The sequence below is a fragment of the Tamandua tetradactyla genome, chromosome 18, assembly GCF_023851605.1.
Source record: "Tamandua tetradactyla isolate mTamTet1 chromosome 18, mTamTet1.pri, whole genome shotgun sequence".
Lineage (NCBI taxonomy): Eukaryota > Metazoa > Chordata > Mammalia > Pilosa > Myrmecophagidae > Tamandua > Tamandua tetradactyla.
Window position 1 is genome coordinate 47,801,316 of NC_135344.1, and position 72,089 is coordinate 47,873,404.

The 72,089-nt window shown below is 42.3% G+C and overlaps 1 protein-coding gene across 4 annotated transcripts; it reads left to right on the top strand.

Annotated features, from left to right (window-relative positions):
* The first annotated feature begins 2,987 nt into the window (after positions 1-2,987).
* Positions 2,988-32,887, top strand: INO80C (INO80 complex subunit C). Of its 4 annotated transcripts, none has more exons than XM_077135623.1 (5): positions 2,988-3,382; positions 12,007-12,117; positions 14,113-14,224; positions 15,173-15,240; positions 26,931-27,258. In XM_077135623.1, exons 1-5 carry the CDS (start codon positions 3,230-3,232, stop codon positions 27,030-27,032), a joined length of 546 nt encoding a protein of 181 aa, XP_076991738.1. In that variant the 5' UTR covers positions 2,988-3,229; the 3' UTR covers positions 27,033-27,258. The 4 variants fall into 4 exon arrangements, with proteins under 4 accessions (XP_076991738.1, XP_076991739.1, XP_076991737.1 ...); XM_077135622.1 differs by lacking the exon at positions 26,931-27,258 and adding an exon at positions 32,514-32,887 and having other exon boundaries at positions 2,995-3,382; XM_077135625.1 differs by lacking the exons at positions 2,988-3,382; positions 26,931-27,258 and adding exons at positions 3,473-3,865; positions 32,514-32,887.
* Positions 32,888-72,089: the final 39,202 nt, after the last annotated feature.

The following is a 72,089-nucleotide window of genomic DNA, read 5'->3' on the forward strand; positions in this document are numbered from 1 at the left end:
CAGCAGCCATTTTTCATACAGTGAGCAATGACCCCCAAACTTTTACACAAGTTATCAAGAGAAGATGGGCAAGGTGTCCTTCATCCAATAGCACAGGAACCCAGATAGCTACTGGGATATCCTGAGATTTCTGAGAGGCAAAAATTGGGTACTCTACATCTCTGACTACCTGGGGTAGCTTAGCAAGCACTTCATTCATTCTTGATCATTAAGTCTTAATTAGGATCAAGATTCTGGTTGATGCTGCTTACTTGGTGTGCCCCAGACAGGGCAACAGCACCCCAGTGGAGGGCCAGTAGCTTTTGCCAAAGGAAGTGTGCCATCAGCAAAGATCACAGGAGCAGCAGGCATCAGTAAGAAGGAAGGAGAGGAAGTATATGAGAAGCCTCACACTACAGCAGAGGTGAGACACGCCTTGCAAGTTCTCAGGAATAACCGGGGAGTGGACTTAGGGGAAGCTCAGGCCCTGCTTTAACGTGTAAGCCATGTTAAATTTCGGTCATCAGTGTCAATTTATCTTTACTAATGGGTATGGGAACATGTAAGTTACACATACAATAGAATGTATGGAATCCCTACATTTGGCAACAATAGTGCAGCAACTGGCACTACCAATAGGGATGTGGACCCCAGCAAAAAGCTTTTGCTCCCTTGAATGTAAGTTATCCAGCATTTCTCTCACTCTCTTAGTTGCTACAAAAGTTGATGTTCTGCCACTCAGTCCCTAATGGCTCTGGCAACTGCCCACAGGGAGCTTAACATCCAGCTGAGAAGACAAATTTAGACAAATTTAGCGTCTCCTTTTCGGCTTGGGGCTCTTTACCGGCAGGGACTATTCTGTTTTGTTTGTCCTTGTCTCCAACCTCACTATTTAGCACAGAATGCACAATCAGTAGGTACAGGGTGACTGAGACTGGTGGGAGCATGGAATAAGGAGTTTCAATCAGCTCAAAGGATAGGGAAGGCTCAGAAAAGAGCCCATCAGCTAAGATAGGAAAGGTGAGTAGGAGTTAAGGAGACATAGAATCCCAGATGAGGGTAGTGATGAGAGAAAAGTAGATTCCAGGCAGGAGGATCAATATATGTCAAGTTCCCAAGGAAGGAGAATAGCTGTGCTGTTGGAACTGAGGAATGGGAAACTGAGCTGGACTGTGGAACTGGGAGAGAGGCAAGGCTGAAGACATGGGCAAGGGCCAAGTGTCTGAAGGCCTTTGAACAATGTTAAGGACATTGAACTTCATTCTAGGGAGCAAGGAAAGTCACTGAGGGGGTTTGAGTAAGAGGCATGATCTGCTGTATTCACATGTATATATCTGTGAAGAGATCATCTGGAATTGCATGTGGTGACTAGGTTGAAGGGACTAAAGGTCATGGGTATATCTGGGTATGGCTCTTTGGAGAAAGACTTAGATAAAAGATGCAAATATGAAACTGAATTTGAAACATTTAAAACTTACCTACGAGGCTATGAATTAGCTGAGGAGCATACAAATGGAGAGGGGCAGAGGGCCCTGGATCAAGCACAAAAGAACTCTAAATGTGTAAGGACTGAGCGGGAAGAGCCTGCTTCCAAGCCTGGCTGATCATCACAATCACCTAGGAAACTTTAAAAAGGTATAACTCCCGGGAGATGCGACTAGATAATCTGTATTTTGAAAAATCTGTAGTAGCTTTAGTAACCATTGATAGGAGAGGAAGTGTCAGAGGTGACAAGAGAAAAGAGGAAAACAAAAAGATAGTGGAGTATTTATACCAATGGAAAAATTTCTGGAAGATGGATTCACCAAGGCAGGAACAGTGGAGGGGAGAAGAGAGATAAATGACTGGAATCTGAGGAGGGTGAGATACTAGAGAGAATGGGTCAAGGAAGCCAGGTTCTTTTCTGGTATAGGTGATTGGGTTGGTTGAAGGAGTGATTCACTAAGTTAAGGAATAAAGAAGATAAGATTTACGTCAGGATAGGGTGGGGCTTGGTTGTGTGGGGAGAGTATATTTCAACACTTAAGTAAATGAAGTTTTCTCTTTCACCTCTTAAGTCATTCTGCATCCTCCTTCTTTCAAAAACTAGATACAAAAATGCCACTTTCCTGATTGAGAACAAAGCAGCTTCCAAATAGCCACTGCAGAAAGTTCATTCATTTAATAATTCATTCATCATTCAAAAATACTTATGTAATAAGGACCTGCAAGCCACTCTCCCAGGCACTGGCCTTCCCCTCATAGAGCTTATATTCTAGCAGGAGCCAAAAATGACATTAACCAATTGATTATAGATTTATAGAATGTCATAATGGTTCTGAAGAATAAGGTAGTATGAGGTGAGCAACAAGGGAATGGAACCGAGGTCCATAAATAGGTTTTAAACATCTGTGCATCCCTTGAAATCAGTAGGTAAAATTTTGTCTACGACTGTACGGTGGTGGTGGTGGCGGTGGCGGTGGTGGATCACAGTTTCCATGTTCAGAGGTGTCTGTGACCTCTAAAATGTTAAGAACAATTCTTTACCCTTCCAGTCCATTGGGCACTATTGATAAGCTAACACGTGAGAAGACAGGGACCTAAGGCAAGGCTAGTGACTTGGTAATCTGTCTACTCCACTGAGAATGACCCTACCTTTGACATCCAAAGTGATCAATTTACTGATGGCACTTGAGAAAAGACAAGATGGTTATTACTTTTTTTTTTGTATGCTCTATGGCAGGGGTCACATGTCATTATTTTTCCCTGTGAGTATCCAATTATTACAGCACCATTTGTTGAATTTTTGTTAGTTTATTTTGCGTATTTATTTGTTTTTGGGAAGTGCATGGACGGGAATTGAACCCGGCTCTCCCTCATGGCAGGCGAGAATTCTACCACTGAACTACCCTTGCACCCCGGGTTATTACTTTTTAAAAATCCAATTATTAAAATCAATCGGGAGATCTATTCCGGAGTCACTGGGGATTTCCGAGCACGTGCTGGAAGTCCCAGGCTTGGAACGAAGGAAGTAGGATACCGCCCCCAGACAGCACATCACAGAGGCTATCCCGATGGAATAATCCGCTCCGAGCTCCGGGTTTTAGGTTCTGCCGAGAGAAGTCAGCGAAAGCATTGTAAATCCAGACACGGTTTTCAGACGCAAAGGCGGAAGTAAGGGCGAGCCGGAAGTTTCGAGGCCTGCGCGGGGAAAGAGGTTGGGAAGGTGGGCCGGTGTGTGGGGGGTGTGGGAGGAAATCTCTGAGCTGGGATGGCGGCTCAAATTCCAATTGTGGCCACCACTCCCACTCCGGGGGTAGCCCGGAACAGCAAGAAGAGGCCTGTCAGCCCTGGGAACAACGGCGGCGGCGCCGGGAGCTACAGCGCCAGCAAGAAGAAAAAAATGTCGGCCTCCCTTGCGCAGGTACGATGGCGCTCTGCTCACCTGCGCGTGCGCGGCGCCGTACGGGGCGTGTGCGCGTGCGCATGCGCGGCGCGGCGGGGGTGCGTAGAGTCGATTCTGGTACCTGGTGAAAGTGAAACTTTTTCCTTTCACCTTAGTTTGGATACATGAGATATAGTTAATGAAGGATCATCTGCCTTGCTTTCTCCATGAGAAGAGAGGGAGTGGTGGGGAGGTTGCTCCTGGCTTTGCTAGACTCAGGACCGCGCTTTCTTGTTGAGTTTGTGTTTGGAGCGAGGTTCGGGGATTTTCTCTCTCTGAGTTTCAGTCATCCAGAAGTTTGTGCGTCTCACGTTCTTCCTTTCTGCACACATTTACTGAGCGTCTAAGAGGTGCAGAACACCCCAGGGTCCGACCTGGCGGAATACAAAAATGTATTGATATGGATGGTTCATCCCATCTGCAGGAAAGTGCCTTTTTGACCTTCAGTTTCCCCATCCTCGGGTGGGTTTGGTCTTAGCTCATCGGGTTATAAGAATTAAATGAGATGATGTTTTGTAAAGCACTGAACACAGCGTTTGGCACAGACTTCACGACATCTGGGCAGTTCCAGCAAAGAATTTTAAGCAGTGTATTGATTAGATTAGTGTTCTCCCAGCATTTAATTCAGCGCAATAAGAGAGCAAAGGTGGATTGCGTTAGTTTGTCCTCCCCAGGACATGGTATGGCGCCATATGGTATGGCACCATGGTTGTTCTAGAGATGTTAAAGGTAGTGTTTTTTTTTCACCCTCTTTCCATTTTAGTACTTTATTGGGATATGATTTACATACAATAAAATGCGCAAATCTTGAGTGCCAATCAATGACTTTTTATATATGAGTATACCTAGGTAACCACCCAGATCAACATATCAAACATTTTCAGAGGCCCTGAAAATTTCCTGGTGACCCTTTCCCATCTGTACTACTCTCTTCCTTAATCGCCCAGGGTAATCACCAACAGGTTGCCTTTGCCTGTTCTTGAACATAATAGAAATGGAACCATGCAGAACATATTCTTTTGTGTCTGGGTTCCTCTGCAGAAAAATGCTTTTGAGGTTCATTCATGTTACCTGTATCGGTACAATTTTTTTGTTGAGCAGTAGTCCGTTGTAGTAATTCAGTTGTGGCATGCTTTAGTTGTTTCCAGTTTTTGGCTTTTATGCATAAGCTACTCTGAACATCTTGTGCAAGTGTTTGTGTGGATCTGTGGTTTCATTTCTCTTGGGTAGTAGTGGAACTGCTGGGTCATGAAGTAGACACAGGTTTGACCAGTTAGAAACTGCTAGACGGTATTTTCCAGAGCACTTGCAGTGTTCGGCATTCTTACCAACGACATATGAGAATTTCAGTTGTTTCACATCCTTAGCAATACTTGTCATTGTCAGTCAGTAGTATCTCATCATTTTCACTTGCATTTTTCTGATGACTGATATCATGAACCTTTTCTTTTCCTATGTTCAGTGGCCATTCCTCTATCTGTTGTGAATGCTTGATATTTTTAGATTGGATTTTTTCCCCTTCTTTATTTGTGAAAAATAACATATATACAGAAAAACCTATAAATTTCAAAGCACAGCACCGCAATTAGTTGTAGAACATATTTCAGACTTTGACATGGGTTACAATTTCACAACTTTAGGTTTTTAATTCTAGCTGCTCTAAAATACTGGAGACTAAGAGATATCAATTTAATGATTCAGCATTCATATTCATTTGTTAAGTCCTATGTTCTATGTATAACTCCATCATCACCTTTGATCTTTCCTTACTTCTCTTTAGGGTTTTTTGGACTATGGCAATTCTAAATTTTTGATATTGGAAGGGCCTGTCACTAATATAGGGTAAATATAGGATAGGGAGATGGAACTATCTGATGTTCTTGAGTGGCTGGGCTAGGTGTCAGGACTTATCTGGACCAGGGACCCATCTGGAGATTGTAGGTTTCTGGAAAGTTACTCTAGTACATGGAACCCTTGTGGAATCTTATATATTGCCGTAGATATTCTTTAGGATTGGCTGGAATGGTCCTGGTTGGGGGTTGGTAGGTTATGATAGGTAGCAAGGTCTACCTGAATTTTGCATAAGAGCAACCTCCGGAGTAGCCTCTCGACTCTGTTTGAACTCTCTCTGCCACTGATGCTTTATTAATTACACTTCTTTTCTCTCTTTTGGTCAGGATGGAATTGTTGAGCCCACAGTGCCAGGTCTGAATTCATCCCTGGGAGTCATCTCCCACGTTGCTAGGGAGACTTTCACCCCTGGATGTCCAGTCCCACGTAGGGGGGAAGGCAATGATTTCACTTGCAGAGTTGGGCTTAGAGAATTAATTGGATTTTTAAAAAATTATTGATTTATAAGAGTTCTTTATATACTCTTTCCTTTCTGGAGATATGCATTGTTTGTGCATTGTTTGTACATTTTCCCGGTATGTGCATGATGCAGGTCATTTTTCTCTTCCCTTAGTGCTGCAAATAGCAGACAGCCTTTAATGCTGTCCTCTCCTTAGGGTGCTCATGTGTTGGGGTGGGACAGTTAATATTGTAAAATCTCTTGGTTAATTGTGGTTTGGTAATACAGAAATTATACGTCTTTTTTTTTTTTATTGTTTAATTCAAACCTATATTTGTAGTTTCTAAAATGTTGATCCCCAGGTCACTTTTTTGTTACACGTGTGCACCAATGAAAACAAAAGGAGAAAAAAACCCACTGCCATCCCTGTAAAAGGAATGGATTCTTTTCTAACATTCTTTGAAAATATACATTTTACAATCTTTACACCTCAACAAAGGTGGCAATATTATAATAAATACACTGGTTTACTTTGTTTTCCTCACTATTAAATGAATGTCCACAAACTACTTGTTATATGCTCTCTCTTTTTTGGATTTCTTCAGTGCTTTGTCCATTGTTTTTTCATTTTCCCCTCTACATTTGGGACAGTATCACTTGCCCTTTGGTTTATGATTTAGTCCCACGCAGGAGAAATGAAACCACTCAATGAAGCACTCATCATTGTCACAGCCTTTCTCTGTAGGAGACCTGATTGCACAGACAGTACATTAGTTCATTCAGGTTGATGGGAAGATCTGCAGGGGATGCTTCCCTCTCTGCTTTGGCCTTACAGCATTTCTTTTTCTTTGACATTTTTGCTTTCTTGCCCTTTGGCATTCCTGAGGTGATGTTATCGTCATCATGATTATTAGATGCATTCTTTCGATTCTCATTGTTGCATTGTTGCCAAGATCTTTTATTATTGAGCTTTTCTGCTTGAGTGATTTTTTTATTCTATTTTATTCCATCCAAGCCTCATACTCTTGATCCTTCTTTGACTAAAGGTCTGTTTTTCTCATCCTCTCTCTAATAGAAACAGGTCTCAGCTTGACTGAGGCCAGGAGGAAGTAAAGAATGAAAGTGTGGTAACATGGGGAGAGGGTAAGAAGTTGTGATTAGATAAATAGGAAAAGAAACTTGAAAACTCAATTCTGGGCCTAGGGTAGGGTATATTTGGAGGCAGGTTAGAGAGGGAGGAGAGATGCTGCAGTATTCCAGAGGCAGGAGGCAGCTCTGTAATAGCATGGCTCAGCTCACGTCAAGGGGGCTTCCTTTCTTTGCCTCTCCAGCTTGGTTTCTGAATAGACCTTGCAAAAGGGAAAAGAAGATGACTGAGTGGGCAAGCCAATAGGAGGGGTCGTTTTGATAATTAGTGCTCCAGTGCATCATTTTCATTCCCTTCTTGATTCTTCTCTAGTTTTTGCCCATAATGACTCATGTAGACTTCTGGTGCTCTCCTTGCTCCACTTCCCTCTAGTCTCAGCAGGTGCACTTGCCCAATGGCAGAGTTCTTGGACTGTCCCCACACTGATGTACTGAGGCATCTAGTATTAGTGGCCTCTTGGGACGCTCTACCTGCCAGAATCCTACAGTGTGAATGAAGCATTTCTGCCTGGCCGTGTTCTTCTGGGGTTCCTTGGGACCTTGGAACAAAAAGCCTGTGAATAAAGAATTGCCTGCACCCTTTCACTGTGTACAGAGCACCTCTGAGCTTTCAGGGAGTCTCCCAACTAGGAATTAGAGAGGAGAAATAACCTGAAAGGGAGGAATGCAGTCATGGAGTATTTCTGGCACGGAAGAGAAGGCTGCCTGTGCTGGGAAAGTGGGGTGTGCTCTGTGGAATGGTTCTGGATTCCTGGTGGAGGCCTTGGGACCCTGGTTCATTCCTTTTCCTCTATTATCTTCTCTTTGCTTTAACAGTTCAGTCTTTTCCCCAGATGGAAACAAAATTACTTAAGTAGTCATATTCTTTATGAGAAACTCAAACATTCTGCCTGTTTTCCCTGACCTGAGACTAGACCCTGAATTGTCTCTAGCCATCTTGGTTTTCCTGTTCTGACATGATGCTCACTGGTTAATTCCTGCTGTCCCTCTCTTATTTAACGTAGGCCGCCCTGTAGGCCCAGCCTCCTGATAGTGCAAGGTCATCGATTTATTCCTTACTGAGTAGATTTATGGCACATCCTTATGCATTGCTGTTCAATTCATCAGGACAGTGGCCACTTTCTTTCTAAAATTGGCAGGTTTCCTGAGACCTGCTTATCTCATGTCCCTTCCCATCAGTGGGTTTGGGCTTTTTTCTTTGTCCCTAGACTGCTATCTTTTAAAAGAGCAGTGATTGTCCCTCTTCTTGACCTGCATACCAGCCTGTCAGCTGCAACCTCCGCCGTTCCTCAGGAATTAAATCCTTTGGTTCCTGCGCTGCTAAATTAACAGCTGGGTGTGCCCCAGAGGAGAGATTTCACTCACCGCTGTTTGTTTGTATCTAATCCTCTAGATATTTCAGTGTGTTTCCTAAAACCAAAAGCATTCTCTTTCGTAACCTCAGGACAGTTATCAAATTCAGAGAATTAACATTGATGTGACACTGATATCTACCCTGGAGGACTTAGTCCCGTCTGTTTTCATATCCAGGATCCAGTCCAGGATCATGTGCTGCATTTAGTTGTGTCTTTTTAATTTCCTTTAATTTGGAACAGTTCTTGCGTCTTTATCTTTCATGACCTTGACACTTGAAGAGTACTGGCCACTTATTTTATGTAATGTTACACAATTTGGGCTTGTCTGTTGTTTTGTCAGACAAGACAATTTAGGTTGGACATATTTGACAAGAACAGAGAAGTGCTGTCCCTCGGTACACATGGTGATGCGATGTCTCATCACTGATTAAGTTATTAGCATTGAGCACTTAGTAAAAGAATGCCAAGTTTCTTCACTGTAAAGTTATTTTTCTGTTTGTATTAAAATATCTTGTGGAGCAATAACTTGAGAATGTGTAAAAACCCCATTTCTCCTCATTCTTCTGCCAACCAGTTTTAACGTCCTTTGATACTTTCTTGCCTGAAACAATTATTATCGTGGGGGTGCCAAATGTTGATTTTCTAATTCCTTCATTCCGTCTACGTTTATTAGTTAGACTCCTGAGAACAAGGGCTCCCTTCTCTGCCGTTCATTCATCTTTTTTTATATCAGTACTTATATCATGCACTTTTTTATATAAGCATTTATATCATGAACTTTTCTTTCTGCTTGGGCAGGCACCAGGAATCAAACCCGGGTCTCCGGCGTGGCAGGCGGCAACTCTGCCTACTGAGCCACCATGGCCTGCCCTATACCAAGTGCTTTTATCTTAGTCTATTCTATTGGAAAGTATTTATGCTGTATAGAAAGTGGCTCAGTTGATTTTATACTAAAAATACCTTTTTAATAAAAATTCATTTTTAGGTTAATTTTGATTACAGTATATACTCACTTTCAAATATGAATCCTTAAGGATTCAAGCTGGTGTTAGAAAGGACGAGTTGGAAGCCCTGAACCTGGATATTAGGTACACGCCCTAATATGCAGGGTGGTCATGGGGTAGAGGCAATTAAACAGGCAATTATAAGAAATTGTGATGCATTTTTGGAGGAAAACAAGGATGTGAGGGATGATTAGAAGTTAGCCTGGGTGTTGGTGGATGTGGGATAAGAAGGTGCCAAACAAAATCATGCTCGGGTGGGGAGGGGGAAGCAAGAGGCAAGGCTGGAGAGGAGGCCGGAATTTGTTCCTAACTCCAAGGGCTGTGGAAACCACTGACCAGTTTAGGTAGGGGAATGACATCAAGCTTCCATTTAAAATGAGTCACTTACTGTAGTTGTAGAGAATGGGCTGGAGCAGGTAAGATGTTCGCTACTGAGTCCTTCCTCTGAATTTTATAGCTGGGCAAGTTACCGGGCAAGGGCAGGGAGTATGGGTGGGCACAGAAGAGAGAAATCCCTTGTGGTTAGGGATGGTGAGAAAAGAATTAGAAGTGGGGACCTATCAGTGCTTAGAGAGTTGACATTCAAGGTGGGCCTTGGCGGAGAGAAAAGTTAGGAAACACAATGGGATGCGGAGAGGATTTGCTGAGGGGCAGCCCTGTTAGAAGCGGTTTATGAAGAGAGGAGAAGGAACTCAGGGCATAGGCTCCTTGCGTGGAGCCAGGCCTATGTGGGAGAGACCCCAGAGAGGTCTGGGAAGGGGTGTGAAGAGAGACCATTTGGAGAACCACTGCAGCAGAGGGAAGGTTCCCCATCTTCCCCACTCCCCTTCCTGCCACATGGATCCCACAGCAGAGGAGTAGGGGATGCTGGGGAAATATATGTACTTTTTTTCCACCACCACTCTCACTGCATTAGTAAACTGAGCTTCTTATCAACTTTAGGGAACCAGTTTTGCAGGATGAATTGCTAAAATTCTAGCTGAGAGCAGAGAAGCTTGTTGTTTCAGTTAGTCGTGTAATGTCATTTCAGGTAACCATGTGATAACTGATGGCCTTGACTTTTTCCATTCTTTTGAGTAAACGTAGAAGCACATGGCATAAATTTAAAATATACAGAAGAGTATACAGGAACTTGTCTCTTCTTTTCCTTTGTTCCGCCAGTTTCTTGTTTAGTTTTATAAAGCTTTTCTGTGCATATGTAAGACTATAGCTATATGTAATTTATATATTTTTATTTAAATGGTAGATGTTTTACACATTTTTTTTGCCCTCTGTATTTCAGAGAGCTTTCCGCTTTAGCACGCATAGAGCTACGCTGTTATTTTTTTATCCCCTGTTCTTTTTTAATGGCTATATTCCATTCATCATTAGTCATTAGGAAAATGCAAATGAAACTTGAAATGAAATTCTCCTACACACCCACTAGAATGATTAAAATTAAAAAGTCTGACAACAGCAAATGATGAGGATGTGGAACCACAGAAACTCTGATACACGGCTGGTGGGAGCATACTGGGTGCAACCACTTGGGAAAATGATTTGGCAATTTCTGATAAAGTTAAACATACACTTACCCTGTCACCCAGCCATTCTACTCCCAGGCATTTACCCAAGAGAAATGAAAACACACGACTGCACAAAGGCTTGTGCAGAATGTTCACAACAGCTTTATTCATAATAGCTGAAGACTGAACACTACCCAAATGTTCACCAATAGAAAAATGAATAAACAAATTGTGGCACAGCCACACAATGGAATACCACTTAGCAAGCCAAAGAAACAAACTACTGATCCTTGTAAGTTTATGCTGAGCTGAAGAAGCCAGACACGAGTGCATGCTGTCAGATTTCATCTATATGAATTTCTAGAACAGGCAAAAGTAATGTGATAGAAATCAGAACAGAGGCTGCCAGTGGGTATTGACTAGGAAGGGGCACAAGGACTGTTCTGTTGATAAGGGGGTTGATTATGCAACCTACATTTAAGACCAGTGCTTTTCCCTGTGTGCAATTTGTATCTCAATTTTTTTTTAAAGTTTATCCCAGTCTGGGAAGATGGGAAATTGCATTAAAAATCAATCTTACTTTGGCTTCTTTTTTCTTTGTGATTGTAAGCTTACAAGACTTTTTTGTCTTAAAACCCATTAGCCAGCTTGTCAGGACTCTGTGGCTGCTGACCCATGGCCCCCCAGCCTCCTCTGTTTTCCTTCCTCAGAGTGCCACATCCTGTCGTGAGGCTTAACCATATGGGTTCAGCATGGGTTCTCTGGCTCACTAGACCCTTAAAGGGGCTGAACCCTTATCATCTTAATGTTTCAGGACACGGTATGACAAGCTCAGCAGGTGTCTGGGCTGTGTGGTGTCATGAAGATGATGGAGGTTTGTGAATTGACACGACCTAGGTTTGAATCCAAAGATCGATCATCAGGTGGCCTTGACTCTGTCCTCTTGAACCTTAGCTTCCTGTCTGTAAAGAATTAAATAGGAAAAAAAAAAAAAAGAATTAAATAAGCCAGCTCAGGCCAGTTGCCCATCCCCAGGCTTAGCACACAGGAGATCCGGACCACATGGCAGCCCTGGTTCCTGGCTCTCTCTTCCCTGGGTTTGGCACAGCAGGTGCTTCACCTTGTCTGGTGTTGTGCTCGCCTCCTGTTCTGGGTACCTGCTGGGACTCTGGTCAAGCTCTTCTCTTTTTTTTTTTTCTCCATGTCCTGGTGGTATCATCTTCTGTCTCATTGAGAGCACAGCTAGGGGACTCATTGAGAGCTAAAAAAATGTGACCTCAAGCTCTTCTTATTATGTTTTAAGGGTATCAGCATGGAAGCCATGAATGAGAATAAAACGGTGTCCTCAGATTTTAGCACAGGACCTGTGGAAAGAGCTACCAAACCTTTGCCTTTTAAGGATCCCAACTTTGTGGTAAGCATCTAAGTTATTTTAGAAATTAAAAAAGCAAACAAGTGCACTGTCTCCTCTGATCTTGCCGGGTCTGAGCTGAGGTGGCCCCAGTGTCTCCTCTGCCCCAACCCGAGTCACCACCTTCTGCCCCAGAGGCTGGTATTGGACACACCCCCTGTGCCATAGAAGCCTCAGTTCTCCTTGGAGTTTGCTGCTGCCTGTCCCCTGACTGTACGGCTCTCAGTGGATCTCAGGGGCTTGCTCTCGTATTGTATTTCTGCTGTGGTTTGTTTCTCGCACCCTCTGGGGCTTCTTGTGTCAGGACCAAGCTTAGCCTTGGCTTCAGTCACAGGGTTTGTGATGGTTTCCGCCAGCTTTTCCCAAGAACACCAGGCCTCTTCATGCTCATGTTTAATTGGGATGATTCAAATTTTGAAAATCGTAGCAAACTTTGGCAAGCTTCAGCAGCTTTAAGAATGATGTATATGAAAGAAAATGTCAAGATTCTGATTGTTTTATTCCTTTGAAACAGATTGTCAGGACTATGTCATGAAATATTTTTCTAAGTGTGGGTGAGCTAGAGACTTCAAAACAAACACTTATACTTTATCTAGAAAAGCAGGAGAGATAGGAGAGTAGCAACAGGGAAAATGGTTGATTTAATAAAAATCCTCAAGGGAGCAAGTTGGAAAAAGGAAATATATGCAATGAATTATTTATTAGAGTCCCTTCAGGAAGGACTATGTTTCTTGTCTCTGTAGTCCCTTGTAAAGAGTATGACTTTCATCAGTCAATGGTTCAGTTATTATTTTTTATTATTATTATCTTTGATTACATGGGCAGTCACTGAGAACCGAACTCAGGTCTCCGGCATGGCTGGCGAGAGTTCTGCCACTGAGCCACCATCACACCACCCTAGTTCAATTATTTTTAAAAACATATGCTTTAATGAAAGTTCAGAACTATCTCGTTTGCTCCTGGGTATAATTGTGGCATCACCCTTGTGATGGACAGCAGAAGCCCAGGGGCAAGCTTGGCAGCAAGATGTGGCTGACTTTCCTCAATTTATATATGCGTTCAGAGGACCACCCCAGGTTTGGGGAGGCATGGTGGGAGAGGCCAGCGTAGCCGAGAGGGGAGGGGACAGAAGAAGAAGGGTCCTTCTCTTTGATCTCCAGCTGGGTCAGTGCCCAAGGATTTTATTGCCCTTTGTGGAATTTGTTGAAGGATACCATTTTGGGAGTGAGTCATTTCCATGACGCCGTTCCCCTTCCCTTCTCATTGACCTTATAAAAGTTTTAGATAATCATTAAAGAATGATTGCCTCTCATTAGTTTAAGTAAATCTAAGCTATTGTGCTTAGAAAGTAGAAATGGACAACCTTCTTCTACTTTTGCATTCCTGAGGAATGTAAAAAATTACAGCAATTAGATTATACCATTAAAAGTTTTTCATGAAAGGTTTTGAAACATGTAGTATTACTGGCATCTACACCTGATTTTGGTGTTCTTTTTCACTTATTTTGTCATCTTTCATGAGACAAAAAAGAAAAAAATAAAATTACCAGAAGGCTTGCCATGCCCTGACTGAGGCCTACTTGGGTTTTCCAGGATTATCACTAATTTACAAGCAGAGAACTTGCTCCTTGAGGGGGGTTTAAGAGATACGGTGATGGGTTTAAATCTAACTTTGTAGTAAATTTATTTTAGTGATGGGAAATTTGTGAGTGAATTCTACAAAGTTAGGCCCAATAGAAAATTTGATTTTCTATGTGCCTATGAAATAGTCACCTTTTATTCCTACTCCATCACCAACTCAAGGATTTGACACTCCTTTGTCAGAAAAAAGAAGCTTTGCTTTTTACAGTTAAGACTAAATGTACCATGTGACACTTAAAAAAAGAGTCTTAGGGGTATGAATGATTGCTGACAGAATTATGATTAAGCAAAAATTTCAGATTCTCACATGGCTGTCTCATCGCTTTTTGTTTCTCCTAACCCATGCTTTTGATTTCAGCATTCTGGCCATGGTGGAGCTGTAGCTGGCAAGAAGAACAGAACCTGGAAGAACCTGAAACAAATTCTTGCTTCTGAAAGGGCATTGCCGTGGCAACTGAACGACCCTAACTGTGAGCTTTCTAGAACCTTCCATGTGTTTGTGATGTTCAGACTAGGCGGATTTTTTTTTTTTATTATTATTAACAAATCTACGTTATTTTATTGTGTTTGCATTACTGAAGGCAAACAACTTTTACCTTGAGAATTTTATAGTGGTATCAGCCTGGGATGTTACGTGTTTATCTCCTCATAATTGTATCTGAGCTGAATCTGTTTGTGTTGTTATGGGTGTGTGTTTTTATTGTCATTGTTAACATTTCAGTCTGGATAAATAGGGCCTGATATGATAATATTGGTGTTTCTATTAGACAGACTTTTTATTCAGAAGTCTACTCTTTAACTTTGTTTCCAAGCACAGGGAGGCCCAAGTGTAAGGCCAGATTTAAGAGGCGTCAGCCACCACCTTAAAGGTCAACTGTTTTTACACCATGGGCCAGCGTTTTTCAGGGTAACACTTTATGCTGCAGTATGTCTAGATCTGTGTAAAACAGTTGTATATTCTGTTCATCTTCATCTGAAAGTACAGGTTCAAGGTTCCCTCCACCTCCTGCCCCACTGTGGGGTGACTCAGGCAGGTGACATATGAGTGAGTCACTTGTGTGGGTGTGGACACCTGGGTATCCAGATGCTCAGGTCCAGTTAGCAGGTGATCTGGCATCTCATCATCATTACCCCAGGGAACCGGAGGTGGTGAAAGGGCCTGTGGGCAGTCGGGCTTGCCAATGGCTCTGCTGGCGTAGAGGGTCCCTGGGGACAGGGCAGGGCTAGATGTGGGGCCACACAATGACGTACTGCATTAAGGCGCCTCCCTAACTTTTGTTAATCCCCAGAGAAGGCTGTGAGTACTTAATCACAAAGTAAAAATTTCAAGAGTATCAATAAATAATATTTTAGAAAAAAAGGGCATAAAAGGTTTGAATATTTTGAAGTCAGTTTAATTTTGTTTTCTTTTTTTACAGACTTCAGTATTGATGCTCCTCCGTCCTTTAAACCAGCCAAAAAATATTCTGATGTTTCAGGCCTTCTCGTGAGTATAAGTCTAACTCTGTCGTAAACATTACATTCAACAGAAGTAGTGTCTGTTTAGACAGTGTTGAATGGGGAGTATCGCTGGTCCCTTGTGGTGCCCCTGCCCTTTCCGTGGGTAGTGGGGCTCTGCTGAGCTGTGGTTGCATTTACATTATAAAGTCAGCCTGGGGCTGGGAGTGGGCAGCCTGGAGGGAAGTCTGCCCCAGAAAGCAGGAGACTTGAGTTCCACTTCGCTTCCTCTACTTGTTAACTGTGAAATAACATGGAAAAAGCAACTTTTTTTTTTTTACAGTTGTATGGTTTACTGCTAAAGTTTTGAAAAATGTCCAGCACTTTTGGTGATGATTGTACTGTTTAAAAAAAAAATTTCTAACTGAAGAAGCAGTATGGTAAAGGGTAGTGATTTTTTACTTATGTTTAAGCATTAGAATCCCTTTCCAAATGAAATCTTTTACAGAATCCAAATACATGAAAGGCCTGGAGCCTGGCCTCCCACTTAGGTGTGGGTGGGGTCCCTGCCTTTTTCTCCACCCTCCATCCCCGTGACCCCTGAAGTGCTTCTGGGAAACAGTTTGAAAACCACCAGTGGACTGGAAGATTGGGCATTGGCAAGTCGCTGAACCCCAGAGATCCTCGTTGCTTATTTGCAGCCTGTAGATATGGTGTGGAACCTGTAAACACACTTATAGCTCACCTTCTTAATCCTTTTTAATCTCTAGTAAATTTAGAAGATGGGCTTTTGCTCATAATTATAGCAATAACGAGCACTTCACTTTTTAAACTTGTATGCACATCATTCAGATGCTTTTACATTTTAGTGAAAATGTATGACTCCAACTTCTGTAGCGAACTGACACAATGAATTATACAAATTTTAGGTTGGAAAGTTTTTTAGTTTTTATATTTTTGAAAATATGTTGGTTGTACTATCTGAACTAGCCATATATTTTGACTTTTCCTTCAGAGAACACATACTCCTTGGATTGTGTCACAAACTTTTGAAGATAGAACATTCAAATACAGTGATACTAAAAAGCGATAGGGAGACTACTCCATAAAAGCACTATATAAAATGACATGTGTGGGGCATGGGGGTGTGTCTGTGTACATAGTGGGTTCCTTTTGTATTAATTCAGGCCATGTATCTCCTCCTAAAGTTTCCTGAGGGGACTTCAGCAAAATGTTTGTGAGTCATGAAGGTTTTCTCTTGCAGGCCACTTTAAGGCATCTCTTCATCTGAGCTGACTCCTTGGTTTTCTCTTCTGGTATGGGCCAGATGCAGTGTTTCCCATGGGTGAAATCCCAGGCATCCTGCTTCCTGGAATGTGTGCTTCGGGTGGGGTATGAGTATCGCTGTTTAGTTGGAGTGGGAACAGGCTTTGTGCCTGGCGCCCTGTTTTCATCATTGTAATTGCATTTATTGCCATTTGTTTTTGGCTCTAGCTCAGTGCTGAGAATGAGGGACGGCCTGGGCTGAATTCTGGAGGAAGCCAGGGCTCAGGCAGAAGACCCCTGCTGCACTGGAGAGCTCAGTAAGACGTGATGCTCTCCAAAGTCTCCGGGGTTTTGATCTCCAAACTCTTGGGTCTTCTAGAGAGGACCCCGCTGTCAAAGATTGCCAGATGTTACCCTTTTGACTCCAGAAACAGTCTCATTGTTTCTTGTGCCCTTTGCTTAGACTTAATGCTACTGAGATATAATTTACATTAAATACATATTTTATGTGTACATTTTGTTGAGTTTTGAAAAATATATTCATCTATTTCCATTACCCAGAAAATTCTCTTTTGTTCCCTCCACAGTCAATTCCCAATCCCCTGCCCCCAACAACCAGAAATGTGATTTTTGTCATTATAAATTAATTTTGCAAGTTCTAGATGATCATATAAATGGAATCATATGGTATGTATGCTTTTGTGCCTGCCTGGTGGTCTTTTTTTGGTTCAACATGATGTTTTTGTGATTGATCAATATTGTTTCCTGTATCAGTAGTTCTTTATTATTGCTGACCAGTATTCCATTATATGAATATACCACAAATTGTTTATTCATCCTCTTCTTCCGACCCTTTGTGGGCAGAATGAACCTACTACCCCCCCCACCCCCCCCCCCGCTCAGTACATACAAGATATCCATGTTCTAATCTCTAGAATCTGTGAATATTTTATATTGCATGGCAAAGTGTGACTAAGGTTGCAGGTGAAATTTAAATTGTGAATCAGTTTATTTTAAAAGAGAGAGACTATCCTGGATTATCCAGGTGCCCATGTGATCACAAGTATCCTTAAAAGTGGAGGAGGGAGCTGTGACTACAGAGGAAAGGTATATTGAGAGCTGCAGCGTGCTTGCTTTGAAGATGGAGGGAGGGAGTCACGAGTCAAGGGCTCTGGGTAGCCTTAGAAACTGGAGTATCAAGAAAGGAACGAAGCCTTTCAGACCCCTTCATTTCAGCCTAGTGAGACCTGTGTTGGATTTCTGTGAGATGATAAATTTGTGTTGTTTAAGGTGCTAAATTTGCAGTAATTTGTTACAGCAATAATAAAAAACTAATTCAGGCCCACATATGGTCTCGCCGTGAATGGGCCATCTGTTCTTGAAGAATAATGTGTATTCTGCTGTTGCTGAGTACAGGATCTTATAAATATCAATTAGGTCAAGTTGTTTTTTAGTGTTTGTCAGTCTATCTAAATCCTTATTGATTTTCTGCCTACTTGTTCTATTAATTACTGAGAAGAGAAGTGAAGTCTCCACCTGTAATAGTAGATTTGTCTGCCTCCTTTCAGATCTGTCAGTTTTTGCATCGTGTCTTTGAAAGCTCTGTTGTCAGGTACATGCAGAGTTTGGATTATTATGTCTTTTTAGAGAATTGGCTCCTTTGTCATTATGCACTATCCCTCTTTATCCCTGATAATATTCATTGTCCTGAAGTCTGCTTTGCCCGAAATTAATAGAGCTACTCCAGATTCTTTTTGATTTATGTTTGCATTGTGTATCTTTGTCGATCTTTTAATTTTTAATTTATATATGTCTTTATATCTAAAGTGGATTTCTTATGGAAAGCATGTAGTGGGGTCTTTGCTTTTTATTCATTCTGACAATTAGACTTTTAACTGGTATCTTTAGGTTATTCACATATGAAGTGATTATTGATGTAGTTGGATTTAAATCTACCATCTAACCAGCTATTTTCTGCCTTCTCTGGATTTAACTGAGCATTTGAAAACATCTTTGTGGACTAGTTTTAGACTTACAGAAAAAAATTGTGAGAAAGTAAAAAGTTGTCATATGTACAGTCAGTCAGCAGCTCCTATTATTAATGTCTTACCTTAGTGTGATGCATTCATTACCATTAATGAACCAATATTAATATATTATTATTATTAACCCGAAGTCCTTAGTTTTTTCATATTTTTTTCTTAGTTTTTACATAATGTCCTTTTTCTGTTCCATTAGTCCATCCAAGATACTATAGTACATTTAGTCATGATGTCTCCTTAGGCTCCTGGTAAATGTGGCAATTTCACAGCTTTCCTTATTGTTGATAACCTTCAGTTTTGAGGAGTACTGGTCAGGTATTTTGTAGGATACTGCACTATTGGGATTTCTCTGATGTTTTTCTCATGATAAGATGGATTAATTGAGCATTTTAAATTATTCCATTTATTCCTCCATTGACTTATTATTTAGATCTCTTTTTAAAACAAAGCTTAATGGTTGCCCTTGTGTATACACTATAAGTTTTAAATTATGAATCTATTTTGAAATAATATCATACAACTTTGTGTTTTAGTATAAGGATCTTTTTTCTTTCTCTTTATTAGAGAAGTTGTGGGTCTGCAGAGCAATCATGCACAAAATACAGGATTCCCATACACCACCCCAACAACAACAACTTACATGGGTGTGAAATACTTGTTACACTTGATCGTTGCACATTTTTACAATTGTGCTATTAACTGAAGTTTTTGATTTAACTTAACAGTGTTTGTGTAGTGCAATTCCATGGATTAAATTTTTTTTATTGTTACCATATATACAATCTAACATTTCCCCTTTTTATCATATACAGGTATATAATTCAGTGCTATTAACTTCATTCACAATGTTGAGATACCATCACCACCATCCGTTACCAAAACATTTCCATTACTCCAAATAGGAACCCTGTACATGTTGAGCTTACCTTCTCTATTTCCTATCCCCACCCCATCCCCTGGTAATCTATATTCTAGATTCTGACTCTATGAGTTTGCTTATTCTAATTATTTCAAAGCTGTGAAAAGCATGCAATGTTTGTCCTTTTGTGTTGGGCTTATTTCACACAACATCATGTCTTTAAAGATTATCCTTGTTGTGGCCTCTATCAAGACTTCATTCCTTTTTACAGCTGAATAATATTCCATTGTGTATATATATATACCATATTTTATTTATCTAATCATTAGTTGATGGATATTTGGGTTGCTCCCATCTTTTGGCAATTGTGAATAATGCTGCTATAAATATCAGTGTGTAAATATCTTTTCAAGTCCCTGCTTTCAGTTCTTTGGGGTATATATCTATTAGTGGCATTGCCAGGTCATATGGTAATTCTGTACTTCACTTTCTGAGGAACTGCCAAACTATCTACTGCCGTGGCTACACCATTTTATGTTGCTGCTAGCAGTGAGTTAGTGTTCCTATTTCTTCTCATTTTCTCCAACTCTTGTTATTTTCCATTTTTTTTTAATAGCAGCCATTCTAATAGGTATGAAATGGTATCTCATAGTGGTTTATTCGTTTATTTTTAATTTTTTTTTATTGTATAGTGTAACATATATACAAAGCAAAAAAATAAAAAAACAATAGTTTCAAAGCACTCTTCAACAAGTAGTTACAGGACAGATCCCAAAATTTGTCATGGGCTACCATACCATCCTCTCATATTTTTCCTTCTAACTTCTCCAGAATATAGGAGTCTAGAGGCTTGAATACTTTTTTATCATCACAACTGACTTTTTTTCCTTCTTTTTTTGTGAACAATAATATATATACAAAAAAGCTGTATATTTTCAAGCACGGCACCACAATTAGTTGTAGAACATATTTCAGAGTTTGGCATGGGTTACAATTTCACAATTTTAGGTTTTTGCTTTTGGCTGCTCTAAAATACTGAAGACTAAAAGAGATATCAATTTAATGATTCGGCGTTCATATTCATTTTAAGTGCTGTCTTCTATATATAACTCCACTATCACCTTTGATCTTTCCATCCCTCTCTTTAGGGTGTTTGGGCTATGGTGATTCTAAATTTTTCATATTGGAAGGGTTTGCCACTAATACGGGGTAGGGTGAAGCTACTATCTGATGTTCTGGAGAGACTAGGCTACGTTTCAGGACTTCTCTGGACCAGGGACCCATCTGGAGGTTGTAGGTTTCTAGAACTCATAGTGGTTTTGATTTGCTTTTCCCTGATGGCTAATAATGGTGAGCATCTTTTCATACCCTTTCTAGCCACTGGTATCTCTTCTTTGGAGAGATGTCTGTTCAAGTCTTTTGCCCAATATTAAATTGGGTTGTTTGTCTTTTATATCCCTTTTTTATTTTTTTTTCTTTTTACATGGGCAGGCACCGGGAATTGAACCCGGGTCCACTGGCATGGCAGGCGAGCATTCTTGCCTGCTGAGCCACCGTGGCCCGCCCTGTTTGTCTTTTTATTGTTAAGTTGAAGGATTTCTTTATATATTATGGTTATAATCCTTTATTGGATATGTGGTTTCCAAATATTTTCTCCCATTGTGTTGGTTGTCATTTTATTTTCATGATACAGTCCTTTAAGGCAAATGCAGTATGGAGGGTTTTCCCTGTCTTTCTGGGTCTCTGTCTTATCCTGGGGAGACAGACCTGTTTCCTAGGAGACAGACCTCCCTCTCCCGCCTTGCCGGGTGCTTGAAACCAGCAGGCAGACTGTATGCCTCTATGGTTTCTTACACTGCTTTCTTTGTCCCTCACTGCTTTTGCCTGCAGGGCAAATTCTGGAAGGAGGATCACCTTGTAGAGAGGACTTTGCTAAATCAGTCTTTCCCATCCAAAACAGGGTTAGGGATCCACAATGGGGGCACAGACTATCTCCACAGCCCTTGTGAGTGGATCAGGAGTGGCACCAAAAGCTTCTCTGACAGCTCTCCAGACCTGAGTTTTCCTGGCCTGCCCAGCAAATGCAACCCTTCAGCCTGAGAAAAGTACTGCATCTTTAAATCTCCACTCCCTCTATCCTGACAGGGTTGAAACAATAGCTACCCTGGAAGCCAGCCCCACAGTCTAAATTCATTAATCAAAATCCGTGATCAGTGATTGGCTGTGTCCATCCCTATTCTTGGAGAAGAGGGTTTTTATGTCCCTTTCTGTCACCAGCAAGGTAGCCAAGGACTGGACCTCAAGGTGGCCTGCTGTGAGAGTGGGGAATGGATCCTAGTAGCTGCTGCATGGAGAGTAATTTACTGTTCTTTACAATCGTTTATCACTTGTGGAGAGCCGCCTCCCGGGTCAGGCCTAGTGGACGCGCTGCAGCCTGCTCTAGAGTTCCCCCCGCCCATCGAGTGAGCCAGGATGGCGCCCACATCCTGCTTCCGCTTATGACACATACACCCGCCAACCCAATCCTCCAATCACCCTTGTAGACGTGGCGATAGCCTATTGGGCTTGAATCATGTATATAAGATGTTACCCGGAAGGAGCGGGGGGAGACGACCCACAGGGAGCCGTACCTGACGGCCGCATAGAGGTTGCTCCCCCGCGGGGTATCTTGTCCCGCGCGGAACCTGTAACAGAGAATGCAAGCTTAACTCCAGTAAAGGTCTGTGCTTACAACTGCTACGTGTCTTGGATCTGTGTTTCTCACCAGCGCGGATTTGTCTGCGTCTCTCTGTCTCTCCTCATTGTCTCACCCGCCGGCCGGGGGCTTGACGCTGAGCGAGAAGTCGCGGACAAGTGGTGGCCCGTACGGGGAACCTCCTCTCTCGACACCTCTTCTGCAAGGAGAGCCGTACTGTCTCTTCTTGAACTGAGAAGGACGTGCATCCTGAGCTCGCAGCGGACTTCCCGCGCCTGATCACTGCGAGAAGGAACCAGGACGCCAGCCAGTGTGGGTTCCAGAAAGACTGGTGAGAACCGTGACATCGCCCGAGGAGGCCACGGAGCTGTTGCCCAAAAAACCAACAAGCCTTCAACCTGAACCATCAGATCAGGCCTCCAACTCTGCTGATGACGGCGGCGACTGACGAGATGGCAACGAAAACGCCGGTCACCCTTCGATTGTTTAGAAGGGGGACCAGTTTTAATAACCCCCGTTGCCTTCGACCTTTCCAAACTGGGCGAGACTGTACAAAGTCTGTGGAACAGAGTCACCTCTTGGTTCTCTTGGCCCAATTTGACTACTTGGATCCTCGTGGCAGTGGGACTATTAGTGGGTTTAGTCACTGTTAAATGTTTGTTAGAACGCTTGTTCCAGACACAGCAGCAATTACGTGTCACTACCATGTTGGCTATGTCACTCGCCCCTGATGCTCCTGACAACGACCGTCCCGCTGCCCGGTCCTCCCCCTCACCGGACGGTCCATCCCGGCCACTCAGGGCGGGGCGCTCGAAAACAGGATCTGCTGCAAAGCCCATGGCCGTGTCCCGGGTGTAAAAAGCGGCACCAGAAGTCATAATTTTTGTCTAAAGGATGATCTCTAAGGCAGAGTCACGGTCCTGGCCAGACTAGACTCCGGCCATTGCACAGAGACATCTAGTGACACTCTCGACTCTGGTTGCCGCTCTCCTGAGCCCCGCTTAGCCCAGTTGCGAGGCGAAGCACTGCAGGGAGAGTCACGTGGTTTCCAGTTCACGGGCTCTCCGGTCTCTATATGAGGAGGCATTCTGGTTGGTGCCTAGCAAGCCTAGTCCAGACTCCCCAAAGCACCAAAACAAGTAGTGGGCTAATCAAGCTCACGGGAGCTCACTCATCAATGGAGACACTGGGTCTAAGAAAGGGTCTACGGACCAAAAATAATAAAAAAGGGGGAGATGTGGAGAGCCGCCTCCCGGGTCAGGCCTAGTGGACGCGCTGCAGCCTGCTCTAGAGTTCCCCCCGCCCATCGAGTGAGCCAGGATGGCGCCCACATCCTGCTTCCGCTTATGACACATACACCCGCCAACCCAATCCTCCAATCACCCTTGTAGACGTGGCGATAGCCTATTGGGCTTGAATCATGTATATAAGATGTTACCCGGAAGGAGCGGGGGGAGACGACCCACAGGGAGCCGTACCTGACGGCCGCATAGAGGTTGTTCCCCCGCGGGGTATCTTGTCCCGCGCGGAACCTGTAACAGAGAATGCAAGCTTAACTCCAGTAAAGGTCTGTGCTTACAACTGCTACGTGTCTTGGATCTGTGTTTCTCACCAGCGCGGATTTGTCTGCGTCTCTCTGTCTCTCCTCATTGTCTCACCCGCCGGCCGGGGGCTTGACGCTGAGCGAGAAGTCGCGGACAATCACTCTCTTACCCCACTCTTCCCTGAATGCTGTGCAGAGCCCTTCTGGGCTCCAGAATTTTAAAATACTTGTTTCAGATGGTTCCTGCCTGTTTAATAGTTGTTTTGTTGGAAGGACTGAATCTTGAAGCTCCCTACTCCATCATCTTCCCCAGAAATCCTCCTAGTATAAGGACTTTACAATAGCAAGTCAACCCTCCCATTCTTTGTGCTGCTTGAGTTGTGGTATAGTTTAATTTTACATGTGCTATAAATGTGCAATATACCGCTACTCTTTAGTCAGTAGTCTTTTAGAGAAGTAAAAATAATAAATGAATTTTTTTTTTTTTACTTTATTTCACATCCAGCTCTTTTCTGTCTTTCTGCAGGATGAACTTTCAACATTTCTTACAGAGTAGGTCTGCTGGCAATGAATTCCTTCACTTTTTGTTTAGCTGAGAAAACTTTTATTTCTGCTTTACTTTTGAGCATTTTCAATGGGTGTAGAAATCTGGGCCGACAGCTCTTATCTTTCATCACTTTAAAGATGTTGTTGTTTTGCTTGCATGGTTTCTGATGAGAAATGTGATGTGATTCTTATCTTTGTTCCTATGTAATGTTTCTTTTTCTCTCTGTCGACCTTGATGATTTTCTCTGTCTTTTGTTTTCAGCAGTTTGAATATGATATACTGTGGTATTTGTATTAAAACAAATAAAATTGCTGAGAACAACAGCAGTTTATTCTCTCAGAGTTCTGAAAGTCAGTAGTCCAAAATCAGTATCGCGGGGCCACAGTCAGGGGCTGCCGGGATTTCTCCCTCTGGAAGCTCTACGGGAGGAAGTTCGGTCCTTGCCTCCTCCAGCTCTCATTTCTGCTAGCATCCCTTCACTTGTGGCTGCCTCACTCCAGTCTCTGCCTCTGTGGTCATATTGCCTCTTCAGTCTGTGAAATCTCCCTTTAACTCCAGTTCCTAAGGCTACATGTGATTGCACCCAGCTGATCCAGGGTAATCTCTAAAACCTTAAATCACATCTGCAAATCCTTTTTTTTGGGGGGGGGGGGGGTCAAGTAAGGTAACATTCACAGGTTCCAAGGATTTTGAATGTAGATACATTTGGATGGCCATTATTCAGCCTACCATAGTATGGTTTTTCTGTTTGTTTGTTTTTTCTTGCTTGCTGGTCTCTGAGCTTCTTGGATCTGTGATTTGGTATTCGTCATAAAGTTTGGAAAATCCTCGACCATTATCTTTTTAAATATTTCTTTTGACTTTTTCATCTTTCTTCTTCTGTGATTCCAGTTACATGTTTGGCAAACTATTTCATACGGTCCCACGACTCTGGGATACTCTGTTCTGTTTTGGGGTTAGTTTGTTTTTTCTCCTCTTTTAGCTCTTTGTGGTTCAGCTTGGGTAATTTCTGTTGACTTGCTTTCAAGTTATTTCCTTGCCTGAATCAAGTCTACTGATTAGACTGGTTAGGAGCAGTCTTCATTTCTGTTACTGTGTCTTTGATTTCCAGCATTTCCATTTGATTCTTAGAGTCTCCATCTCTGATGAAATAATCTTTCCGGTCTTGCGCATTGTCTACCTTAACCTTTAGCTTCTTTAACATATTAATTGTATTTATTTAAATTTCCTGTCTGATAGTTTCAACATCTGTGTCACATCTGGGTCTTGGTCATATCTTTGTCTTTTCTTTTTTGCATGGGAAGGCACCAGGAATCGAACCCAGGTCTCCAGCATGGCAGGTGAGAACTCTGCCTGCTAAGCCCCCAAGGTCTGCCCCATCTTTGTCTTTTAAGACTGTTTTTTTTTTTTTAATTTAATTTAAAAATTTTTTTTAAACATAACAACATACAGACATGAACATTCTTACCATATGATCATTCCATTCTTGGTATATAATCAATAACTCACAATGTCATCACCGCCACCACCACTTCCTTCTAAGGCTGTTTTGATTTTTTACCATTTTGTGCACTTCATAACTTTTTGTTGACAGCTGAACATGTTTAGGACAGTAGGTACTAAAATAAATATTTTTTATGCCTGGAGCTAAGCACGCCTTTTTTTTTGGTAGGCTCTTAGTATGACGAATACATATGAATCTAATCAGGAGTTGAGCTACTTTTGAAGATTATTGTTATTGTATACATTACAGGTTTCAAATTCCTTATGTTGAGGTCTGAACTAATTTGCCAGAAGGGTTTTCTCAAAGTCTGCCTTCAGGTCTGTCCGCTTGTCTTGAGTCTTCCTTTTGCATTGCTCCCCATAGAGAATCTGTCTCTTAGCAGCTCTTCCAGCTTTATTCTACTCTTAGTTTTACTCCATACTTGTTAGTATAGTGGGAAATGGGAGGATGTTCTGTGATGCTCTGATTTAGCTCAGACACTTTGAATCTTGGTTCTGCCCCTTCTCAAGATCTAGTATTGGAGAACGTGTATTTCTGCCTGTATTCATTTGTTAAGCTGCTGGAATGCAATATTCCAGAAATGGAACAGCTTTTAAAAAGGGAATTTAATAAGTTACAAGTTTACAGTTTTAAGCCTCTAAAAATGTCCAAACTAAGGCATCCAGGGAAAGATACCTTAATTCAAGAAAGGCTGATGAGTCTAGAACACCTCTGTCAACTAGAAAGGAATGTGGCTGGCATCTGCTGGGGTCTTTGGCTTCTGGTATCAAAATTTTCAGCCTCCGTTTCCTTTGGGGTTCCTCACTTGGCGTCTGTGGTCCTTCACTTAACTCCTCCGGGACACAACTCTGAGTTCTGGCTTGCTTAGAATCTCATGGCAAGGCACATGGCGACATCTGCTGGGCCCTGCAACTCCAGATGTCCAAGTCTCATGTTGGCTCTGCCAGCTCTGAAGCAGCTGTTCTCCAAGTGTCTGCATCAGTGCTGAGCTCTCTCCAAAATGTTTCCTCTTTAAAAAGACTCCAGTAAACTAATCAGGACCACCTAGAATGGGTGGAGTCACATCTCCATCTAATCAAAACATCATACCCACACTTGGGCACGTCACATCACCATGGAGATAATATAGTCAGAAGTTTCCACCCTACAGTATTGAATCAGGTTTAAAAGAAAAAGAGATTGGGTCAGGATTAAAACATGAATTTTCTGGGCTATAAAATAATTTCAAACCGGCAACGCCACTCTGCCAGAGCTAAAACTTTTTTTCTGTTCTTTTCCCCCAGCTGCAGTGGATTTTTACCAGTACCTTAAGGCTACAGTTTTGGTGGACCTTCTGCAGATCAAGGTTTTTTTCTCACGTAGAGAGGCCAGATGGGTCTGGGTAGTTTCTTCAGTGGCTGCTGTTCCCTTTCCCCACCGACATCATAAGAAAGCTTTCTCCAGAGTCTTTCTTGTGAGCTTTTGGTGGAGTTCTTTGAGGAAAAGCCTATAAGAGAACGTGAACTCGTATAGTCTGAAGCTCCCAGGGGAGCTTACTCCCTAGCCCATACTCACCCTATAGTGATTTGTTAAAAACGTCTAAATAAATCTTCTTACCAGCTTAGATGGTATTTTATTATTTTTGCCTTAAATACTGTCTTTTAAGAAAAATTATGAAAAATAAAAGTTTTTAATATTTACCCACTAATTTACCACTTTTGTATATTTTTTATTCCTACTTCTTGATTTGAGTTTCAGTCTGGTATTACTCCCATTTCACCTGAAAAACATTCTTTAGTATTTCTTATAGTACAGGTCTGCTATTGGCAAATACATTCAGCCTTCATTTATCTACAAATGTCTTTTTATTTTTTTTATTCCCTTGTTTTAAGCATATTTTCACTGGGTATAAAATTCCAGGTTGCCTTATTTCTGTCATCACTTCAAAATGTCATTTCATTGTTTCTGACCTTCAGTGTAACTGAAGAGAACTTAGCCATCATATCGTCCCTGAATTTAATGTCCCGTTTTTTCCTCTAGCTACTTTTAAGAATTTTCTCTTTGTCTTTGATTCTTAGCAGTTTGATTGTAATATGCTTAGGTATGGTTTCTTTTGCATTTATCCTGCTTAAATTTTACTGTGTTTCTTGTATCTGTAAGTCAGTTTGGGGAATTTTTCAGCCATTACTTCTTCAACCTGTTTTTTTCTACTGTCCTTACTCCATTCTCATGCTGGGACTCCAGTGATAGATGTTAAGACTCTTTTTATATTGTCCCACAGTGAGAGTGGGGCTCTGGGGCTCTGGGACTCTGGGGCTCTGTTCATATTTAGTTAATCTTTTAAAAATATGTTCTTCAGATTGGATAATATCTATTGATCTGTCTAAAGTTCACTGACTTTTTTCTATCATTTCTAATGTTCTGTTTAGCCCAATTAGTGAATGTCATTTTAGTTATTTAAACTTTTATTTTTAGAATTTCCATTTGTTTCTTTTTTATTGTTTCATTTCTCTGTTGAGTAATTAAATTTAGTTATTGAGTTCATAGTTTTCTTTTAGTCCTTGTACTAAAATATTTTTCTTTCATGGGCAGGCACCAGGAATCTAACCCGGGTCTGTGGCATGGCAGGCGAGAATTCTCCCACTGAGCCACCATCGCACTGCCCCCTTGTACATATTTTTAATAGTTCCTTTAAATTGTTTATCTACTATTTACAACATCTGGGTCATCTTGGATCTGGTTTCTATTGACTTTTTATTTACCATGGGTCACATTTTCATGTTTTTTTGCTTATTTGCCAGTTTTTATTGTATAGAGGACATCACGGATGATATATTATACAAACTCAGGTGTCTGTTATATTCTTTAAAGAGTATTGAATTCTTTTTCTTGTAGGTATCTTGCATGTGTATAGGTTTAGTTTTACACTTTGTTAGGACTTATCTGTGGAAAGCTGAAGTAGTTTTCCATACCCCTTAAACTTGGTCAGACTTAACCTCCAAGCTCTTTAACCTCTGCCAGTCTTACTGATATTTGGTCTTAGGCTTTATCTTGGTGAGTCTAGAATAGTCCTTACCTAGAGACATGGCCTTTACTCCTAACTGGGGCCTTTCTGGTATAACAAGTAGCTGGTTAGGGCATTATTGAGATCTCTCTACTCTGGCCGGACCAGAACTACAATGTCTCCCAGCAGTGCTCGACTTCTAGTGTCTCTGTTCCTCTCTTAACTCTAAAGTGGCCATTCTTTGGTAAGCCTTGTATAGTGAGTGTCTCATAGTCCATGGTCATGGACACCATGGGGAATCCCACACAGACTTTTGCCCTCCCTTGTGCAGTTCCCTCCCTTCTGGTATCTTGCATGCAAATGTCAGCCACTTCAGTAGCCTCTTTGATTGCTGCTTCCTCAGCTCAGTGGGTCCACACTGTGCTGTTTGAGCTCCAGTTCCCTGCACTGTGGTGACAAAATCGTCATAGGCTGAAAGTCAGAGTAATCACAGGGCTTGCCTTATGAGTTTCCCTTTTCTCAGCTGTTGCAATATCGTGCTACCTATTGTCTATTGCCTGAAAATAGTTGCATCATATATTTGGTCCATTTTAATAGTTGCTTATGGCAGAAAGCGCAAGTCTGGTACCAGTTATACTGTTATAGCTCAGAATGGAAATTTCTCCCTGTTCCATCTTGTGCTGAGCTTGTGGAAGCCATGGTGTATGGCTGGACTTGGAGAATCTCTTTATCTTCACCATCGTGAGACAACTCACCTGCTGGTACATGGTTCTCACACGTTAGTGGGCATGAGAATCACTTTGAACAGCATTATTCCGAAACTTCTTTATGCCATCGGCAAAGGACTTGTCACATGACACATAACCTAAAATATCTTTCCCTGCTGGATATAAGAATTAAGAAATCTTGAGTATGTGGAGAACTGTACCAAATCAGTAAAGAGACAATGTCATAGAAAAATTGGCAAAAACAATATGAATAGGCAATTATGAGAGAAGAAATATAGATGACCAATAAGTAGAAATGGTAACTAGGAAAAAGAAACTAAATATTTACTCATTAAATGAGGAAGATATTAAGACACTTGATTACATATATTGTCATCCACATAGGGAAATGGGTATCCCCATAAGTTGCTGACTTGAGGTGGGAATGTACTTCGGTTCAGTTTCTTTGGAGGTCACTTTGGCAATATCCATTGAAACAAAAAAATGCATAAGCCTATGACCCATCATTTCTAGGCAGCTCCCTGGAGAAACAGTATGCCCAAGGAGTCACATGGTTACGAGAGACTGACTGTATTAGCTAAATGTTGAACACAGCGTAGAGGTCTATCAATGAAGTTATGTTCATACTATTCTATAAGCTATTTTCATACTATTCTATAAGCCAGATGTATATGTAGCAACATGGATAAGCTTCTATAAAGCAATTTGCAAAGCAGTGTATGTATTACGGTATCACTTAAGTAAAAATTAACACACACACACACACACACACACACACACACACACACACACGATTGGGTAGTTTCTCAGATGTGTGTCCCGTGTGTAAGGATATAACTGGCTTAAAAGTTTGGAAGGGTGACCACTTTCCTCAGGGGAAAGTGAAAGTCTCTCTCTCTGTCTCTCTCAATATGCTCATCCGCTTTCTGTTTATACTGACCCACCCATTCTCAGCAGCCCTAGTACAAAGCTATGGAAAGTTTTGCAGCTCTGGGTGAGACCGGCAAGCAGTGAATGTGGTCTTGATGGAGACTCGTGAAAGCTGGGGGCGGGGTGGCGTGGGGGGTGGGGCTAGGTAGGGCTGTGTGCTTTGCATATGTAGGGAGCTCTTGCTGATTGTTTAATTTTGGTTTAAGAGAGGGAATCCAGAGGAGGGTGTGACCAAAAAGCTCTTGACTGTTCTACCTCTGGCTGTTACCAGGCATCCTTCCTTATGTGCACACACTGGATGCTGGCTTTGGGCCAGGTCTGTCAAGTTTGTGTTGGTGACTTTTCTGTTGGTGCCACAAGTCCTCTGTATTCTGCCTTATTCATTTGCACCCTCCCTGGTAGTGAGGTCCGAACCGGGACTGGCCGGCTCAGCAGCTTGGTGGTAGGAGGGAGGCAACCTTGGCTATGAAGCCGGCCTGAGGCTGATTCATAAATAGAGGCAGATGATCGAAGCCAGACACACATGCCGCCCGCTGCCAATTAGTCAGTAACTGCCTCGTGGCCAGGCGCCTCCAAAAGGGACTTGTCACTGGTCTGTGGTTAGGCCCTCTGTGTGTTACTGTTGTCAAAGGAAATGTGATACTTGAAAGGCAATATCTAGACCAAGGCCAAGATCGAAGTTTTATTGACATAGAACTTTAATTATTCTTAACTTTTTAGGAATAGTCCCATTTTCCCGACACGCAGAAGTTAAATATGTTTGGGAGATCCCCAGTGGCAGAATTGAAGACACAAGAGCATGAGAACCTCCCGCTAAGTCCCCCTTGGCTTGCTGCTTTACTGGGTCTCCCCTCTCATTTTAAATCTCAGGATTGCTGTAAGTCTAGATTCACACATTGGAGCAGACAATCCCTGTAAGTAATTGGATGTTATCTGTCTAGACTTTATGGCATCTTTTAGTTTTTTTTAAAGCAGCTCAGAATGACTCACCCTCATGTTTTCTGTCTCAAAATCTGTAGAAGCCTTGTGCTTTGAGATATGTAGTAAGTGGATTGATTTCTCCACTTCACACATGGGGAAAACAGAGGCCGAAAGAGAATTTCTGGGATGTTCTCAATCCTTTGTTTATCATTCATTGTACAAACATGGACTGAGGGCCCACCATGCACCCTGCATTTTATGAGCCACATTTGATGAGAAGCAAACCAGAGGCTTCCTGCCTCATGGAGCTTCACTGCCTGGACCTTAGTCAAAGAGTCATCTAGGTAATTAACTGAGAAGTGACAGGCTTAGTCCTCCCTCAAGAGAGGTTTGTGGGGCTGGGGGAGCGTCCTGACCTCCTCTGAGGGTACAGATGAAGCTTCTCTGAGGCTGTGCCTTTTGGACTGAGACTTGAGGGATGAGCAGGTGGTCACTGGACAAAGTGGGGCAGGGATGGAGTCCTCCACACGGAGGGAAAATGGGGCATGGCAGGAGGGAGGATTTAAGAGGCCGGGTGGTTGGAAGCAGAGTGGAGGTGTGGAGCTCTGGAAGATGCTTGAAAAGGAGAAGGGGCTGAGCCTTCTTGCAGGGCCCAGTGAGCCACTCTGTGGACTTGGGCCTTTGTCCCGAAGGCAGAGGGGAATGATTGAGAGGTTTTACACTGAGGAATGACAAAATTCAAATTGTAAATTATGAAGAGGCTAGAAATCCCTTGTTGTGGAAGGTGGATGTGGCTGGGCACCCTGCGGTGTGGCCCAGGGAGCTGTGGAAGTGGGATGGGGTGGAAGGGGGAAGGGCCAGAGGAGGGACCCCGAGAAGGTGGACTGGCTCCAGGAGGGGTGGCCTGCAGAGCCTGCTGCGCTGGAGGGAGCTGGAGGGAAGTGTGCTCTCCCTTGAGGAACACAGACCCGACCCCTGCATTGGAAGGAGGAGGGAACTGAAAGGCAGGGTGGGATGGCGAGCAGGAGTGCAGTGTTGGACCTGTGGCCGGCAGCTCTGGAGGTGCCAATGAGAAGGGTCTTGGAGTCCGACGTGGTTATTCCCTGACCTCCCACCCTGGGGCCCAGGAAGATGAATGAGCTTCTGCCAAAGCGAGCAATTTAGTGTTCTCGGTGGCAGGGTATGACACGGTCAGGGTGTATTTCACTTTCAGCAAAATAGGGGAAATATTTTCAATCTTGTACTTGAACCTCAAATGCCACCACAAAACTTTCTGCCGTTCACTGTGCCTTTTTCTCCCCCAGGCCAACTACACGGACCCCCAGAGCAAGCTGCGGTTCAGCACCATCGAGGAGTTCTCCTACATCCGGAGGCTGCCGTCGGACGTGGTCACCGGCTACCTGGCTCTGAGGAAGGCCACCAGCATCGTCCCCTGAGCGTTGGGAATGGAGACAAAGTGGAAAACTGTTTCACAGGCGAACTTTGGGCTTGAAATTTTGCTTCATGGAAGCCCACTCATTCTGCTGTTTTTAAATGCCAGTATTGTGCCTTGGAAAGAATGCTGGGTTTTAATTTAAGAAGTTTTTTTTTTTTTTCTGTGTTCTCCCTCCCAGTCTGATACTTCCTCTGAATTAAATAATACTGCAGGTGCCACAAGTAAAGTTGTTTGACAAGAAGATACGAGAAAATTGTGCTTTTAATTTAACTCAAATGAGTCTATGGATTTTTACTGCAAACTTGTGAACTGTCATCTGACTCATTTCAGGATGCCATGATGAATCCTGCTAACAGGGCCGGTGCCTGCCTCAGTGGAGCGTGTTAGCTTTCTTCTGTCACTCAGTGCTAAGAAAAGGTCCAGAATTGGGCCTGGAAAGGAAAGAGCTGAGGAACTTGTCCTGTTCCACTGGCCAGTCCTTGCCGTTGTGCCTCAGCCTCCCATTCAGTCTCTTCAGCTCTGCCCCTGTTTCTGGAAGGGTGTTTTTCATCCAAGAAGGGCTTTTGTGTTGGTACAGGATGCTGCCCCGTTGGCCCCAGCCTACCCCAGAAAGGCAGTGTTTGCTGCCCCATCCCAGAAGAAGTAAAAGCATTTCCCTGGGCCAGGGAGAGGGGAAGATACACCCTAGGGAGAACAGTCGACGCAGGCCCTGGGGCTTCTGGGCCAGAGCTGCCCCTGCTTTGGGGGATTAGCCTCCCAGGTGCCCTTTTTCACCCTGGGAGGAAGCCACCCCCAGCCACTCTCCAGGCTTAGAGAAAAGAAAAACAAACCAAAGAGCAGTCAGCTGGGACACCAACCTGTGAACAGGTGCAGCTGCTGTGACCTTGGCTTCCTTTCCTCCAGGTGCAACAGCCCCAGTGCTATTCAGCACCGTCCCAGGAACTAGTGGCGACAGCGATGTGCTGTGCAACCTTTTTATGGCCTTGAAAAGGGAGCCGAGATGATGACCAGGGGAGATGGGGAACCTTTCCAAGTCCATGCTCACTAAGCACTGGAGCCTCTGGTACAGAGGTTCTTGAAGAAGTGGGTATCAGAATCCCCTGAGGGCTTGTTGAAACATAGCTCGGTAGGCTCCATCCCTCGAGTGTGAATCCCGAGGCCTGGGATGGGGCGCTGGAATTTGCATTCTAACCAGTAGTGCTAATGTCGCTGGTTGGAGACCACACTTTGAGACCCACTGCTTTGGTGAAACTTAAAGTCCCTGAAAGACCAGAGGCTGCTTCTTCAGTTCCTGCCCTCATTCCTGCACTTCCCACCAGCTGTCAGCTTAAGAAAACCCCAGCTTCCCTTTTGGTGGAAAGGAGTAAGTGAGCCAAGGGCCCTTCCTGCTTCGTTTCCACCTTTAGCCATACAAAGAAAACTTGGGGGTAGGTCCACTCTTGTCCTTGAAGGCCCCCAATTGGGTAGAGCCCCCTAAATTTCAGCGCTGATTGCTGAGCACTACCTCAAATTTAGCACCTGCGATTCTCCAGGAGCAAAGTCCAGGAGTAAAGAGACTACTGTGGCTCTGTACACATCCACTGCAGAGGGCACACGGACTGGCTCCTGCAGGCCTCTCCCTCAGGGTTTCTTGGTGTGTCTGTTCCGTAAACTTTCTGTCAGTACCTTGAGGACCTGTTAAAATGCTGATTCCCAGACCTTCCTGCTGACTCTGGGAGTGGGCCCCAGGAATCTGCATTTTGACACGTCCCAGTGTAAATACTATGCACTCGAAAGGATGAGGCTCACTGCCTCCCATAAATGGAAAGGAAGCCAGTGTGCTGGATCCCCGCTCCCTACTTTCCTGCACTCTTGCCAGGCTTTCCCATGCCCCTCTGACCTCTTTTCCTGGGGAGTTGTGAGTTCCCAAGGTCAGGTCATTTCTCTCACCCCAAGCTCCAGGGGTCCAAGCTTCAAGCTGTGAATGCTTCCAATAATGAGTCCTGTAGGTTTTAGGAACAGACAGTTTATTGAGCCCATGCTGAAAATAACCCTTGCTGTCCACACTTAGCCCAGTGGTTCATAGTCCCAGCTGCACTTAGAATCACCAGTGCAGGGATAGAGTGGGGTAGGAGGGATTAAAAAATACCCAGGGTTTCTGATTCTGATACAGCTGGCCTGAGCTGGGGCCAGGGCAAAGGTATTTTAAAACTCCCAGGTGATTCTTTCTAATATGCAGCCATTGTTGAAAATCCTTGCTATAATTACAAAAAGAGTATTTCCCATTGGATATATTCTCTTATTCTTAGATCAGCTAGCTCCTTCCGTCCCAGGGCCAGGGGCAATTTGGAAAGATGGTTTTGTGTGTGTGCATATATGTGTTATTTAGAATTCCTTTCACATAATATCCTGGCATGGGAGTTGGAAACATGATGTCATTGCAGACTCCTCCCTCTCCATCCTTCCCCCACCATGTTCACTCAGCCTTCAGGTCCCCCTGTTTCTTCCTCTTCATCTCTCACATCTTCTCCTTCCTCTTCTTTTTGCCCCTGCTCCTACCTGACTGCAGGAGCACATCACCTCCTATTTGCACGTTGGCAGTGTCCTCCTAACTGCTCTTCCTGAAGCAGTTCGAACCCCTCCCCTCCGCTTTCCACTCAGCCTTCAGAGGGCCTTTCCACAGCCATGGACGAGAACTTGACTTTCCCCATCATGGCATGTCCACTGGGGATTTGTCTCTGATACCTTGTCAGCTTGAAAGATGAAGCCAGTCCACTGTGAAAGAAAGAAAGAACGATTAGCTAATCAAGAAATCAGATCTTGGTCTTCTTAAGACTAGATTGAAGTCCAATCTGCTCTGACAAGAATTTGACTCTTTCTCAATATCTGATGTGCCCCAAATGAATAGGAGAGCCGTCTATTATCGGACATAGATTAGAACTACCTGTGGTGCTGAAGAAATGTTTTCCAGAGCTGGATCCATTGACGTAGGTAAAGGGGACCCATTGCCCATCTCCCAAGTGAAGGCTTGCATCCTTCCAGATTTTAAATATGTTTTGTAATTAATTAACTATCTGTGCTGGTTTGAATCTATTGTGTACCCCAGAAAAGCCAAGTTCTTTAATTCTTATTCAATATTGCTGGGTGGGAGCTTTTTGATTGTTTCCATGGAGCTGTGACCCACCCAATTGTGGGTGGTAACTTTTTTTTTTTAACTTTTTTATTAATTAAAAAAAATTAACAAACAAAACATTGATATCATTCCATTCTACATATACAATCAGTAATTCTTAATATCATCACATTGTTGCATATTCATCATTCTTAGAACATTTGCATCGGTTTAGAAAAAGAAATAAAAAGACAATAGAAAAAGAAATAAAATGATAATAGAGAAAAAAAAGCTTATACATACCATACCCCTTACCCCTTGCTTTCATTTACCACTAGCATTTCAAACTGAATTTATTTTAACATTTGTTCCTCCTATTATTTATTTTTATTCCATATGTTCTACTCTTCTGTTGATATAGTAGCTAAAAGGAGCATCAGACACAAGATTTTCACATTCACAGAGTCTCATTGTGAAAGCTATATCATTGTTCAATCATCATCAAGAAACATGACTACTGGAACACAGCTCTACGTTTTCAGGCAGTTCCCTCCAGCCTCTCAACTACATCTTGAACAACAGGGTGATATCTACTTAATGCATAAGAATAACCTCCAGGATAACCTCTCAACTCTGTTTGGAATCTCTCAGCCATTGACACTTAGTCTCATTTCACTCTTCCCCCTTTGGTCAAGAAGGTTCTCTCAATCCCTTGCTGTTAATTCTCAGCTCATTCTAATGGGTTTTTCTCAGTCCCTTGATGCTGAGTCTCAGCTCATTCCAGGATCTCTGTCCCACATTGCCAGGAAGGTCCACACCCCTGGGAGTCAAGTCCCATGCAGAGAGGGGGAGGGTGTTGGCTCGTCATGTTGGCTGGAGAGAGAGGCCATATCTGAGCAACAAAAGAGGCTCTCTTGGGGGTGACTCTTAGGCCTAAATTTTAAGTAGACTTGACCTATCCTTAGATCAAGAAATCAGATCTTGGTCTTCTTAAGACTAGATTGAAGTCCAATCTGCTCTGACAAGAATTTGACTCTTTCTCAATATCTGATGTGCCCCAAATGAATAGGAGAGCCCTCTATTATCGGACATAGCTTAGAACTACCTGTGGTGCTGAAGAAATGTTTTCCATAGCTGGATCCATTGATGTAGGTAAAAGGGACCCATTTGTGGGGTTACGTTTCATATGAACACACCCCAAGACTGGGGGCTCAGCCTATAGCTTTGGTTGTCCACACTGCTTGTGAGAATATCAAGAATTCAACTTGGGGAAGTTGAATTTCTCCCCGCTTTCACCATTCCCCTAAGGGGGGCTTGCAAATACTTTTCCAGTCACTGATCAAATCACTCTGGGATTCATCGGGGCATCACTCTGAACAAACCAACAAAATTTCATGTCCTACCTGAGATTCCAAGTACTTATGATGTTCAAGCAAACTATCTACATGAGTTATATTAGGAAATGCTCTAGTTAAAATATAAATTTTGTAACATTTTTTGCTTTAGTCTCACACATAAGGTGACATTTTAAAGTATTAATTATCATCTATTTTCAGCACCCTGCAATAATGACATTCCTTTGTTCTTCCTCATGCAATAACATTTTAAAAATTTGTGCATTGTACATTTCACTATTATTATACACTCTAGGCATTCCTAGATTATACCATCTTGATCTTTAACATCTATCTTTCTTTCTGATTTCATTTATGTCCCCAGCCCTCCTCCCTCTATCATTCTCACATGCAGCTTCATTCAGTGTTTTAACATTACAGTTAGGTAGTATTGTGCTGTCCATTTCTGAGTTTTTGTATCCAGTCCTGTTGCACGTCTGTATCCCTTCAGCTCCAATTACCCAATATCTTACCCTATTTCTATCTCCTGCTGGTCTCTGTTACCAATGACATATTCCAAGTTTATTCACTAATGTCAGTTCATATCAATGAGACCATACAGTATTTATCCTTTAGTTTTTGGCTGGTCTCACTCAGCATAATGTTCTCAAGGTCCATCCATGTTGTTACATACTTCAAAAGTTTATTCTGTCTTAAAGCTGCATAATATTCCATTGTATGTATATACCACGGTTTGTTTAGCCACTCGTCTGTTGATGGACATTTTGGCTGTTTCCATCTCTTTGCAATTGTAAATAATGCTGCTGTAAATATTGGTGTGCAAGTGTCCATTTGTGTCTTTGCCCTTAAGTGTTCTGAGTAGATACCTAGCAATGGTATTGCTGGGTCATATGGCAATTCTATATTCATCTTTTTGAGGAACCGCCAAACTGCCTTCCACAGCAGTTGCACCATTTGACATTCCCACCAACAGTGAATAAGTGTGCCTCTTTCTCCACATCCTCTCCAGCACTTGTCATTTTCTGTTTTGTTGATAATGGCCATTCTGGTGGGTGTGAGATGATATCTCACTGTGGTTTTGATTTGCATTTCTGTAATGGCCAGGGAAGTTGAGCATCTCTTCATGTGTCTTTTGGCCATTTGTATTTCCTCTTCTGAGAAGTGTCTGTTCAAGTCTTTTTCCCATTTTGTAATTGGATTGGCTGTCTTTTTGTTGTTGAGTTGAACAATCTCTTTATAAATTCTGGATACTAGACCTTTATCTGATATGTCATTTCCAAATATTGTCTCCCATTGTGTAGGCTGTCTTTTTACTTTCTTGATGAAGTTCTTTGATACACAAAAGTGTTTTATTTTGAAATTTTTCTTGATAAAACTTAATATACAAACATACAAACATTCCACACATGGTGTACAATCAATGGCTCACAATATCATCACATAGTTGTGTATTCATCATCATGATCATTTTTTAGAACATTTGCATCCCTCCAGAAAAAGAAAGAAAAAAGAAAAAACTCATACATACCATACCTTTTACCCCCTTTCTGTTTGACCAATAGTTTTTCCAATTTATTTTAACCTTTGTCCCCTCTATTATTTATTTTTTATCCGTATTTTTGTTTACTCATCTGTCCATACCCTGGATAAAAGGATCATCAGACACAAGGTTTTCATAATCACACAGTCACATTGTAAAAGCTATATCATTATACAATCATCTTCAAGAAACAAGGCTACTGGAGCACAGAGCCACAATTTCAGGTACTTCACTTTAGCCACTCCAATACACCATAAACTAAAAAGGGATATCTATAAAACGTGCAAGAATAACCTCCAGGATAACATCTCAACTCTGTTTGAAATCTCTCAGCCACTGACAATTTATTTTTTTCTCATTTTTCTCTTCCCCCTTTTGGTCAAGAAGGTTTTCTCAATCCCTTGATACTGGGTCCCAGCTCATCCTGGAACTTCTATCCCATATTGCCAGGGAGATTTACATCCCTGGGGGTCATGTCCCACTTAGCTGGGAGGGCAGTGAATTCCCACTTGCCATGTCAGCTTAGAGAGAGAGGCCACATCTGAGCAACAAAAGAGGTTCTCTGGGGTAACTCTTAGGCCTAACTTTAAGTAGGCTTAGCCTATCCTTTGCAGGAATAAGTTTCATAGGTGTGAACCCCAAGATTGAAGGCTCAGCCTATTGATTTGGTTGGCCCTACTGCTTGCAAAAATATCAGAAATTTTCCAAGAGGGGAAGCTGAATTTTTCACCATTTTCTCTCCATTCCTCCAAGGGGAGCAAACACTTCTTTATTCACTGTCCAATTCACTCTGGGATTTATCGGGGCATCACACTAACCTGGACAAACCAACAAAATCTCACTCCCTATTTAAGATTCCATGTACTTATCGTGTTCAATTAAGGACCATACAAGTTAAATTAGGAAATGCACCATGTGGGTGGTAGTTTTTTATTAGATGGTTCCCATGGAGATGTGTCTCCACCCATTCAAGGTGGGGTTGCTTACTGAAGCCCTTTAAAAGGGAACTATTTTGGAAAAGCTTTAGAGACAATAGAGCTGAGAGAGCCAACACTGCCAGAGGTCTTTGGAGATGCGGAAGAAGAGCACCCCCAGGGAAGTGCCAGGAAATGAGAAGCCAGGAGAGAGAGCTGGCAGATGTTGCCAGATGCCTTTCCAGCTGACAGAGGTGTTTGGCCTTTCTTGAGTCAAGGTATCTTACCCTGGATGCCTTAGTTTGGACATTTTCATGGGCTTGGAACTGTAAACTTGCAATTTAATAAGTTATCCTCTTTAAAAGCAGTTCTGTTTCTGGTATATTGCATTCAAACTTAAACAGTATTTGATGAAGGGCAAAAGTAGTTTTCAATGAGAAATCTCTTATTTCTGAATCCATGGTGATTTAGATGTCAGACACTCATTACTGTTTCCAGTGATCTGTAACTGTAAGTTATGAGTGTTTAGTAGAAATAACAGGTAAGGAAAGAAACCTAGAGTATGAAACTTGATTCTTTTTTCTTTAATTTTTAAATATTTTATTGAGAATTATCCATACACATACTGCCCAACCATATTATACAATCAGTGGCTCACAATATCATCACATAGTTGTGTATTCTTCACATGATCATTTTTAGAACATTTGCATCACTCCAGAAAAATAAAAAGAAGAAAAAAGAAGCTATACATCCCATACTCCTTACCCCTCCCTTTCATTGACTCACAGTATTTCAATCTACCCAATTTTTACCCTTTATCTCCCCCTTTTATTTATTTGTTTGTTTGTTTATTAAATGTTTTTTATTTATGATACATAACCACATACAAACATAAACATTCTTACCATGTGATCATTCTGTTCTTGTTATATAATCAATAACTCACAATATCATCACATAGTTGTATATTCATCATCATAATAATTTCCTAAAACATTTGCATTAATTCAGAAAAATAAAGATAAATAAAACAGAAAAAAATTCATGCGTACCATACCCCTTACCCCTCCCTTTCATTAATTACTAGCATTTCAATCTACTAAATTTATTTTAACACTTGCTCCCCCTATTATTTATTTATTTTCAATCCATATGTTTTACTCGCCTGTTGATAATTAGATAAAAGGAGCATCAGACACAAGGTTTTCACAATCACACAATCACATTGCGAAAACTATATCATTACACAATTATCTTCAAGAAACATGGCTACTGGAACACAGCTCTACATTTTCAGGCACTTCCCTCCAGCCTCTCCATTACACCTTAACTAAACAGGTGATATCTAGTTAATGTGTAAGAATAATCTCTGGGATAACTTCCTGACTCTGTTTGGAATCTCTCAGCCATTGACACTTCATTTTGGAAATTTTACTCATTTTTGAAGAGGACAGATACCTTGGGAGAGGTTACAATTGATGTTTTCTCACAGATGTGCAAAACAATTTCTGTTTTTGTTTTCAATTATGTTAAACCGAATGGAAATGTGTGGGCCTTATTTGGATCCCGAGTCAAACAAACAAAAAATTTAAACATCAATTGAATTTGATATTTTGTTATTTGATGACATTTCAGAATTCTTATGAATACTTATCGTTGTAATAATGATACTTTTGAATTTCTCCATAATAAAAAGTTTTTTAAAAATAATATGTTTTTATTGCTAAAAATTATGATGGATTTTCACTTTAAACTGGTGGTCTGAATTAGCTTGAAGTGGTCTATCAGTGCTGAAAGTTTGAAAAATGCTGCCTGCATGTATAAGGTTTTAAAAAGAGAGAATACCCAATTCCTGAAGCATTTCACAAAGAATAGGTTAGAAGAAAAGAAACACAAGGCAGGTGAAATTGTCCTTTAAATCAGAGGTCTTCATTGTAGGGTCCCTTGTCTTGGATTTTTTCCTGCGTAGAGGTGGGTAGATGTGGGAGTTGGAAAAACCAAAGGCACCGGCCTAGAGTTTTTTCTGTGGTATAAATAAATTACCCTAGGAAGGGCTTGGGATGCCTAAGAATGACTGACTGTGGTTTGAGAAAATACCTGTTGATCTGCTTCCTGATAGAATCTCCATTATTTACACATTTGAGAAGGAAATTAGATCTCAATGAACTAAGGAAATGGACAAAACTTTTGGTCCAAGCAATTGCTTTCTCTGTATTTCAACTGGATTTGTGCTTTTTGCTTACATTAAGAAATTGCATTGAAAGAGGGGAGGAAACACAGCCCTACAACAATCTCTAGTGCGTCTGTTCCAGAAATATCCCCCTGGGTCCCCTCCACTGCCCTGTGGGGTGAACTTCCTCATTCACCACCCAGACTTGGAGCCTGGCAGCCTGGGCTTGAATCTCAGTTCTACAATTGGCTCACCGTGGTCTTGGACAAGTTACTGAATTATTCTCCAATTCTCAGTTTTCTTATCTGTAAAATGGACATCATAATAGGGTCTGCCCCACATGATTGTCACGATTAAGTGAGAAAATGCCAGAAGATCATTTAACTCAGTCTCTGGCCCACAATGTCCAGCGAGTGTGAGCAGTAATCCCCCTCTTTCTGGTCTTTGCATTAGAAGGTGGCTCTAATCATCTTAGAGCCTGATTATTTCATCTGCCTGATTATTTTTCTCATTCCTTTGGCTCTTAGGCCTTGTAGATCCAAATTTGCAGCTCCTTTATACGAACTGAATAACATGGTATGATAGACTTTCCATGTGCTCATCCTGTTGCTGGCTCATAACAGTTTTCCTTGTCTCTTTCATGGCCTATCTTGGTCATTTATTCCATCCTTTATTATGTGTGTTTTTATAAGCTAGCTCAACTTTTTTATGAGACAGGGGAAGAAATAAATAACTAGCCAAATAAACAAAAACTCGGTGATTGAGACTCAGAAGGAGGGAGCAGATGAGGGCATCGTGGGGTGGAGAGTGGATGACTCTGTGGGATGAGTTCATCCAGACTGAAAGAGGGAGAGGAGGAGCTAGTGGAAATTACCCCCTGCATCTTCTAAGAATCATTATTGCTTTATGCCTTCTTTGGAGTCAACACGTGTGCAACTATTGTCTGTTTCCCTATAATAACAAGCCATAAAACCCTTACAAATCAAAAGGGGGCTGGTTGCTTCCTTGATTTAGTGTCAGGCTTGGGTGGAAAAATGGTGCGGGGGTGGGGGTCCTGCTTCCTACTGAAAATACAGAACGCCTAGACCCAACCTGGTTTTCTTCCATGACTCAGCGGCCTCTGTCCTTCTGTCCAACTGCAGACAAAGCCTCTCCTGGAAAGGGTCGGTGTTTTCCTCACCAACAGGAAGCTGACTGCTGACAGGTGAAGAATGTGCACCAAACACGTTGCTCTCTTTCATTCCGGATCAGGAAGATGAGTCACATCCACCAGCCCTGGTCATCGGGAGACTCTGATCTTCCCAGGTCCAGGGTTCTACAATGTGGAACGTTGCAAAGGGTTTTTTTCAGGGATCCAGCCCAGGCCTTGGTGACTGATAGCTCCCCTCATAACAACTGGGGAGGAAACTGCTAGCCAGAGATAAAGATGAGAGTTCCTGGTCTTTTCAAGGAAAAAGCCCCTTCCAAAACAATACCAGGCCTTGAAAATGAGGTGCGGCACTGCCACCCCTACACACATATGCACCAAAGTACAAATGTGTACAATTTCCCTCAACTCTTACCTGTCTGTCTGGAAGGTTTTGTAAAGAAACAGCCTTCTCATTACTGTTTTCTCTGAAATATCATGCAGCTATCCCTTTGCTTGGGGTGGCAGAGGGCCAGCAGTTTTCTTTACGAGGCTTTTGGCCCAACCTCTGAGGCAAACATGGCTGCAGGAGGCCAAGTTGACCAGCAAGACCGCACTGCAGGAGTGGGATATGTATGTGGGGACTTTTGGGTGCATGCGGGGTCTTGGAAAGAAAAGATGAGGTCTCTGAATGGCACTGCCTGGGCCAAGGCCCTTTGCAGAGATAAGGGGTGCTAAGACAGTGTGGATGCTTTTTCTCAGAGAGCTGATTTCCTAGGTCTACAACGAGAGTCATCTTCTATTTGTAGGAAGCCCTTTTCCTACAAATAATACTTATTATTTTCCTTCTTTATTGTTTTTCTCTATGATAAGTAAATAATAATAATTTAAAAAGCATGGATATTGGTTGAAATGTGTCCCCTCAAAATAGGTGTTTAAATCCTAACCCTAAGTACCTCAGAATGTGACCTTATTTAGAAGTAGGGTCATTACAGATGTAATTAGGCAAGTAAAAATGAGTAGCTTGGATCCTTAATTCAATATTACTGGTGTCCTTACAAGAAGGGGAGAGAAGACACAGAGTGAGAAACAATCAGGTGACAACAGAGGAGAGACTGAGCTACCCAATAGGCCAAGGAATGCCGAAGACTGCCAGTCACCACTGGAAGCCAGGAGAGAGGCAAGGGACAGTTCCTTCCCTACAGATTTCAGTGGGGGTCTGACCCTCCCAACACCTTGATTTCAGACGCACAGCCTCCAGAACTGTGAGAAAATAAATGTATTGGATTAAGCCATTCAGTTTGGGGTATTTTGTTGAGAAATCCTTGGAAAACAAGACACCTACTATATAAAAAGTCAGATTTAGATACGAAAAACCATGTAAGGTATATAGCTGAGTGAACAAAAAGAAAATCTAAAAACCATAGACAACCCCCCCTTTTTTACATATTAATAATGAATAACTTATTAATTTAATTTTAAAACATTTTTATTGTGAAATATACACAAAAAAGTGATAAATTTCAAAGTACAATTTAACAAGCAGTTCTAGAACAAATTTCAAAATATTGTATGGGTTACAGTTCCACCATTTCAGATGTTTCCTTCTAATTGCTCTAAGACACTGGAGACTAAAATGAAATATCGGTATAATGATTCAGTAGTCATACTCATTTGTTAAATCCTATTTTATCTGATACAACTCCTCTTTCTCCTTTGATCCTCTCTCATTCTTTAGGATATTTGGGCAATGACAGTTCTAACTTCTTCATGTTGGAAAGGGGTGTCAGTGTTATGGGGTGGTGGATGCAACTGGTTAATGCTCTTGGAGAGAGACTGGTAGATCTGGGTTTCAGGGATTATCTGGCTGTTATAGGTTTCTGAAAATAAACTTCATGAGTGAAATTTTCAGTCTCAGATAGAGCCCTGGGTATTCTTTAGGGCTTCCAGGAATACTGTTGGTTGGGGCTTGGCATACCATGGCAATTAGCAACATCTAGCTGAAGCCTGCATATGAGTAACCTCCAGAATAGCCTCTCTGCTCTATTTGAACTCTCTTAGGCACTGATATCCTATTTTGACACATTTTTCCTCCTTTTGGTCAGGCAGGCATTGTCGAACCCATGGTTCCAGGGCCAGGCTCATCCCTAGTCGTCATGTCCCACGCAGGGGGAAGGTAATGATTTTACTTGCAGAGTAGGGCTTAGAGAGGGAGGCCACATCTGAACCACAAAAGTTCTCTGGAAGTAACTCTTTGGCATTGTTAGAGGTAGGCTTAGCTTCTCTGCTACAGATGCAGGTTTCATAAGATCAAGTGTATGGCCTGTTAACGGGGGAGTCCCTGATGTTTGAGACAGTATCAGGGATTTCCCAGGTGGAACCCCATTTTTGTAGTTAAAAAAAAATCATTAGGTAAGGATGTGAATTAATTGATGCCAAGGAGTTAATAATGGCCTCATTTGGTGAAGGGAGGGGGTTTGGGGGAGGGGTGAGAAAGAAGGGGATTTAGACTTTTCATTTAGAATTTTTGGATTTGGGGTTCTGGGTTGGAAGTATTGATGCTTTTCCATGAGACGCAGGCACACTCATCAGATGGATCCGTGTCACCTATGCCTCAGCCCCTAAGGAGAGCCTATGGGAAACAGCTTTTCTCTTCCCATTCCCGACCTGCAGGAATTGGGACACCCATCACCCCTGCTGAGAGCACCCCACCTCTTCCTTCAGCACAAGGAACACAAAGCACCTCCTCATTTAATTCTCACAACCATCCCACCTGGTGGGTACTAGCAGGTTTATTTTATACCTAAGGAACCTGAAGCTGAGAGGCAAAACTGCAGAGCTCTTAGGAAGAGGGAAAGGGCTGTGAGCAGCCTTCCCTGCCCAGGCCCAGGGCTCGTCCTCTGGCCCTGCTTCCTCCAGCAGGAGAAGGTTAGCTTGGAGCCACCTGCCGAAGGCAAGAGCAAGCACGGGGGCTCTGCCTGCCCGTAGCTGTGCTGCCCCTGAAATCACCGCGTCAGCACGTCATCCACAGAGCTCCCTTCAAAGGAGAATCAGCTGGACACACTTCGTCTAAACCACCTTTTATTGGCATCACCACACCCAGCGTTCAGCCTTGAGCATCTCAGGTGCTTCATAAATATTTGAGTGAAAACCAAGAGCTAGAACAAAAATGTTGACTGGTCTTGCCAGATGTGATACTTACATAAACTATTGTTCTGTTCCTGAATGACTCACTAAATCCAATGGAAAGAAACAGAAATTGTATTGATGAAATTGGGGGCGATGGGGAGCCATGGGTGGTGAGGTGCCTCCCACTCCAGAAATTACTATTAGCTTTTGCCTTTTAAATCAGAGTGAGCAGGGACTGGGAAGGCCAGCAGGAGGGCGGCAACATAGAACTGTCCTCCCCACCCCAGGCCCCCCCGAGCCTCTTGCCAGGCAGGTTCTTCTGTAGGAGGGAGCCATGTCCTCCTGCCCACACCCCCCCACCCCAGGCAGACCTCATTTGTTTCCATATATCTGATGCTGAGACTAGTCGTGACTTGCTTAGCGGTATTTTGCCTAGTAATATTTACATTGTAAAAGAGGAAAACGGGGAGAAGGACCCATAGCGACATGATTCTTTAGCCACAGACACCACTTCCTGGCAGGTCTCCAGGAGTTGCACCTCAGGATCTCCCCGGCATCCTCTGAGGCGGGCGTTATTGCACCTATTTGAACCTGAAGGAAACTAAGTCAGGGATGATGGGCCACACATGGGGTCCCGGTCCCGGTCTGTCATGAGGCTGCTGAGAAGGGGAAGGGGTCTGGGAGTTTGTGTCCTGGCTTCCCTGGAATCCCCATTCCCTGAACTTCCCCACCCCACCCCCCCACCCCGTTTTGAGGAGCAGATCCTGATGAGGGGATCGGACTTTGCATCCTGGCTTCCCTGTCCTCAGAAGGCCTTCCTGGAAGACTGCTTCCTGATTCCCATGAAAATGCCCTTCTAAATAATGGTGTGGCTGGGCCTCCGATGCAACATTCCATTTCTGCAGTGTGGCAAACTCTCTCCATTCCCTCTCCCCTGGAGAGCTCGTCCATCCTCAGCACTTAGCTTAGCAGTCCCCTCCTCCAGAAGGCAGCCCCGGTCCCTCCCACCCCCCTGCTCCCCCAAGCGCCCCCAGGAGCCTGCTGTCCGCATTTGCTGCCTCCTCTGGTCACAGGCTGTGCGTTGCCCCTGCAGGGCTCCACCCAACACAGCATCAGTTAACATTTGTTGACTCAACCACAGAGATAATTAGCAGCAATATGACAGTATAAGTAAGCAAACAGGGGGTATTTTCTTTTTCTAGGGGGAAATCATTAGAAATTACGAATCACTTTGGTTGGCACATAATGTACACTCAATGTTTATAGAATGACGGGCAGTTCTTAAAAGTGAGAGTTCTGCTCAGAATAAATATCCCCTGGCCTAAGATATGCTGCAGCGCTGTAGCTTGGCAGTCCCACTGCTCCTTCTGGGGAAAAATTCAAATGGCCATGCAGAAAATGTTTACAGTTTTAAAATCTACCCCTCGCCCAAGCCCTCCATAAATTTCCTAAAACCACTGGCCTTCCTTGTTAATTACTTAGAATCTAATGATTAGTATTAGCTCCAAATGATGTATTTTTTGCTATTTTAAACTTGGAATTCAGTGTGATATTCCAGGAGAATGCCACTTATTTAGTAAAAGAAACTCACTTGGTCTTAAAATTTCTGGTCAAGTCAATAAATTTGAAATCACTTGGTATAGGTGATTGTCATCCTTGTGTTCGTTTGTTAGTTCGTTCGTTCATTCATTTATTCATCCATTTGTGTGTGGGGAATGACTGGAAGCCTTGCACCTTTGAAGTTAGTCAAGTTGTCGAGAAGCTAAGCATGAGAACGAAGGGCCCAAGAAGGTAGAAGGGGGATGAATGGTCCAAACCTTAAAGGATGGGCTGGGTGTTTGATCAAAATGGTGTTTTAATAGTCAAGGAAAATTAAGTAAAAAGAAGTGTGCAGATAACGTAACTAGGAGGGAGGACCAGCAGGGAAGGGACAAGTTAACTTTTGAGAAGGATGCAGAAAAGGAAAGGAGGTAGCAAGTATGGAAAATTTCCTTGGATAATAAAGTCATTCCATCTAGGCAATAGAAATAAATCCATCTTGTTGTGGGAGAATAAAGGGACAAAGCAGCAAGGTGGAATTGACAGTGGCCTGGTCCTGAAGCCGTGCAGCCCATGGCGTGGCACAGTGACTCAGGCGGGAAGAATGTGGCTCGGGCTGCCTGCAGCTGCGATGAGGAAGGCAGGATGGAGCGCTGCAGAGAACATGCTGGAGCAACCTGGGCGTTTCCATGCAGGAGGACACGTGGAAGCCTGCCACCTGAGAGAATTCCAGCCTGCGTGACAGCAGCAGCCATGAATGCGACCTAGGAGGAAAGACTGGAAACGCCATCCCCTACCTCACCTATTACGGGTGCAGTGGAGTTTGGGAAGGAAGGATGGCCCACGTCCACTGGGGTGAGCAGACAGTTACAGACCTGGCTGGCTCCTGTCTCCCAGGACCCTGGAGCTGTGCTAAAATCTTTCCAGACCAGCCTGGGGTCTCCCTATGCTCTGTGACTCCTAATACATGGATTCAAACCTCAGCCCTGTTTCTCCTGCCAGGACCGTTTATGCCGTTTCTATGTATGTAATGCTTGACCCTTGATTTATTTAGGCTGTTCCCTTAAATGGGCTCATGTTTTAAGCATGATCTCTCTCTCCCAAGCAACTATTCATAAATTACTTCCACCTGGATCTCCCCCAGTGCCACCACCCACAGGATTCCTGGGCACCCTTGCAGCCCCATCAAAAACTTTCCTGGAGTTACACAGAGAAGGGAGGGTTTAACAAACAAGTATGTTGCTGAATCATTACACTGATATTTCTTTTAGTCTCCAGTATCTTAGAGCAGCTAGAAGGAGAACACTAAAATTGTGGAATTGTAACCCACAGCAAACTATGAAATCTGTTCTCCATCTAATTGTTGGGTTGTGCTTTGTAATGTTTTGCTTTTTTGTATACATGTTACTTTTTCACAAAAAAAAAGAGAAAAGAAAAAGTCAATTGTGATGAAAAAAATATATTTATTCCTTCTGGCCTCCTATATTCTGGAGCAACTAGAAGGAAAAATCTGAGAGGATGGTATGGTAGCCCATGACAAACTCTAGGATCTCTCCTATAACTACCCATTGACGAGTGCTTTGAAAACTACTGGTTTTTTCTTTCTTTGCTTTGTATATATGTCATACTATACAATTAAAAAAGTAAAAAAAGAAGACAGAACTTCCCTGGGCATCCACTCACCAGGCATAGGTGGGCCCAGGGGCAGGCACACGCTTCCCTCTTGGACACAATCTCCTTCTCTGAACAGTGAGAGAACCTCAGGCCACTGTGGTTTCCAGGAGGCATGTGGTCCTTGCTTGGCTGGGTTTCTTCCTCCTTTTCTATGACTGGATCTGGAGCTCAGGCTCCTCTCTCTACAACCTCTCCCCCCTGCACCTGAAAGCTGGGGTTCCGGCCCATCAGGGGGCTCCACGCTTTCCTGGTGAGGTCTTAAAGTCATCGTATTAAAATCAACAGGATAAGTCATGTTGATAGCATGCAGCCTTGATATAATATGATGAGAATGGCACTTACCTCAGGGGTCTTCCTCCCCAAAACACATAACCCGAATATAGTCTTGAGAAAAACACCAGACAAATCCCGATTAAGTGACATTCTGTAAAAGAGCTGACCAATGCTCCTCAAAACTTTGTCAAGATTTTCAAAAACAAGGGAAGTCTGAGAAACCGTCACAGCCAAGAGGAGCCTAAGGAAACATGACAGGTAAATGCAATATGGTATCCTGGGCCGGGCCCTAGAGAACATTAGATAAACATTAGGTAAAACATTAGGTAAAAACTAAGGAAATATGACTAAAGTATAAATTTTCGTTAATAATACCTATGGTGATTTGGAGCTGTAGGTACCCCAGAAACACATGTTCTTACATTTAATCCATTCCTGTGGGTGTGACTCCATTGTTAAGTAGGACCTTTTGATGAGCTAACATCAGCTGTGTGGACCAGGATGGGTCTTAATCTTACTGCTGGAGTTCTTGGTAAGCAGAATGAAACTGAGGCAGAGAGAAGGTCATGGGAAGAAAGAAGCTGAAGTTCAACGGAAACTGAAAGAGAAGGGAGGGCCCAGGAGAGGCCAGTGCAGCACCCTGTTCATTGCCGTGTGACAGAAGAGCCAGTACCAGGGATCCCAGCAGCCAGCCCCAGAGCGCCAGTCTTCGGAAAGAAAGCACTGCCCTGGTGGTGTCCGATTGGGACTTTCTCTTAGCCTCAAAACTGGGGGCTAATAAATTCCCATAGTTTAAACCAACCTATTGCATGGTAGAAACAAACTTGACAACAATTTCTTCTTTTAAAGTCACACTAAGTAGCACATTACCTAAGAAACTAAACCAATACTGTTTCAGTATTGATTCATTACCTGTGAAAAGTGTAATATACTATTATAAAATGCTAATATATTGGGAACTGGGTGCAAAGTATATGGGAACACTACTATCTATGTAATTTTTATGTAAATCTAAAGCTGTTCTAAAATAAAAAGCTGATTAATAAATACAGGCTTTTAAAAAGTTATCTTACAAAAAGGAAAAAACAGTCATTTTACAACTCCCAGTGGAGTAGTAGTAGCTAGGTTAGACATTTGTTGAGGGAAATCTTATTCACGGATCTTAAATACTGCCTTTCAAACTGTAGGTATGATAAAGTATCAACTAGTTGCTAGGTGAGAACTTACCCACTTTTGCCTTATATATTGATATGTTAAATATCTATTTTACAATTCACAAGAACAACTATTATTATGTACTTTAAAACTTCGAATAACTCATTTCTGATTCAAAAGGTAATGTGAAAAAAATCAAAAGAAAAAAGGTAATGTGTTAGTATGACTTTAAAAGAAGAAATTGTTGTCAAGTTTGTTTTTACCTTGAGAAATAGCATTATTTGCAGAACTTCCCCAAAAAGCATTTTTTTTTTTTTTGGAAATGACTCAGGATACCCACATTCTACCTCGTAGGAATTGCAATAATGAAACAGTAGTTTCCAGTGATAGCAGGCTCTGATAAATCCAAAACAAGTAGAGTCTGTTTCTTATTGTGTACATGCAAAGCCTTATCCATTCTTTCCTGGAGTAATTTGTGAGGTTATAAATACATGTTACTCTGACTTTATCTACAAGCCTGGAAAGGTATTTTTTGTGCTTGTTTGATAGGGAGGAGATAGATTTGAGAAAGGGAGAGATGTTATCAAAGGGGAAATGTGCAGACACGCTTTTCTTGTTTTCAGTAGAAATATCTCAAATATAATATTAGTATCTCAAATATAATATTAGTATCTCGATTTGTCTGTTTGTGGCACATACCATATCACGATACCATACAAGGTAGGAAAGACTTTCTATTGAAAGAAATAAATAGGAAACACGTTTGAAAAACTGAAATATACATGTGTCTTGTCACTCAGACCTGCTCTACCTCTGAAATCCTGATTCTAACATCCCACCCTTTTGCGTTACCTACCGTCTTTCCAGCTTTTTTGTCTCTTGGGCTTCTTCACACCTTGGTGCTGGCCCTCTACTCTTTGCCAGCATCTTCCTGATTTCTTGTTCTTCCCTGTCCATTGCCTGCCCTTGACCTGTGTATGAGTCAGGGCAGAAAACCTGGCCCCAAAGGGCCAGGGTTAGGGGCTGTCAGGAAGATTTTTACTGAGTCCTCCACTATGTCCAGCCCTTTGTCAAGGGTTCCTGTCAGTCTGTCTCACTTAGTTAGCATTGGCTTTGCCATTTCAAAATGCAAGGAAGATTAGAAGTCTCACAAAACAATTAGCCAATCAAAAAGCTGCGGAGTGACTGGGTGACTTTGTCATCTTAAAACTCATTTCAGAGCATGGCCAACACCCAGAGTAGTGATGGGATGAATCTCTTTGGGCAATTTGCTCAATTTCCTCACTTTGCTTCAAGGGATGAGTCAAAGGATTCTCAGTTTAAACAAAATCAGGCTGGCCTACTCATTCTTGGAGGGTCTAGTGCTGCTTACTCCCATGAAACAAAACCTCAGGGTTTCCCCAGAGCCTTTGGTGGCTCCATGTTGGCTGATTTTATAGCACAAGGGAATGCTGGGAAAGTCTAAAAGGTCTGATTGGTTCTATCACCATTCTATAAATTCTGCTAAATTTTGTTTGCACAGAGGTATACATAGAAACCACCTTCACAAGATTTCTATAAATGTAAAATGGCTTTAAAAACATTTTTTATTTGTATACTCTAGTATTCACTTTTTTGGGTGTACAGTTTTATGTTGCATCAATTCTTTTTTTAAGTTGAGATATGTAAAAACACACAATCAGTTATGTTGTTGCCACAAACGATGAAGTGGCTTTTGGTAAATTGCACAGTGGCTGTGCAATCATTACCATCATCTAATTTTAGAGCATTTCCATTAACTCAAAAAGAAATTCTATTAGCAGTCACTCACCATCCCCCTCTTTCCCCTGCATCTGGCAACCACTGATGTTACTTTCTGTTTTGATGGATTTCTCTATTCTGTGCACTTCGTACAAACAGAATCAAAAAACATGTGGCCTTTTGTGTGTGGCTTCTTTCACTTAGCATTAAGTTTTCAAGGTTTACCTATGTTGTAGCATGCAACAGTACTTCATTTTTATGGCTAACTAATATTCCATTGCATGGATATAGCACATTTTGTTTACCCATTCATCAGTTGATGGACATTTAGCTTCCCTCCACTTTTTTAGCTATTATGAATAATGTTGCTATTAACATTCATGTACAAGTTTTTGTGTGGACAAATGTTTTTATTTCTTTTGGGTATATATCTAAGAGTGGAATTGCTGAATCATATGGCAATTCTATTTTTAACTTTTTGAGGGACTGAAAAACTGTTTTTCAAAGTGGCTACACCATCCTGCTTTCCCACCAGCTATGTTGTCTCCACATCCTCGACACCGCTTGTTATCACTTGGTTTTTAGATTATTGCTATCCTAGTGTGTGAGAAGTGGTAACTCATTGTGGTTTTGATTTGCATACCCCTAACAGCTAATGATGCTGAGTATCTTTTCATGTGCTTATTAGACTTTTGTATCTCTTCTCTGAGGAAATGTCTCTTCATATCTTTTGCTCATTTTAAAATTGGGTTATTTGCCTTTTTATTATTGAGCTGTAAGGATTCTTTATATTTTCTGGATACTGGGCCCTTATCAGATATATGATTTTCTCCCTTTTTTTTCTTTCATTTTCTTGATAGTGCCCTTTGAATCACAAAAGTTTTAAATTTTAATGAATTCAAACATCTTTTTTTTTCATTTGTACTTTATCATATATCTAAAAAATAAACCATTGCCTAATCCAAGGTCATGAAGATTTACACTTATATTTCTTCTAAGAGTTTTATTAGTTTTAGCTCTTTAGGTCTTTGAGTCATTGTGAGTTAATTTTTGTATAAGCTGTGAGGTAAGGACCCAGCTTTATTTGTTTACATGTGGCTATCCAATTGTCCCCGTACCATTTGTGGAAGAGACTTTTCTTTCCCCATTGCATGGTCTTGACACCCTTGTTGAAAATCAACTGACCACTTAAATATGGTTTATATCTGTAGTCTCAGTTCTATCTCACTTATTTATATTTATGACAACAACACGCTATATTAAATACTGTAGCTTTGTAAAGCTTAGAAATCAGGAAATATGAACCCTCCAACTTTGTTCTTTCTTTTCAAGACTGTTTTGGTTATTCTGAGTCTCCTGCATTTGCATATAAATTTTGGAATCAGCTGGTCAGTTTCTACGAAAAAGGCAGTTAGGATTGTAACAGGAATTGCATTGAATCTATACACCAATTTGGGGAAATATTTTGATCTTAATAATACTACTTCTCCCAATCCACAAGCATACCATGGTATGCCTTTCCATTTATTTATGGCTTTAATTTCTTTCAACAATGTTAATGGTTTTCAATGTATGAGTCTTAAACATATTTTAAAATTTATTTCTAAGTATTTTATTCTATTTTATGCTATTGTAAATGGAATTGCTGTTTTAATTTGTTGCATAACCACCACTATAAACATGATACAGAACTATTCCAATATCCCAAGGTATTCTGTCATGCTGATCTTTGGTAGTCAAATGGCATATTTTGAAATTTCATTTTCCAATTTTTGCTGTCATATATAGAAATATAACTGATTTTTGTATACTGACGTTATATACTGACACCTTACTAAATTCACTTATAGTTATAAACAGTTTTATTATTTATTTCCAATCTTTATGTCTATAATTTCTTTTTCTTGCCCTATTACACCAGTGACTAGTGATTTCCAGTACAATGTTGAATAAAGAGTCTCCGTGCCATTTTTTATATTATGGTGAAAACATCCAGTTACTTACAATTACTTACATTCATAGGAAGTAAGGTACAAGCTGTATGCTTTTGTGAAATGCCCTTTATCATGTTAAGTTTCCTCCTATTCTAGTGTGCTGAGAGTTTTTATCATGAAGAAGTGTTAAGTTTTGCTAAAGGTTTTTTTCACATCTATTGAAAAAAAATTTTTCCCAGGAATGCAAGGTCATTTTAATATTTTAATATCAATCAATATAATTCATCAATATTGATATTAAAGTATTAAAATGACCTTGCATTCCTGGGGAAAATTCTACTGGGTCATGATGTTTTATCCTTTTTTTATAATGCTGGCTTCAATTTGCTAATTTTTTTTTAATGAATCATAACCACATATAAACACAAACATCCTTACCATATGATCATTCTATTCTTGTTATATAATCAATAACTCACAATTTCATCACATAGCTGTATATTCATCATCATGATCATTTCTTAGAACATTTAATTTGCTAATATTTTGTTAAGGATTTTTGTGTCTATGGTCATGAGTGATATTGGTCTGTAATTTTATTTTCTTGTTATGTCTTTGTCTGGTTTTGGTATTGTGTTATGCTGGCAAAAAGGGGATGGTGGGGTGGAATTTTTTCCCTCCTCTATCTGGAGACAGTTTCTGTACGATTGAGATAATTTCTTCCTTACAAACTTGGTAGAATTTATTGGGCCAATCATCTGTGTGTGAAGTTTTCTTTGCAAGGTTTTGAATTACCTACTTAACTTAAAAAATAGACATGGGGATCTTTAGACTTTCTATTTTTGCATCAGTTGTGGTTAAGCTATTTTTTCAAGGAATTTGTACATTTTTTATCTAAGTTGTCAAATTTTCTTAGCATCATGTTGTTCAAAATCCTTTATTAATCTTTTTTAACATTCGCAGGATCTTTAGTGATTACTCCTTTCATTCTTAATGTTAGGAATTTGTGGGGTTTTTTTCTGCTTTTAGTTTGCTCACTGTTGGCAAAGTATTTTCAGTTCTATTAGTCTTAAAAAAACCATCTTTTGCATTTATTGCATTTCTCTGTTGTTTTTCCCTTGTTATGTCATTGATTCTCACTCTTACTTTTACTATTTCTTTCCTTTTGGGTACTGTGGATTTAATATGCTTTTTCTTTTCTAGCTGCTTTTGTTGGGTTGGATAATTGATTTTAAACCATTTTTCCTAATATACACATTTAAAGCCATAAAATTCCCTCTAAGCTTTTCCTTAGCATAAATTTTGACGTGTGTGTATGCATGCTCACACGTGTGTGTTCACGTTTAGTTCAGCATACTTTCTAATTTGATATATAATTTCTATTTCGACCCACGAGTTATTTAGAAGTGTGTGGCTTACTTTACAAATATTTTCGGCTTTTAAGATTGTTTTATTGACTTTTTAATTTAATTCCACTTTCATCGGGAAACATACTCCATATAATTTTTTTTTCATGGACAGGCACCAGGAATGGAACCTGGGTCTCTGGCATGGCAGGCGAGAACTCTGCCTGCTGAGCCACTGTGGCCCGCCCTCCATATAATTTTAAACCTGTGAAAGTTATTAATATTTATTTTATGGCCTAGCATTTTTCTAACTTATAGAACATTTCATAGACACTTAAAAAGGATATATTTTTAATGGTTGTCACGTGGATAAATGTATTATCAATAGTGTTTTTCAGATATAGTATATTCTATCTGGTTTTGTTTGTTTTGGTCTTGCTCTATCCATTTTTTTAAAATTTTTTTATTAATCAAAAAAATTAACTAACACAACATTTAGAAATCATTCCATTCTACATATGCAATCAGTAATTCTTAATATCACATAGATGTATGATCATCATTTCTTAGTACATTTGCATCGATTTAGAAAAAGAAATAGCAAGACAACAGAAAAAGAAATAAAATGATAATATAGAGAAAAAAATTAAAATAAAAAACACAAAAAATATATATATAAAAAACTAAACAAACAAACAAACAAAAAACTATAGCTCAGATGCAGCTTCATTCAGTGTTTTAACATAATTACATTACAATTAGGTAGTATTGTGCTGTCCATTTTTGAGTTTTTGTATTCAGTCCTGTTGCACAGTCTGTATCCCTTCAGCTCCAATTACCCATTATCATACCCTATTTCTAACTCCTGATGGTCTCTGTTACCAATGACATATTCCAAGTTTATTCTCTAATGTCGGTTCACATCAGTGGGACCATACAGTATCTGTCCTTTAGTTTTTGGCTAGTCTCACTCAGCATAATGTTCTCTAGGTCCATCCATGTTATTACATGCTTCATAAGTTTATTCTGTCTTAAAGCTGCATAATATTCCATCGTATGTATATACCACAGTTTGTTTAGCCACTCTTCTGTTGATGGAGATTTTGGCTGTTTCCATCTCTTTGCAATTGTAAATAATGCTGCTATAAACATTGGTGTGCAAATGTCCGTTTGTGTCTTTGCCCTTAAGTCCTATGAGTAGATACCTAACAATGGTATTGCTGGGTCGTATGGCAATTCTATATTCAGTTTTTTGAGGAACCGCCAAACTGCCTTCCACAGTGGTTGCACCATTTGACATTCCCACCAACAGTGAATAAGTGTGCCTCTTTCTCCGCATCCTCTCCAGCACTTGTCATTTTCTGTTTTGTTGCTAATGGCCATTCTGGTGGGTGTGAGATGATATCTCATTGTGGTTTTGATTTGCATTTCTCTAATGGCCAGGGACATTGAGCATCTCTTCATGTGCCTTTTGGCCATTTGTATTTTCTCTTCTGAGAGGTGTCTGTTCAAGTCTTTTTCCCATTTTGTGATTGGGTTGGCTGTCTTTTTGTTGTTGACTTGAACAATCTCTTTATAAATTCTGGATACTAGACCTTTATCTGATATGTCGTTTCCAAATATTGTCTCCCATTGTGTAGGCTGTCTTTCTACTTTCTTGATGAAGTTCTTTGATGCACAAAAGTGTTTAATTTTGAGGAGCTCCCATTTATTTATTTCTTTCTTCAGTGCTCTTGCTTTAGGTTTAAGGTCCATAAAACCGCCTCCAATTGTAAGATTCATAAGATATCTCCCAAAATTTTCCTCTAACTGTTTTATGGTCTTAGGCCTAATGTTTAGATCTTTGATCCATTTTGAGTTAACTTTTGTATAGGGTGTGAGATACGAGTCCTCTTTCATTCTTTTGCATATGGATATCCAGTTCTCTAGGCACCATTTATTGAAGAGGCTGTTCTGTCCCGGGTGACTTGGCTTGACTGCCTTATCAAAGATCAAATGTCCATAGATGAGAGAATCTATATCTGAGCACTCTATTCGATTCCATTGGTCGATATATCTAATTTATGCCAATACCATGCTGTTTTGACCACTGCGGCTTCATAATATGCCTTAAAGTCTGGCAGCGTGAGACCTCCAGCTTCGTTTTTTTTCCTCAAGATACTTTTAGCAATTCGGGGCACCCTGCCCTTCCAGATAAATTTGCTTATTGGTTTTTCTATTTCTGAAAAATAAGTTGTTGGGATTTTGATTGGTATTGCATTGAATCTGTAAATCAATTTAGGTAGGATTGATATCTTAACTATATTTAGTCTTCCAATCCATGAACACGGTATGCCCTTCCATCTATTTAGGTCTTCTGTGATTTCTTTTAACAGTTTTTTGTAGTTTTCTTTGTATAGGTCTTTTGTCTCTTTAGTTAAATTTATTCCTAAGTACTTTATTCTTTTAGTTGCAATTGTAAATGGAATTCGTTTCTTGATTTCCCCCTCAGCTTGTTCATTGCTAGTGTATAGAAACGCTACAGATTTTTGAATGTTGGTCTTGTAACCTGCTACTTTGCTGTACTCATTTATTAGCTCTAGTAGTTTTGTTGTGGATTTTTCCGGATTTTCGACGTATAGTATCATATCGTCTGCAAACAGTGATAGTTTTACTTCTTCCTTTCCAATTTTGATGCCTTGTATTTCTTTTTCTTGTCTAATTGCTCTGGCTAGAACCTCCAACACGATGTTGAATAATAGTGGTGATGATGGACATCCTTGTCTTGTTCCTGATCTTAGGGGGAAAGTTTTCAATTTTTCCCCATTGAGGACGATATTAGCTGTGGGTTTTTCATATATTCCCTCTATCATTTTAAGGAAGTTCCCTTGTATTCCTATCCTTTGAAGTGTTTTCAACAGGAAAGGATGTTGAATCTTGTCAAATGCCTTCTCTGCATCAATTGAGATGATCATGCGATTTTTCTGCTTTGATTTGTTGATATGGTGTATTACATTAATTGATTTTCTTATGTTGAACCATCCTTGCATACCTGGGATGAATCCTACTTGGTCATGATGTATAATTCTTTTAATGTGTTGCTGGATTCGATTTGGATAGAATTTTGTTGAGGATTTTTGCATCTATATTCATTAGAGAGATTGGTCTGTAGTTTTCTTTTTTTGTAATATCTTTGCCTGGTTTTGGTATGAGGGTGATGTTGGCTTCATAGAATGAATTAGGTAGCTTTCCCTCCACTTCAATTTTTTTGAAGAGTTTGAGCAGAGTTGGTACTAATTCTTTCTGGAATGTTTGGTAGAATTCACATGTGAAGCCGTCTGGTCCTGGACTTTTCTTTTTGGGAAGCTTTTGAATGACTGCTTCAATTTCTTTACTTGTGATTGGTTTGTTGAGGTCATCTATGTCTTCTTGAGTCAAAGTTGGTTGTTCATATCTTTCCAGGAACCTGTCCATTTCCTCTAAATTGTTGTATTTATTAGCGTAAACTTGTTCATAGTATCCTGTTATTACCTCCTTTATTTCTGTGAGGTCAGTAGTTATGTCTCCTCTTCCATTTCTGATCTTATTTATTTGCATCCTCTCTCTTCTTCTTTTTGTCAATCTTGATAAGGGCCCATCAATCTTATTGATTTTCTCACAGAACCAACTTCTGGCCTTATTGATTTTCTCTATTGTTTTCATGTTTTCAATTTCATTTATTTCTGCTCTAATCTTTGTTATTTCTTTCCTTTTGCTTGCTTTGGGATTAGTTTGCTGTTCTATCTCCAGTTCTTCCAAACGGATAGTTAATTCCTGAATTTTTGCCTTTTCTTCTTTTCTGATAAAGGCATTTAGGGCAATAAATTTCCCTCTTAGCACTGCCTTTGCTGCGTCCCATAAGTTTTGTATGTTGTGTTTTCATTTTCATTCGCCTCGAGGTATTTGCTAATTTCTCTAGCAATTTCTTCTTTGACCCACTCGTTGTTTAGGAGTGTGTTGTTGAGCCTCCACGTATTTGTGAATTTTCTGGCACTCCGCCTATTATTGATTTCCAACTTCATTCCTTTATGATCTGAGAAAGTGTTGTGTATGATTTCAATCTTTTTAAATTTGTTAAGACTTGCTTTGTGACCCAGCGTATGGTCTATCTTTGAGAATGATCCATGAGCACTTGAGAAAAAGGTGTATCCTGCTGTTGTGGGATGTAATGTCCTATAAATGTCTATTAAGTCTAGTTCATTTATAGTAATATTCAGATTCTCTATTTCTTTGTTGATCCTCTGTCTAGATGTTCTGTCCCTTGATGAGAGTGGTGAGTTGAAGTCTCCAACTATTATGGTATATGAGTCTATTTCCCTTTTCAGTGTTTGCAGTATATTCCTCACGTATTTTGGGGCATTCTGATTCGGTGCGTAAATATTTATGATTGTTATGTCTTCTTGTTTAATTGTTCCTTTTATTCATATATAGTGTCCTTCTTTGTCTCTTTTAACTGCTTTACATTTGAAGTCTAATTTGTTGGATATTAGTGTAGCCACTCCTGCTCTTTTCTGGTTGTTATTTGCATGAAATATCTTTTCCCAACCTTTCACTTTCAACCTATGTTTATCTTTGGGTCTAAGATGTGTTTCCTGTAGACAGCATATAGAAGGATCCTGTTTTTTAATCCATTCTGCCAATCTATGTCTTTTGATTGGGGAATTCAGTCCATTGACATTTAGTGTTATTACTGTTTGGATAATATTTTCCTCTACCATTTTGCCTTTTGTATTATATATATCATATCTGATTTTCCTTCTTTCTACACTCTTCTCCATACCTCTCTCTTCTGTCTTTTTGTATCTGACTCTAGTGCTCCCTTTAGTATTTCTTGCAGAGCTGGTCTCTTGCTCACAAATTCTCTCAGTGACTTTTTGTCTGAGAATGTTTTAATTTCTCCCTCATTTTTGAAGGATAATTTTGCTGGATTCAGGAGTCTTGGTTGGCAGTTTTTCTCTTTTAGTAATTTAAATATATCATCCCACTGTCTTCTAGCTTCCATGGTTTCTGCTGAGAAATCTACACATAGTCTTATTGGGTTTCCCTTGTATGTGATGGATTGTTTTTCTCTTGCTGCTTTCAAGATCCTCTCTTTCTCTTTGACCTCTGACATTCTAACTAGTAAGTGTCTTGGAGAACGCCTATTTGGGTCTAATCTCTTTGGGGTGCGCTGCACTTCTTGGATCTGTAATTTTAGGTCTTTCATAAGAGTTGGGAAATTTTCAGTGATAATTTCTTCCATTAGTTTTTCTCCTCCTTTTCCCTTCTCTTCTCCTTCTGGGACACCCACAACACGTATATTTGTGCGCTTCATATTGTCCTTGAATTCCCTGATACCCTGTTCAAATTTTTCCATTCTTTTCCCGATATTTTCTGTTTCTTTTTGGAATTCAGATGTTCCATCCTCCAAATCACTAATTCTATCTTCTGTCTCTTTCAATCTATCATTGTAGGTATCCATTGTTTTTTCCATCTTTTCTACTTTATCCTTCACTTCCATAAGTTCTGTGATTTGTTTTTTCAGTTTTTCTATTTCTTCTTTATGTTCAGCCCATGTCCTCTTCATGTCCTCCCTCAATTTATCGATTTCATTTTTGAAGAGGTTTTCCATTTCTGTTCGTATATTCAGCATTAGCTGTCTCAGCTCTTGTATCTCATTTGAACTATTGGTTTGTTCCTTTGACTGGGCCATATTCTCAATCTTCTGAGCGTGGACAGTTATCTTCTGCTGCTGGCGTCTGGGCATTTAGTCAGATTTCCCTGGGTGTCGGACCCAACAAGGTTGTAAGATTTTTCTGTGAAATCTCTGGGTTCTGTTTTTCTTATTCTGCCCAGTAGGTGGCGCTCGTGGCACTCGTTTGTCTGCGGGTCCCACCAGTAAAAGGTGCTGTGGGTCCTTTAACTTTGGAAAACTCTCACCGTCCGGGAGGTTTCGCTAGCCGAAGCGGCTTGGAAGAGTGCCAGCCGGCCTGGGGTCCAAACGCGGGGAGGGTCGCTGGCCGCCGCAGCCCGGGAAAGCGCCCGTCCGAATTTCCTAGTCAGCCCGGGGCGCCAAGCTTGGTGGGAGGGCGCCAGCCGCAGCGGCCCGCCCGGGAGAGTGCACGTTCCCAGGGAGTCACGGGTTTGGAAGGGCCCCCCCCCCCCCGCCGTCGCCGTTCTCCGCGGCCTGGGGATTTCCGATCCAATTCTCTCAGTTGGTCCCGGGGGCCGTGCGTGGTGTGGGCGCCAGCCGCCGCAGTTTGAGGGGACCGCCTGTCCAATTCTCCCAGCCGGCCCGGGAAGGGGGAAGGGAGTGACTCCGGCCGCTTGCCGCCCCGCCCGGTGAAGCCTGCGCCCCTCGGCGATCTCACCAGAGCGGGTTCTCTCAGCCAGCCAGCCGTTCCAGGATGGGGTACGCTGTCTTTTTTATCTCTGTCGTGGCTTTGGGAGCTGTTCTGTATCGTTTCTGCTCCCCTAGTAGCTGTCCTGGAGGAGAAAAACAATGACCTAGGTCTGTTCTTGTGGTGAATCCTCAGCATCCAGAGACACTCAATTTCCTTGGATACTTTAACATGAAAGAGGAGTAATCCCTTCTTAGAGTCCCTTCATGGTCGCCATCTGTTGGCTGCATCTATGACGCAGATCCTTTGTTTAACTTTTTGAGGAATAGCCAGACTGTTTTCCAAAGTAGCTGCACCATATTACATTACCACTAGCAATGTATGAGGGTTCCAGTTTCTCCACATCCTCACCAACACTTGTTATTATTATCTTTGATTATAGCATGGTCAGTGGTATCTCATTGTGGTTTTGACTTATATTTCCATAATGACTAATGATGTTGAGTCTGTTAAGATCATTTGCCCAATTCTTAATTGCTATTATTGAGTTGTCAGATTTCCTTGTTCTTATTTTGGATACAAGTTCTTTATCTTGGTTCACTTTTTACTTCACCTCCAGTAAGACGGAGGAAACCAAGTACCATAAGACTGCATGAATTATTTTATATCCATGGTCCCTGTCTCATTTAAACTCCAGAGGTAAGGGGTGGGGGAGAATTGTTGAGCTGAGCAATTCATTTTTGTGTTTGGGGATATTCCAAATTCAAATCCAGCCAGCTGGCCTAAGCTCAGACTGTTATTGGAAGCACGGCTGCCTCCTGCCCACACTGTCTTGCTCTGTGGCAGGCCTGCTCTTCTACCTGCTTACCCAGACTAGGTTCTTGCCTCTCTGGGGCTCATTGCTGAACTACAAAGGGCTCCTCCAACCTGAAATTCAGTTAACCAGGGCTTCCCTATACTTTAGCATTCATCCACTCCAGAGAAGAGCATGATTTTTATTTCTTCTAAATTTGTCTTCTTGTTACCATGGTAGTGACAGCTTTTTTCTATTCTTTTCCCTTCTATGCCTGCAGCAGAATTTAGGGTATTTATTTTTCTTTTCCTCATTCTGAATACACAGAAGAATTGGACTTTCTGCCTCCTAAAAGTCAGATGTGGCCATATGGCCTGTTTGCTCAATAAAATGTGAGGGGCATGAAGTGCATTGCCTCTGCATAGAAACTCTAAGCCCTTGGGTGTAATTGGGCACCTTCACTTCCCTCAATGTGATGGACTAAAGAATGGTCCTGCAAAGATGTCCATGTCCTAATCCCTGAAACCTGTGACAATGTTACCCTACATAGCAAAATAGAGGGAAGATGTGATCAAATTAAGGATCTTGAGATGGGAGGATGCCTTGGATTATCTGAGCGGGCCCAGTGTCATCACTAGGGTCCTTGTGAGAGGGAGACGGGAGGGTCAGAGTGAGAGGAGAGATGTGATGACAAGCAGAGAGAGAAAGACTTGAAGATGCTACACTGTTGGCTTTGGAGATGGAAGAAGGGGCCATGAGCTTAGGAACGCAGACAGCCCCTTTCAGCTGGAAAAAGCAAGGGACAGATTCTCCCCTGGAGCCGCTAGAGGAAGCAGCTCTGTCATGACCTTGATTTTAGCTCCGTGAGACCCATTGCAGTCTTCTGACCTCCAGAGCTGTAAGATAATGCATTAGTGTTGTTTTAAACCACTCAAGTTTGTGGCAATTTGTTGCCAAGCAACAGGAAACTAATACAGGACAATGGAGTGCTCCGGGTAGTAGGGGGTCTGGGAGCCTGCACTCCGGAGTGAAGGAGATGTGGAGCAAAGCAGAGCTGCCAGCTGGCCATGATGGGCCTGGAGTGTGTGTGCAGGAAATAAAACTCTGTCCTTTCAAAGCCATTGAGATTTTGCAGTTTGCTTTTTTAGCACAACTTCATGTCAGTACAAATCTTATATAAAGATTTTTTGGGTGTTCAACATTGCCATGGGACCCAAAAATAGTTTTCAGTGGGGCCCAAACTCTCTTTGGTGGTCCTGAAGTGGTGAAGTATTATGCTATTCTGACAGGAACCTCAGAAACAGTTTAGAGTTAGCTCAGTCTGGTGTGTTACAGCTCCTCAGCCCCCAAAAGATTTATGGTATTCTTCTCCCTCTCTTAGGAAGAACAGTCTAATTAGAGAGAGAATCTGAGTAGGCATGACCCTGGATAACAACGTGAAGTACGGGGTAAGTGTACCTCAGAGGGCTTTGGTAGCAATGAAGAAAAGTTGCTATGGAGAACAAAAGTTGTTGGGAGAAGATAGCTTCTTTTAATCAGTATTAATTTTTCCGGATGGTGTTGCTCAGAGGACAGATAGCCACAGTCTTTACTCAACTTTTGTGAGAACAAATAAAATGAACAAAATAACAAAAATGAAAATGAAAACAAGATGAATGCAAAGTCTTCCATGGGCAGGTTATATTTCAGGTCCCTCCTGGGGCCAGTATACGTATGGGCACCTCCTTTGTTTATCTGCAGAAGAGGACAATAAATGTTCCCCCAAAGCAACCTAAACATGCTGTGATCCTGCAGTACTGTAATTACATCTGAGTTGTGCAGAAAGGATGAAATATGTCCACTGCACCAGCTTCTCAGGCAGTGAGGACTGTATTATGTTTTTAAAGATTTCTCTTAGAATTCTGGAATATTAGACATCAAAAGGATCTAATGGATTATCTGATCTAATATCCTCTGAGGGCCAGAGGGTCTTGACCCTGACTATGGGTCCAGGAAAAACCTGGGGATGGGAGTATTTTCTAGGTTCTGATCTAAGTTTCCAGGGGCTGGGCTGGGCTGGGGAAACCATTCCCAGGGAAGGGAATGAGGACAGTCAAGCAGAGCGAAACTAGAGGAGGGGAATGGACCATGCCCTCAAGGGAAGTGAAAAGTAAAACAGAGAAAGGGAAGAGCACAGGAAGGAGGATGCAGCGAGGGGTCACTGGGAAACAGAGTCCTCAGGACTGAAATCAGGGAGCTGAATCGGGGCCAGAGGCCAAGTGTGGGGTGTGCCCAGTGAGATAAGGTCTGTCTCTACGTGCTGCTGGCCTTGTGATCCAGAGGCAGGCTTGTGCTTTGGACAACCAAGAGTGAAGGGACTTCCTGAAGATCATACTAAAGACACTGACCCCAGGTCCCATGCAGGTACCCATCCTCTTTCACTCTTCCTTATTGGTTCAGTGAAACAATGAACCTCAGGGCCTTTGCACTGGCTCTCCTGCTACTTGGGAGGCTCTTCTCCCAAGTATCTATTTGGCTCACTCCTGCTCATCTTTGTTTTCTCAATCATCACCTCCTGCACGAGGCCTTCTCTAAGACCACAACTGTAACCTGCATTACGCATCCCTCACTGTCTATCCCTGTTCTTTGTCCATCTTTTTTCTTTCCATGATACTTATCTGACCTGGGGCAGAAGGCAATTTACTTATTTTCTCTGTTGACGGTTCATTAACTGTTTCTTCCTGCTTAAGTTCTAGCACCATTGTGTCTGTTTTGTTCACTTTGTGTCTCCAGCACTGTACCATGCCTGGCACAGAGATCTGTTGAATGGATGAGATGGACATTTTTAGATATTATCCTGTGGAAATATGGATATATGACCGGTTAAGGTGAAAGGCTAACTAATGAAGGCTACCATCACTATATGGGAGAATCCTGATGCTGATGCGTGGCCTCCAGCCAAAAATATTCATCTTCTTTGGAAATATTGTGACCTTTTCCAGAGGCTAAATCCTCTTGCACCCACATCCTGGGGGTCGGGGTGGGGGTGAGGTGGGAAGCAAATATCCCCTCATGTCTGGGAGAACTGGTGCAGGGGAGTGGTGTTGCCATCTCCATCCTACATAGCGAAGGTCACAGGTCTCTCTTTAAGCTTTCTCTTGGGTTATCTCTTTCAGAGGGCTAGGGGGGAGAGCAGACCCCCTCCCCCAACAAACACCTTCTTACCCATATCCTGTAGCTTCTGGGGAGATGCAGCTCAGTCATCTGCCGCAGGACATGTCGCTCCCCGGCGCTCCCCCAGTCTCCCTGGAAAAGGATGAGTACCTGTCCCATCACACTTAAGGACCTTGTCCCAAGGCAGGAGCATAGGCCTTCAGGAACAGGGGGACAGGACTCTAAAGCTGGGGGCATGTCCTTGGTCTCCCAGGGTCATAGCCAATTGCTAGAAGAACTCATGGCCATGACCTTAGTCCCCAAAACACACACCACATCCTCTTTCCCAAGGCAGGCGGCCCTCTGGTATGCTTGGTCCGCCACAGCTGCTGTCCTCCGAGCCACCCCGCATACTGAAGCCACATTCTGGGTTGTTCTCCATCGGGCAGCAGCTAGGCAACGGGACCCTACTTTTGTCCTCTCAACATAAGACATACCAGGGAGACACAGTGCCGGAGACAGGCATGGCACCTGGGGATGCTCTGGCCCCCCACCAAGGCAAAGAGACATCTCCTTGGGCCTCCCCACAGCCCTCCTCATCGCAGGCTTCCACCTACGTGATCTCAGGCCCATGCCACCCAGGTGTGCAGGCCGCGCAGCGTTTGCTGTACTTTTGCACGGGTGAGGGAAGCTGGGAAAGGATTCTTGGCCTTCTCACCCACAGGCCAGCGGGCTGTGGGCGACATTGATGCCCGACCCCCTCCCTGGGACTCGTGGGGCTGAGCAGCAGCACCCAGCCCTGCACTTCACGGTGGCCGCGCTGGGCATCGGGGCCAGGCTCCAAGTGGAAGCACATTGCAGGTCACCTGCATCCTCGGCGGAGCTTTCCGGGCAAAGCATTCGTGGTGCTCGGACTTCTGTGTGGCCCCAGCCCCACCCGGAGGGGACACCCTCACCCGGCCTGGTTTGTGAGCAGACCCTAACCAGCCGATGCCTGGAGTTTCCCTGGCCACCTTCCAATTAGGGAAGTGGAACACCAGTTTCTGGGAAGCCACCATGGCGCTAGTCCAAAACCACGTGGCCAGAAACTATTATTATCCAGCTCTGGGGCCTCTGGTGGGCTCTCAGGGGCACGGCCCCCACTGAGGGTCCTTGGCCACAGGCCTGGGCAGGCACCTGCCTCTCCTTGCATGCATGGCCTGCAGTGCTTACTAAGCATTTACAGTTGTCTTTGAAGACTCCCTGGAAATGAGTTCTGCTTTTCTTCCACAAGCTGATAATCTCCCTCAGAGTGCCTTGGAGTTGCAATGAGACTCTCCTCCACCCTGGGGCACCGTGAGGAGAGCAAAGCGAGTGTCCCCAGAGGTTCCTCTGGTGCTCTGGGGCACTGGGGCAGCCACAGTGGGGGCAGCCCGTGCTGTGTATGGAGTGTCTGTAGGCCTTGCTTTCCTCTTTGGAGGATGGAATGTGAATTCCCAGCATTTAGTGACCCCTTGCCCCCAACATCCGCTGCACTGAGGCTCACAGGTTTTACTGCTGGGGCCAAAGCACAGAGGAGAAGGGCACTGATGGATTAAAAGCCTCTTAGAGGCCAGACTCCTTTTCTGGAGTCCTGGTGAATTTTTCTAATCCAGTATGTTTTTGAAAAACAGCACAACAGTCAGGGTGACATCACCAGGCGTTAATGTGAACACTGTAAACATTTCCACTTCGAGTCAGGTCAAAGCATTCTTCCATAAATAATTGAATCGTTTCTTCCTGCACTCAGCCAATCAGTACAAATGTCAAGCAAATGCTCAAAATGAAAGAAATTAATATATTAAGAAATAAATGAATTTAGGTTAATAATAATAACAACCAATGAGCCAGTCAAGCTAAGCACATAAGGTCCTGGATTCCTTCCAGGGGCTTCTGCAGAGCTGAGGAATGTTTTTACTGTTCACTTACACAGCTGAGCTGGCCAGTGTCGTGACAGGCAGCTTTGTTTATTTGGTTTTCACTTTTCAGCGTGAACTACAGTCCTGTCTTGATTCCCTCAGCTTCTGGGGCTCTCAGAAGGTTTCTAACTAGAATCCTTTCTGCTCATTGCAAAATGACTCCCTCCCCTGGGACTGGGCATATGCTGGGCAGCTCTGCTGGGATGGTCTGCTTGGCCTGCAGCTATGCTAGGTCAATTCATAAATCAAAAAAGTTTATGAGTTAAAACTTTTCTGCTGTCATCATTTTTATTTGAAGATAGCATGGATTTGGTTTTTGAGCTCTGCGTGATGTGCTTATAAACCCAGCAGGCTGCTTCATCTGGTTACTTTGTGTATATGCTCTGTCTTATCATCAAAACCAAATTACACAGCTCATAAGCACATTGACCTTTGTGTGCCCTCATGATCCCAGCAAGCTGTCCCCTAGTGGGAGATGCTGGTCAAAGGCCTGTCTTCAAATCTGGTGTATACATCTTTGCTCATCATGCCTGTTCTGGCCCAGAATCACAGTCCCTTCCAGGAAGGGAAGCTGAAAATTACCCAGGATAAGGCCATCTGCTAACAACAGTGCAGACTCTGAATGAGCCTCTCTTTCGGGTCTGGCTTTTAAAAAATGGTCCAATAAAGCTTGTGGCTGTTTCTGCGCCTTCCTCATCTCTCTGACGCCACATGAAAAATCTCTGGGTGGGCTGCTGAGGAGGGAGAGAGGAAGATGACACAATATCTCCACCTGCTCTGATTCTCATGGACCACTCGCTGCTTGGCTGAGACAACTAGGATTCGCCAGGAGACCTGGAGAGTCTGGCTGTTTGGAGCCATGAGGCTACATGCCAGGCTGGGAGCAGACAGCATGGAAAGGTGGGTGGTCCAGGGGTTGTGTCAGGGGCTGGCCCGGCCACTCTGGCTGGGCTACCTTGAGTCTCTGTTTACTCAGAGATTAATGGAACAAGTTGGACCCCCTTCTTTCCTTCCTTCAGTAACTATTTATGGAGCAACTCCATGTGCAGGTTACAGATGAAGTGTTGTGGTGCTTCAGGGAACAAAACAGATTGTTCAGAGACCTTCTGGCTGAGTGAACGGAGATGGGGAAGTCAGATAAAACACAATATACCTAATAAGAAATAAATAAGCCCATACTCTTGTGAAGCTTAGGTATATAGTGGAGGAACTTAGCCTACCTATAGGTATGCCTAAGAGTTATTTCTGGAGGACCTCTTTTGTTGCTCAGATGTGGTCTCACTCTTTCTAAGCCCAACTCTGTAAGTGAAATCATTGTCCTCCCCACCCCAACGTGAGACATGACATCCGGGGTGAAAGTCTCCCTGGTGATGTGGGAGATGACTTTCAGGGATGAGTCTGGCCTTGGCACCATGGGATCAACAATGCCATCCTGACCAAAAGGGGGAAAAGAAGCGTAACTAATAAAGTATCAGTGGCTGAGAGAGTTCAAATAGAGTCAAGAGGCTACTCTGGAGGTTGCTCTTACGCAATCTTTAGTTAGACAGTGCTACCTCTCATAATTTGCCAAACCCCAACCAAAACTACTCCAGCCAATCCTAAAGAACACCTATGGCAATATATAAGATTCTACAAAGGTTCCATGCACTAGGGTAACTTTCCAGAAACCTACAACCTCCAGATAGGTCCTTGGATCCGATAAGGCAGGAGGGAATGGTGTGGCTACAAAAAGGTAACACAAGGTCCTCATGGTGCCAGAGATCTCCATATCTTGACTGTGGCACTGTCAATATTCTGGTTGTGATAATGTACAATAGGTTTGCAAGATGTCACCATTGGGAGAAAATGGGTAAAGGGTACACTTTGCAACTGCATATAAATCTCAAATTATCTCACAATAAAAAGTTTAATAATAATAATAATAATAAAACAGAATGGCCAGGGTCCACCCACTGAAAAAGTGACATTTGAACTAAGATTTGAAAGAGGTCAAGAAAAATAGCCATGCAGTTGTCTGGGCCTGATTGCTGAGGAGAATCTTGGCCTGCTCAAGGAGCGCCAAGGGGGCTGAGCACTAGGAGCAGCATCAGAGAGGGAGCTGGGGGCCGGGCAGCCGTGAGAGGGTCTTGGGCTTTCACTCTCCGGGACCCGGGGAGCCCCTGGAAGGCTCTGAGCAGCAGAGTTGTGGTCTGACTCATTTTAACTGATTCCTCTGGCTGCCGAGAAAAAAACATAGACTGTAGGGACAAGGGTGGAAGTGGAGAGATGGTGAAGAGGCTGCTGCAACCACCCTGAATGACCCCGAAGGTCATCCCCAGCCCTGGCAGGCTGTGTCCGTGTCACCCTGTCTGTGACTCGCCTCACTGTGTGTACATGTGGATCTTTGGGTAATGCGTGAGGAGCTTCTTGATGAAGCATTGATCCCTGAAGCCCGACACCTACCCCGGTGGCCCATGAAGAGGAGACAGCGCAGTTGAGGAGGAGGTCATGAAGATGAAGATGAGCTGTCCAAGGATGTACGCCTTAGGCTGCGACTTATTCCTCAAGGCGTGGGGCCCGTGGGATGTGGGTCAGGAATCCTAGTGGTTAGGAGTAAACATGCCAGAGATGGTGTCCAGAGTATTTCAGGTCCATCACCTGACCCTTGACAAGTAGGGATGCCTTAAACAGGAGTTTCCGAGCACTTGACAGGTGTTGGGAAATGGTGCTCAGCCTTAGGGGTAAAGTGGCATTCTAGTTTGCTAGCTGCCAGAATGCTGTACATCAGAAATGGAATGGCTTTCAAAAAGGGGGAATTTAATAAGTTAAGTTGCAAGTTTACAGTTCTAAGCCACGAAAATGTTCCAATTAAAGCAAAGCTATAAAAATATACAATCTAAGGCATCAATGAAAGATGCCTTGGTTCAAGAAGGCCCATGATGTTTAGGGTTTCTCTCGTAACTGGAAGGGCGCATGGTGAACATGGCGTGTCTGTTAGCTTTCTCTCCAGTCTTCTTGCGTCATGAAGCTACCTCAGGAGCATTTTTCTTCTTCATCTCTAAAGGTCTCTGGCTAGATAGGCTCTCGTGGTTCTCGTGGCTGGCAAGCTCTTTCTCCAAAATGTTTCCTCTTTTAAAGGATTCCGGTAAGCTAATGAAGACCCATCTGGAATGGATGGAGTCACATTTCTGTGTGACCACAATTGGGTGAGTCAAATTTTTGTGACCTATGGTACTGAATAGGGATTAAAAGATACAGTTGCTCCCACAAGATTGGATCACAATTAAAACATGGCTTTTCTAGGGCACATAATCCTTTCAAACCAGCACAAGTGAGGCTAAAGCTGGCCTAGATAATAACCTCATGGAACTCTCCCTGACAAAAGACAAGTGAGCAGACAAGCAAAATAGTAGTAAATCGTAATGTATGTTAATGAAACAAGTAAAGAATGGGACAGGGTGTGTGTGTGGGGGGTAGGTAGAACAAGAGAACTAACTCCCTTGAGTAAGAAGGTGACAGACTGAGCCACAAAGAGGTAAGAGCTGAGTTAAGAGAGTTCCCAGCAGAGGGAACAGACTGTGTGAAGATCCCAAGGAGGGCAGGACTCCCTACTGCCTTGCTATTCCGATAAATAGATTTCTCAAATCAAAGACTTGAAATCATAAGTATTATCTCAAAATGCCTTTGAAAACCCATTTCTGTTTCTGACCATAAAATGTCAAAGTCTCATTATTAACTGTTGTCTTCCTAAACTTGGCTTTATTTACTGGCACTCATCCACACCAAAATAAGATGTGCTTAAAAACAATAATGCACTCCTTCAAAAATATTTTGTGTAATAGGCGAGACTTTCAGCTATAGAGAAGTGAAGAGGTCAGCAAATCTTCTCACCTCAAAACGACTATAAAACTGGACACAATTGTCAAAAACAATCATTTCGGGGCTTGAAACTTGACTGTAGGAAAATAGCAAAGTGAGAAAAGTATATTCAGAAAAAAATGCAGAGCATCAGGTGAAAAAAACAGTAAGACTATGTGGTGTCACTTGCCTGGAACTACCCCTATCTACCACCCCAGCTCAGTCAGCATGACCAGCTCCATCATGACAGGACTGCCCATGAAAACCAGCAGTTCACTTGATTTGGAGTGATGGCTAGACACCCACACATAGGAACAAGTGGGAAAAATCTGCAGCTCTCCTAGTCTGAAGTTGCAATCCTAGTTGGAATGGACAGTAGACAGGAAGACTAGCCAAAATTTTAACAAGGATATCCTAGA

Coding starts and splice junctions, on each gene's coding strand:
- INO80C (XM_077135622.1), top strand. CDS start 3,230: ATGGCGGCTCAAATTCCAATTGTGGCCACCACTCCCACTCCGGGGGTA. Junction 14,225..15,172: donor GCAACTGAACGACCCTAACT/GTGAGCTTTCTA, acceptor CTTTTTTTACAG/ACTTCAGTATTGATGCTCCT. Junction 15,241..32,513: donor CTGATGTTTCAGGCCTTCTC/GTGAGTATAAGT, acceptor TTTCTCCCCCAG/GCCAACTACACGGACCCCCA.